The sequence below is a fragment of the Ascaphus truei genome, unplaced genomic scaffold, assembly GCF_040206685.1.
Source record: "Ascaphus truei isolate aAscTru1 unplaced genomic scaffold, aAscTru1.hap1 HAP1_SCAFFOLD_1267, whole genome shotgun sequence".
Taxonomy (NCBI): domain Eukaryota; kingdom Metazoa; phylum Chordata; class Amphibia; order Anura; family Ascaphidae; genus Ascaphus; species Ascaphus truei.
The window spans coordinates 19,184-91,272 of record NW_027454140.1 but is presented as its reverse complement, the minus strand read 5'-3'; the positions used below and the strand labels follow the sequence as shown (position 1 = coordinate 91,272).

At 43.6% G+C, this 72,089-nt stretch overlaps 3 long non-coding RNA genes across 3 annotated transcripts; all 3 read left to right on the top strand.

Moving 5' to 3' along the window:
* The first annotated feature begins 317 nt into the window (after positions 1-317).
* Positions 318-1,893, top strand: LOC142475560 (uncharacterized). The gene is made up of 3 exons (XR_012791003.1): positions 318-566; positions 1,629-1,690; positions 1,795-1,893. It is a non-coding gene; the product is annotated as an uncharacterized LOC142475560 (long non-coding RNA).
* Positions 1,894-6,476: 4,583 nt separating this feature from the next.
* Positions 6,477-8,052, top strand: LOC142475559 (uncharacterized). The gene is made up of 3 exons (XR_012791002.1): positions 6,477-6,725; positions 7,788-7,849; positions 7,954-8,052. It is a non-coding gene; the product is annotated as an uncharacterized LOC142475559 (long non-coding RNA).
* A 35,198-nt stretch (positions 8,053-43,250) lies between these two features.
* Positions 43,251-55,724, top strand: LOC142475558 (uncharacterized). Its single transcript, XR_012791001.1, has 6 exons — positions 43,251-43,353; positions 47,003-47,120; positions 48,109-48,175; positions 49,742-49,852; positions 53,161-53,270; positions 54,639-55,724. It is a non-coding gene; the product is annotated as an uncharacterized LOC142475558 (long non-coding RNA).
* Positions 55,725-72,089: the final 16,365 nt, after the last annotated feature.

Genomic DNA, 72,089 nt, shown 5'->3' with positions numbered 1-72,089 from the left:
GCACAAAATACAAACAATTATACACATACATGTACCTTGTGGAAGTTGTTGCCCTCTATCTTCCTGTGGTCTCTCCCTGTTTCTCACCGTGCCTCCTCCCATTTCCTTGCACCTCTGCGTCTCCGCATATATCCCTATACTCAGAGCCGGCTCCGGTCAGTGACATGGGATGCCCAAATATGAGCATATCCATACATGGGCATCCATGCCACTGACCGGAGCCCACTCTGTTGCGGATATGGAGAGAGACTGGGAGATTTACATCCCCTTATAATTCATATGGTGCATAGTACCGGCACGTATTGTTTTACCGTTACTGTGTACCTTCCTACTTTCACACTGGTACAGTATGTGCTGCAGTGGGACTGAGAGGGATATATTGGTAACACATAGTTATTGTTGGGGGAATTCAATCCATTTTGAAAATAGTAATGCAATGTTTTATACTTTTTTTTTTTGCAGTAATGAAGAATGAAAAAGTTCTGTTAAAATTGAATTGGAGGTGAACTGGAATCATCATCAACTCTGCACCAGTGTGAATTGATGTTCTTTAATGTTCTGATAAGGTACATGCAACATCTCTTCCTCAACCCCTACACCACTCTCTGCCTCTTGCCTCTCTCTCTCCACCTCCCTGCTAAGCGTATTAACCCATCTAATGTAATCCACATTCCATGTCTGACTTTACTCTTCACTTCTCACGTGCCCTCTGGAATGTCTGCTCTCTGACTAACAAGGTCTATTTGTACATGACCTATTCTGCTCTCATCATCCACCACTTCTCATTCCCCTCACCCCTGTCCTACTCGATACCTCAGCTTAATTGAACTCTCTCCTCTGACATCTACCCTTATCTCTAACCTCTCCTCACTTTCTGCTTAAACTAACTATCTTGTTAACTTTTACAATGCTATCATCTCCTCCTCCTCCCTCCTCCCTCCTCCATTATATATTTATATGCCCCTTCTAGGCTCTGACACACTCATCCCTCTAAGGCCATGATTATCATGGGCACATGCTTGGTCATCCACAGTGCGTGCGAGCGATGCAGAGCCGCCTCGGACCTCAGTGCAGGGATTGCTGCATACCCCAGCATCTGTCACCCACAAACAATACACACACTAATACTCCCCACAATACACACTATAATACCTCCTCAATACTAATCTCTCCAATAATATTATAGCTCCAAACACAATATACACAACACCCTTACACAAGATACACAATCTAGTACTCTCCTCTGCACCTCTACACACAATATAATACTCCCACACACACAATATACACACTACCCTCCTACCCCCATAAAATACAACCAATAATACACACACACTTTGTGGATGTTGGGACCAGCTCCCGGCATGCACCAGTGAAAGAGAGAGGCCCGCAGAAGCTCGGAAGAACTCCCTCCATCCGTGCCTTCCTCCGTTTCACATCTTCTCCCTGTCTCTCTCCCTCCCTTTCCTTGCATCTCCCTGCGTCTTTACGTATACCCAGTCAGTGACGGCTCTGGTCACGTGATGCCTTAATATGGGCTTATCCATATATGTTCATCCACGTCACTAATGTGATGCCCGCACTGTTGCGGAGCTGGTACTTACGACGCGCACTTATTGTTTTTTCAGTAATGCGTACCTGACTCTACCGGCCTACTTTCAACACTAGTACAATAAGTGCTTCACTACGAGTGAGTGGGGAATATTGGCATCACACAGTCACTGTTGAATATGCCATTCAATCCATTTTGAAAATAGTAATGCAATGTGGTTTTGTTTTGTTTGCTTTTTGCAGTAATGAAGAATGGATAAGTTATATTAAAATTAAATTGGAGGGGAACTGGATTCAGCATTTCATCATGAACTCTGCACTTGTGAGAATTTACCTTCTTGAATGCCCTGAGAGGTACACGCAACTTTAAGACTATAATCTGCTGTGCAAGCTTTCGTGCTATACCTCCCCCTCAGGTTTTGATTTATACATTTGCTCCTTCAAGTCATGTCCTCTAATATTTGAAAGCTCTCTCCTAGCATTTTCTCTCTACCAAAGAACGTCATCCCAATGTAACCTCTCTCTTGTTCTCTCTGCTTGCTGTTTCCTCACTTTTCTGTTAAACTTTTCTAATTTCTCTAACTTCCACACTCCTGCTTTTATCCACATGTTCTCCTCTTTCCTTCCCCTACCTTTGCATGTGTCTACACACTGCACCATTTGTACAGACCTCTATTGCAGCTATTTCTGCACTGCTCAATGAAAAGCACTCATGTACATCCTATTCTCTGCGCCCCCTCTCTCTCTGCGCCCCCTCTCTCTCTGCGCCCCCTCTCTCTCTGCGCCCCCTCTCTCTCTGCGCCCCCTCTCTCTCTGCGCCCCCTCTCTCTCTGCGCCCCCTCTCTCTCTGCGCCCCCTCTCTCTCTGCGCCCCCTCTCTCTCTGCGCCTATCTGTCTCTCTCTACACCTATCTCTGTGTCTCCTTCTATGTTTGCTGATGTGTGGGATATCTCTTATAATCTTGAACCTGCTCATATACACATCGGGTCTCCCTGCCTCTGCCTCCCTGCTAAGAGTGTTAACCTATCTAATGTAATCCACATTCCTTTCCTTACTTTTCTCTTCCCTTCTCCTATGCCCTCTGGAATGTCCGTTCTCTGACTAACAAGGCTCTAGTTGTACATGACCTCTTCTGCTCTCATCATTCACAATCAGTCATTCCCCTCACCCCATCTTACCTGTCCCACTGATTTTCCTCTGCTTAATTAAACTCTCCTCTGACATCTACTCTAACCTCTCTGCTCTCTCTCTCTCTTTCTGCTTAAACTGACAATCTTATTAACTCTTACAATGCTATCCTCTATATGCCCCTTCAAGCTCTGACACACACGTCCCTCTAACCCACACCCTTGGCTAAATTCCCAAACATGTTCATCACACTTCCACTCACTGTTCTTAATGCCTATGAAGGAAATCTCACACTTGATGTTTGATTTTTCTACAGTAAAAATGTCTCCAGTCCTGTATAAAGCTGCTCTCTGGGGCCAAACCACACTACTTTTTTTTCCACATTCATCAACACACAAATTTAATTTACGCTGTCTTTTTTCCCCTGTATTTGACTCCCTCCACTAACCTTCTTCTCACACTTGCCATCCTTCCTTCACTTCTCCTCAAGCATTTGACTACTTCAGAGGCAAGGTGGATGCCACCCACAAGGAGATTCCTTCTGTCCCTTCCCCCTTCTCTCCTTCTACCTAATTCTCCTTCTGCATTTGACTCATTTTCTTCTCTTACAGAGCTGGAAGCTAATCATCTTCTCTTCTCCCTCTACCACATGCCCTCTAGATCGTATCCCCTCACACCTTACTGCATCTCTTAGTCCCCACTCTCACCCACATCTTCAAGTCCTCCCTATTCTCTGGCTCTTTACCCTCTTACTTTAAGCCTGTAGTGGTCACCCTTTTCTCAGAAACAACCTACACCCTATGTGCCTTACTAACTACCGCCCTATATCCCTCCTGCTGTTTGTCTCCTAATTGCTAGAATGTCAACATTCTTAAATCACATGCCCTCCTGGATCCTTTACAACCTGCCTTTCGTACAGCTCGTTCTACAGACTGTGCTTAAAGCAAATTCCCAAGGTCACTTTTCCCTACTAATCCTACTTGATCTATCTGCTGCGTTTGATGCTCTCAATCACTCTCCTCCTTCATATTCTAAACTCTCTCTTGGTATCCGTAACACAGTTCTATCCTGGTTTTCATCATAACTTTCCTGTCACACATTCTCCATCTCTGTTGCTAACATGTCTTCGTCTTCTATTGATCTGTCTGTGGGTATACATCAGGGCTCTGTTCTGAGATCTCTCTTTCTCTCTACATACTATCATTTGGTGACCTCATCAACTCTTTGTGACAATCCTATAAATAACAAATACAAATATCAGGTCATGGGAATAAGTGATTTGGACATAAAAGTAACATTTCGGAAGTGTGGACAACTAATACATCTTGTAGATTGCCTTTACAGTGTGATGTCATTGATTCAGTAGATTGTGTGCAGACCAGGACTGCAGTACAGTGTCACTCACATGGATGACTTGCGTGGTAGAAGCTCAAGAACAAGGATGTCAAACTCCAGTCCTCGAGGGCAGCAAACAGGCCAGGTTTCCAGGATATCCCTACTGAAAACCTGGCCTGTTTGGGACCCTCGAGGACTGGAGTTTGACATGCATGCTCTAGACGGAGCACAGCTGTGGGTGGGAGGTGGATTTGCTTTGCATCAAATGGTTTGGAGCAAGGTTTATTGTATGTATTATCATAATAACAATGCAATGCTTAACTTTTATTTCAGGAGGGATGACTGCAGAACAGAAGTGAATATTGAAGCCATGTGTTCCTTTTCTTGCAAAAGAGAAAATTTGAAGGACAGTTGAACAGAATGAAAATTACTACACAGAGACAGATAAGCAATGTGTATATTTCTCATTTACCATTTAGTATTTGTCGTTTTATTGACTCCACACAATCCGGCTGCTACGGGTTTCACATTGAACATTTTCATCTCTACTCTACCCCTTCCTGTGATCTGAACCATGCAAGTTTTCATTGATTCAATACATCATGAGTAGAGTGTGGCTACAGTATGAAGTAAAGACCCAAGGACCACATCTACTACCATTCATAACAAGAACATGTGCAGTAGCGCACAGCTGCAGTTCTATGTGATTGTTATGAAAGGTTGAGGTGGTTCAATTCTATGAATCTGGTGTGGGATGGACCATGTTTGCATCACATGGTTTCATCTAGGCCAGTAGATTATATAACTCTCAGTACAGGTTACACATGGCATCAGTATTAGTGATGTAAAGAGGAGGAAAGCTTCAATGTGGAGAACAAAGCCAAGTAATGTTGAAGTTACTCCTTTTACCATTTACTTGGTCAGTCTGTACTGTCTACTCCCCACACAGCTGCTAAGGGTCTTCCATTTTAAATACTTTCACCTCCTATTCTGCACTGCTTTGCTGCCCATTATTTAGACATGCGTTCCAGTCATGTTTACCACTCTGAATCTCTCTGCAGTCATTGATTCAGCACATCATGGGTAGAGCATGGCTACAGATACAGAAAGCTTTTATTATTTTACCGGCTGATCATCCATAATATTGCATTAAAACATAGAATATCACTTAATTTCCAAAAGATTCAGTGATGCTGATAATGCAGAATCTCACAACATTTCCCATCATAATGCCATAATGCACCAGAGGAAGAAATAATCCTTGCTATACTGTATCTGTACATTGTGTGACGTATTACCTCCATGACCATTGATAGCAAGTACATCTTCTGTATAGAGCGGCTGTGTTATGATGCAGTTATTGATCATCATTGACATAATCACAAGAATCTTATGCAAAGGGAAATTGTCCGCAGCGAAGTGAGATGTGTGCCTGTTTTAAGTCCTCCAGCTTAACGCCCCTACACCTCCCACTACACAGACATACTTACTTATGCATACACTGACATCTGGCATACCTACACACACCCCAGGGCCACTTCCTTCCCCTGATGTCAGGGAGAGGATGGGCATGCAGAGTGCAGTAAGTCTCCACGTTACTCTGGCCAACAGTCTTGGCCTACCCCCAGCATCTGTCACCCACAACATCTGTTCCCTCCTTGTAAAGTGCTGAACTATCTCACCTGGGTCAGTGCTATAGCTGATCACAGTGCCCGATCATGATGTCACTGTGACAGGCAGCAGTGCAGATTGACCGGTCAATCAATGCAGTGCCGCACCATATGCACTAAATGAGATTTCCGTGCCCCCTGTCAGGTTACTCCCTGGGCAGTGACCCTGCTCACCCCCTCCCCTAGTTCCACCTCTGACCACAATTATCTCTCTTGGAGAGTGTAGCAAATTGGTGTTGGTGGAATCTCACCTCTGCCATGCATGGTCACAATCTGGGCACAGGACCCAAATAGTGGGCAATGTGGCACTTCTTACAGTAGAGAATAAGTAACTATATTCTTTACTTGTGTATTAAGGACCTTATTTGCATTAAAATTCAGTCCCCATGGGACCAAGACTTTCTGGCTTACTGAACAAAGTGGAATTGTTTCGTAGAGGGTGGAGAATTGTATTTTATCTGAAATTACCCCCTCTGCACAAAATACAAACAATTATACACATACATGTACCTTGTGGAAGTTGTTGCCCTCTATCTTCCTGTGGTCTCTCCCTGTTTCTCACCGTGCCTCCTCCCATTTCCTTGCACCTCTGCGTCTCCGCATATATCCCTATACTCAGAGCCGGCTCCGGTCAGTGACATGGGATGCCCAAATATGAGCATATCCATACATGGGCATCCATGCCACTGACCGGAGCCCACTCTGTTGCGGATATGGAGAGAGACTGGGAGATTTACATCCCCTTATAATTCATATGGTGCATAGTACCGGCACGTATTGTTTTACCGTTACTGTGTACCTTCCTACTTTCACACTGGTACAGTATGTGCTGCAGTGGGACTGAGAGGGATATATTGGTAACACATAGTTATTGTTGGGGGAATTCAATCCATTTTGAAAATAGTAATGCAATGTTTTATACTTTTTTTTTTTGCAGTAATGAAGAATGAAAAAGTTCTGTTAAAATTGAATTGGAGGTGAACTGGAATCATCATCAACTCTGCACCAGTGTGAATTGATGTTCTTTAATGTTCTGATAAGGTACATGCAACATCTCTTCCTCAACCCCTACACCACTCTCTGCCTCTTGCCTCTCTCTCTCCACCTCCCTGCTAAGCGTATTAACCCATCTAATGTAATCCACATTCCATGTCTGACTTTACTCTTCACTTCTCACGTGCCCTCTGGAATGTCTGCTCTCTGACTAACAAGGTCTATTTGTACATGACCTATTCTGCTCTCATCATCCACCACTTCTCATTCCCCTCACCCCTGTCCTACTCGATACCTCAGCTTAATTGAACTCTCTCCTCTGACATCTACCCTTATCTCTAACCTCTCCTCACTTTCTGCTTAAACTAACTATCTTGTTAACTTTTACAATGCTATCATCTCCTCCTCCTCCCTCCTCCCTCCTCCATTATATATTTATATGCCCCTTCTAGGCTCTGACACACTCATCCCTCTAAGGCCATGATTATCATGGGCACATGCTTGGTCATCCACAGTGCGTGCGAGCGATGCAGAGCCGCCTCGGACCTCAGTGCAGGGATTGCTGCATACCCCAGCATCTGTCACCCACAAACAATACACACACTAATACTCCCCACAATACACACTATAATACCTCCTCAATACTAATCTCTCCAATAATATTATAGCTCCAAACACAATATACACAACACCCTTACACAAGATACACAATCTAGTACTCTCCTCTGCACCTCTACACACAATATAATACTCCCACACACACAATATACACACTACCCTCCTACCCCCATAAAATACAACCAATAATACACACACACTTTGTGGATGTTGGGACCAGCTCCCGGCATGCACCAGTGAAAGAGAGAGGCCCGCAGAAGCTCGGAAGAACTCCCTCCATCCGTGCCTTCCTCCGTTTCACATCTTCTCCCTGTCTCTCTCCCTCCCTTTCCTTGCATCTCCCTGCGTCTTTACGTATACCCAGTCAGTGACGGCTCTGGTCACGTGATGCCTTAATATGGGCTTATCCATATATGTTCATCCACGTCACTAATGTGATGCCCGCACTGTTGCGGAGCTGGTACTTACGACGCGCACTTATTGTTTTTTCAGTAATGCGTACCTGACTCTACCGGCCTACTTTCAACACTAGTACAATAAGTGCTTCACTACGAGTGAGTGGGGAATATTGGCATCACACAGTCACTGTTGAATATGCCATTCAATCCATTTTGAAAATAGTAATGCAATGTGGTTTTGTTTTGTTTGCTTTTTGCAGTAATGAAGAATGGATAAGTTATATTAAAATTAAATTGGAGGGGAACTGGATTCAGCATTTCATCATGAACTCTGCACTTGTGAGAATTTACCTTCTTGAATGCCCTGAGAGGTACACGCAACTTTAAGACTATAATCTGCTGTGCAAGCTTTCGTGCTATACCTCCCCCTCAGGTTTTGATTTATACATTTGCTCCTTCAAGTCATGTCCTCTAATATTTGAAAGCTCTCTCCTAGCATTTTCTCTCTACCAAAGAACGTCATCCCAATGTAACCTCTCTCTTGTTCTCTCTGCTTGCTGTTTCCTCACTTTTCTGTTAAACTTTTCTAATTTCTCTAACTTCCACACTCCTGCTTTTATCCACATGTTCTCCTCTTTCCTTCCCCTACCTTTGCATGTGTCTACACACTGCACCATTTGTACAGACCTCTATTGCAGCTATTTCTGCACTGCTCAATGAAAAGCACTCATGTACATCCTATTCTCTGCGCCCCCTCTCTCTCTGCGCCCCCTCTCTCTCTGCGCCCCCTCTCTCTCTGCGCCCCCTCTCTCTCTGCGCCCCCTCTCTCTCTGCGCCCCCTCTCTCTCTGCGCCCCCTCTCTCTCTGCGCCCCCTCTCTCTCTGCGCCCCCTCTCTCTCTGCGCCCCCTCTCTCTCTGCGCCTATCTGTCTCTCTCTACACCTATCTCTGTGTCTCCTTCTATGTTTGCTGATGTGTGGGATATCTCTTATAATCTTGAACCTGCTCATATACACATCGGGTCTCCCTGCCTCTGCCTCCCTGCTAAGAGTGTTAACCTATCTAATGTAATCCACATTCCTTTCCTTACTTTTCTCTTCCCTTCTCCTATGCCCTCTGGAATGTCCGTTCTCTGACTAACAAGGCTCTAGTTGTACATGACCTCTTCTGCTCTCATCATTCACAATCAGTCATTCCCCTCACCCCATCTTACCTGTCCCACTGATTTTCCTCTGCTTAATTAAACTCTCCTCTGACATCTACTCTAACCTCTCTGCTCTCTCTCTCTCTTTCTGCTTAAACTGACAATCTTATTAACTCTTACAATGCTATCCTCTATATGCCCCTTCAAGCTCTGACACACACGTCCCTCTAACCCACACCCTTGGCTAAATTCCCAAACATGTTCATCACACTTCCACTCACTGTTCTTAATGCCTATGAAGGAAATCTCACACTTGATGTTTGATTTTTCTACAGTAAAAATGTCTCCAGTCCTGTATAAAGCTGCTCTCTGGGGCCAAACCACACTACTTTTTTTTCCACATTCATCAACACACAAATTTAATTTACGCTGTCTTTTTTCCCCTGTATTTGACTCCCTCCACTAACCTTCTTCTCACACTTGCCATCCTTCCTTCACTTCTCCTCAAGCATTTGACTACTTCAGAGGCAAGGTGGATGCCACCCACAAGGAGATTCCTTCTGTCCCTTCCCCCTTCTCTCCTTCTACCTAATTCTCCTTCTGCATTTGACTCATTTTCTTCTCTTACAGAGCTGGAAGCTAATCATCTTCTCTTCTCCCTCTACCACATGCCCTCTAGATCGTATCCCCTCACACCTTACTGCATCTCTTAGTCCCCACTCTCACCCACATCTTCAAGTCCTCCCTATTCTCTGGCTCTTTACCCTCTTACTTTAAGCCTGTAGTGGTCACCCTTTTCTCAGAAACAACCTACACCCTATGTGCCTTACTAACTACCGCCCTATATCCCTCCTGCTGTTTGTCTCCTAATTGCTAGAATGTCAACATTCTTAAATCACATGCCCTCCTGGATCCTTTACAACCTGCCTTTCGTACAGCTCGTTCTACAGACTGTGCTTAAAGCAAATTCCCAAGGTCACTTTTCCCTACTAATCCTACTTGATCTATCTGCTGCGTTTGATGCTCTCAATCACTCTCCTCCTTCATATTCTAAACTCTCTCTTGGTATCCGTAACACAGTTCTATCCTGGTTTTCATCATAACTTTCCTGTCACACATTCTCCATCTCTGTTGCTAACATGTCTTCGTCTTCTATTGATCTGTCTGTGGGTATACATCAGGGCTCTGTTCTGAGATCTCTCTTTCTCTCTACATACTATCATTTGGTGACCTCATCAACTCTTTGTGACAATCCTATAAATAACAAATACAAATATCAGGTCATGGGAATAAGTGATTTGGACATAAAAGTAACATTTCGGAAGTGTGGACAACTAATACATCTTGTAGATTGCCTTTACAGTGTGATGTCATTGATTCAGTAGATTGTGTGCAGACCAGGACTGCAGTACAGTGTCACTCACATGGATGACTTGCGTGGTAGAAGCTCAAGAACAAGGATGTCAAACTCCAGTCCTCGAGGGCAGCAAACAGGCCAGGTTTCCAGGATATCCCTACTGAAAACCTGGCCTGTTTGGGACCCTCGAGGACTGGAGTTTGACATGCATGCTCTAGACGGAGCACAGCTGTGGGTGGGAGGTGGATTTGCTTTGCATCAAATGGTTTGGAGCAAGGTTTATTGTATGTATTATCATAATAACAATGCAATGCTTAACTTTTATTTCAGGAGGGATGACTGCAGAACAGAAGTGAATATTGAAGCCATGTGTTCCTTTTCTTGCAAAAGAGAAAATTTGAAGGACAGTTGAACAGAATGAAAATTACTACACAGAGACAGATAAGCAATGTGTATATTTCTCATTTACCATTTAGTATTTGTCGTTTTATTGACTCCACACAATCCGGCTGCTACGGGTTTCACATTGAACATTTTCATCTCTACTCTACCCCTTCCTGTGATCTGAACCATGCAAGTTTTCATTGATTCAATACATCATGAGTAGAGTGTGGCTACAGTATGAAGTAAAGACCCAAGGACCACATCTACTACCATTCATAACAAGAACATGTGCAGTAGCGCACAGCTGCAGTTCTATGTGATTGTTATGAAAGGTTGAGGTGGTTCAATTCTATGAATCTGGTGTGGGATGGACCATGTTTGCATCACATGGTTTCATCTAGGCCAGTAGATTATATAACTCTCAGTACAGGTTACACATGGCATCAGTATTAGTGATGTAAAGAGGAGGAAAGCTTCAATGTGGAGAACAAAGCCAAGTAATGTTGAAGTTACTCCTTTTACCATTTACTTGGTCAGTCTGTACTGTCTACTCCCCACACAGCTGCTAAGGGTCTTCCATTTTAAATACTTTCACCTCCTATTCTGCACTGCTTTGCTGCCCATTATTTAGACATGCGTTCCAGTCATGTTTACCACTCTGAATCTCTCTGCAGTCATTGATTCAGCACATCATGGGTAGAGCATGGCTACAGATACAGAAAGCTTTTATTATTTTACCGGCTGATCATCCATAATATTGCATTAAAACATAGAATATCACTTAATTTCCAAAAGATTCAGTGATGCTGATAATGCAGAATCTCACAACATTTCCCATCATAATGCCATAATGCACAAGTGGGAGAAATAATCCTTGCTATATCTGTACATTGTGTGACGTATTACCTCAATGACCAATGAGAGCAAGTACATCTTCTGTATAGAGCGGCTGTGTTATGATGCAGTTATTGATCATCATTGACATAATCACAAGAATCTTATGCAAAGGGAAATTGTCCGCAGCGAAGTGAGATTTCAGCCCCCAAACGTCTGTAATATTAATGCAATGTCTTACTTTTGTTGCAGTGAACACTGAAGAGACGGATCTACTACAACACTGTACAGGATGAGCATACGCTACAAGCAGCAAAATGATCTTGCAGTTGACAGTATGTTGTTCTGGTAATGTGCACAATTATTATTTATGGGCTACACACCACAGTGCTGGACATATTCTGTTAACTTCAACTCTACTCCTAACATGGAGATGTCTTCCTGGTGTTACTGATTCAGTACATCATATGCACAGTGTGGTTATGATATGATGGATTGATTTAATGAACCCACCAACCAATGATGACATCTGCATCATCTTCTGTAAAGTGCAGCTACAGCATGATATTATCAGCATTTGGTGCGGTATAATCAGAGGTATCTATGTGCTTTTGTGCCTGTTTTAAGTCCTCCAGCTTAACGCCCCTACACCTCCCACTACACAGGCATACTTACTTATGCATACACTGACATCTGGCATACCTACACACACCCCAGGGCCACTTCCTTCCCCTGATGTCAGGGAGAGGATGGGCATGCAGAGTGCAGTAAGTCTCCACGTTACTCTGGCCAACAGTCTTGGCCTACCTCCAGCATCTGTCACCCACAACATCTGTTCCCTCCTTGTAAAGTGCTGAACTATCTCACCTGGGTCAGTGCTATAGCTGATCACAGTGCCCGATCAGGATGTCACTGTGACAGGCAGCAGTGCAGATTGACCGGTCAATCAATGCAGTGCCGCAACATATGCACTAAATGAGATTTCCGTGCCCCCAGTCAGGTTACTCCCTGGGCAGTGACCCTGCTCACACCCTCCCCTAGTTCCACCTCTGATCACAATTATCTCTCTTGGAGAGTGTAGCAAATTGGAGTTGGGGGAATCTCACCTCTGCCATGCATGGTCACAATCTGGGCACAGGACCCAAATAGTGGGCAATGTGGCACTTCTTACAGTAGAGAATAAGTAACTTTATTCTTTACTTGTGTATTAAGGACCTTATTTGCATTAAATTCAGTCCACATGGGACCAAGACTTTCTGGCTTACTGAACAAAGTGGAATTGTTTCGTAGAGGGTGGAGAATTGTATTTTATCTGAAATTACCCCCTCTGCACAAAATACAAACAATTATACCCATACAAGTACCTTGTGGAAGTTGTTGCCCTCTATCTTCCTGTGGTCTCTCCCTGTTTCTCACCGTGCCTCCTCCCATTTCCTTGCACCTCTGCGTCTCCGCATATATCCCTATACTCAGAGCCGGCTCCGGTCAGTGACATGGGATGCCCAAATATGAGCATACCCATATATGGGCATCCATGCCACTGACCGGAGCCCGCTCTGTTGCGGATATGGAGAGAGACTGGGAGATTTACATCCCCTTATAATTCATATGGTGCATAGTACCGGCACGTATTGTTTTACCGGTACTGTGTACCTTCCTACTTTCACACTGGTACAGTATATGCTGCAGTGGGACTGAGAGGGATATATTGGTAACACATAGTCATTGTTGGGGGAATTCAATCCATTTTGAAAATAGTAATGAAATGTTTTTAACTTTTCTTTTTTTTCAGTAATGAAGAATGAAACATTTCTGTTAAAATTGAATTGGAGGTGAACTGGATTCATCATCAACTCTGCACCAGTGTGAATTGATGTTCTTTAATGTTCTGATAAGGTACATGCAACATCTCTTCCTCAACCCCTGCACCACTCTCTGCCTCTTACCTCTCTCTCTCCACCTCCCTGCTAAGCGTATTAACCCATCTAATGTAATCCACATTCCATGTCTCACTTTACTCTTCACTTCTCACGTGCCCTCTGGAATGTCTGCTCTCTGACTAACAAGGTCTATTTGTACATGACCTATTCTGCTCTCATCATCCACCACTTCTCATTCCCCTCACCCCTGTCCTACTCGATACCTCAGCTTAATTGAACTCTCTCCTCTGACATCTACCCTTATCTCTAACCTCTCCTCACTTTCTGCTTAAACTAACTATCTTGTTAACTTTTACAATGCTATCATCTCCTCCTCCTCCCTCCTCCCTCCTCCATTATATATTTATATGCCCCTTCTAGGCTCTGACACACTCATCCCTCTAAGGCCATGATTATCATGGGCACATGCTTGGTCATCCACAGTGCGTGCGAGCGATGCAGAGCCGCCTCGGACCTCAGTGCAGGGATTGCTGCATACCCCAGCATCTGTCACCCACAAACAATACACACACTAATACTCCCCACAATACACACTATAATACCTCCTCAATACTAATCTCTCCAATAATATTATAGCTCCAAACACAATATACACAACACCCTTACACAAGATACACAATCTAGTACTCTCCTCTGCACCTCTACACACAATATAATACTCCCACACACACAATATACACACTACCCTCCTACCCCCATAAAATACAACCAATAATACACACACACTTTGTGGATGTTGGGACCAGCTCCCGGCATGCACCAGTGAAAGAGAGAGGCCCGCAGAAGCTCGGAAGAACTCCCTCCATCCGTGCCTTCCTCCGTTTCACATCTTCTCCCTGTCTCTCTCCCTCCCTTTCCTTGCATCTCCCTGCGTCTTTACGTATACCCAGTCAGTGACGGCTCTGGTCACGTGATGCCTTAATATGGGCTTATCCATATATGTTCATCCACGTCACTAATGTGATGCCCGCACTGTTGCGGAGCTGGTACTTACGACGCGCACTTATTGTTTTTTCAGTACTGCGTACCTGACTCTACCGGCCTACTTTCAACACTAGTACAATAAGTGCTTCACTACGAGTGAGTGGGGAATATTGGCATCACACAGTCACTGTTGAATATGCCATTCAATCCATTTTGAAAATAGTAATGCAATGTGGTTTTGTTTTGTTTGCTTTTTGCAGTAATGAAGAATGGATAAGTTATATTAAAATTAAATTGGAGGGGAACTGGATTCAGCATTTCATCATGAACTCTGCACTTGTGAGAATTTACCTTCTTGAATGCCCTGAGAGGTACACGCAACTTTAAGACTATAATCTGCTGTGCAAGCTTTCGTGCTATACCTCCCCCTCAGGTTTTGATTTATACATTTGCTCCCTCAAGTCATGTCCTCTAATATTTGAAAGCTCTCTCCTAGCATTTTCTCTCTACCACAGAACGTCATCCCAATGTAACCTCTCTCTTGTTCTCTCTGCTTGCTGTTTCCTCACTTTTCTGTTAAACTTTTCTAATTTCTCTAACTTCCACACTCCTGCTTTTATCCACATGTTCTCCTCTTTCCTTCCCCTACCTTTGCATGTGTCTACACACTGCACCATTTGTACAGACCTCTATTGCAGCTATTTCTGCACTGCTCAATGAAAAGCACTCATGTACATCCTATTCTCTGCGCCCCCTCTCTCTGCGCCCCCTCTCTCTCTGCGCCCCCTCTCTCTCTGCGCCCCCTCTCTCTCTGCGCCCCCTCTCTCTCTGCGCCCCCTCTCTCTCTGCGCCCCCTCTCTCTCTGCGCCCCCTCTCTCTCTGCGCCCCCTCTCTCTCTGCGCCCCCTCTCTCTCTGCGCCCCCTCTCTCTCTGCGCCTATCTGTCTCTCTCTACACCTATCTCTGTGTCTCCTTCTATGTTTGCTGATGTGTGGGATATCTCTTATAATCTTGAACCTGCTCATATACACATCGGGTCTCCCTGCCTCTGCCTCCCTGCTAAGAGTGTTAACCTATCTAATGTAATCCACATTCCTTTCCTTACTTTTCTCTTCCCTTCTCCTATGCCCTCTGGAATGTCCGTTCTCTGACTAACAAGGCTCTAGTTGTACATGACCTCTTCTGCTCTCATCATTCACAATCAGTCATTCCCCTCACCCCATCTTACCTGTCCCACTGATTTTCCTCTGCTTAATTAAACTCTCCTCTGACATCTACTCTAACCTCTCTGCTCTCTCTCTCTCTTTCTGCTTAAACTGACAATCTTATTAACTCTTACAATGCTATCCTCTATATGCCCCTTCAAGCTCTGACACACACGTCCCTCTAACCCACACCCTTGGCTAAATTCCCAAACATGTTCATCACACTTCCACTCACTGTTCTTAATGCCTATGAAGGAAATCTCACACTTGATGTTTGATTTTTCTACAGTAAAAATGTCTCCAGTCCTGTATAAAGCTGCTCTCTGGGGCCAAACCACACTACTTTTTTTTCCACATTCATCAACACACAAATTTAATTTACGCTGTCTTTTTTCCCCTGTATTTGACTCCCTCCACTAACCTTCTTCTCACACTTGCCATCCTTCCTTCACTTCTCCTCAAGCATTTGACTACTTCAGAGGCAAGGTGGATGCCACCCACAAGGAGATTCCTTCTGTCCCTTCCCCCTTCTCTCCTTCTACCTAATTCTCCTTCTGCATTTGACTCCTTTTCTTCTCTTACAGAGCTGGAAGCTAATCATCTTCTCTTCTCCCTCTACCACATGCCCTCTAGATCGTATCCCCTCACACCTTACTGCATCTCTTAGTCCCCACTCTCACCCACATCTTCAAGTCCTCCCTATTCTCTGGCTCTTTACCCTCTTACTTTAAGCCTGTAGTGGTCACCCTTTTCTCAGAAACAACCTACACCCTATGTGCCTTACTAACTACCGCCCTGTATCCCTCCTGCTGTTTGTCTCCTAATTGCTAGAATGTCAACATTCTTAAATCACATTCCCTCCTGGATCCTTTACAACCTGCCTTTCGTACAGCTCGTTCTACAGACTGTGCTTAAAGCAAATTCCCAAGGTCACTTTTCCCTACTAATCCTACTTGATCTATCTGCTGCGTTTGATGCTCTCAATCACTCTCCTCCTTCATATTCTAAACTCTCTCTTGGTATCCGTAACACAGTTCTATCCTGGTTTTCATCATAACTTTCCTGTCACACATTCTCCATCTCTGTTGCTAACATGTCTTCGTCTTCTATTGATCTGTCTGTGGGTATACATCAGGGCTCTGTTCTGAGATCTCTCTTTCTCTCTACATACTATCATTTGGTGACCTCATCAACTCTTTGTGACAATCCTATAAATAACAAATACAAATATCAGGTCATGGGAATAAGTGATTTGGACATAAAAGTAACATTTCGGAAGTGTGGACAACTAATACATCTTGTAGATTGCCTTTACAGTGTGATGTCATTGATTCAGTAGATTGTGTGCAGACCAGGACTGCAGTACAGTGTCACTCACATGGATGACTTGCGTGGTAGAAGCTCAAGAACAAGGATGTCAAACTCCAGTCCTCGAGGGCAGCAAACAGGCCAGGTTTTCAGGATATCCCTACTGAAAACCTGGCCTGTTTGGGACCCTCGAGGACTGGAGTTTGACATGCATGCTCTAGAAGGAGCACAGCTGTGGGTGGGAGGTGGATTTGCTTTGCATCAAATGGTTTGGAGCAAGGTTTATTGTATGTATTATCATAATAACAATGCAATGCTTAACTTTTATTTCAGGAGGGATGACTGCAGAACAGAAGTGAATATTGAAGCCATGTGTTCCTTTTCTTGCAAAAGAGAAAATTTGAAGGACAGTTGAAGAGAAGGAAAATTACTACACAGAGACAGATAAGCAATGTGTATATTTCTCATTTACCATTTAGTATTTGTCGTTTTATTGACTCCACACAATCCGGCTGCTACGGGTTTCACATTGAATATTTTCATCTCTACTCTACCCCTTCCTGTGATCTGAACCATGCAAGTTTTCGTTGATTCAATACATCATGAGTAGAGGGTGGCTACAGTATGAAGTAAAGACCCAAGGACCACATCTACTACCATTCATAACAAGAACATGTGCAGTAGCGCACAGCTGCAGTTCTATGTGATTGTTATGAAAGGTTGAGGTGGTTCAATTCTATGAATCTGGAGTGGGATGGATCCTGTTTGCATCATATGGTTTCATCTAGGCCAGTAGATTATATAACTCTCAGTACAGGTTACACATGGCATCAGTATTAGTGATTTAAAGAGGAGGAAAGCTTCAATGTGGAGAACAAAGCCAAGTAATGTTGAAGTTACTCCTTTTACCATTTACTTGGTCAGTCTGTACTGTCTACTCCCCACACAGCTGCTAAGGATCTTCCATTTTAAATACTTTCACCTCCTATTCTGCACTGCTTTGCTGCCCATTATTCAGAGATGCGTTCCAGTCATGTTTACCACTCTGAATCTCTCTGCAGTCATTGGTTCAGCACATCATGGGTAGAGCATGGCTACAGATACAGCAAGCTATTATTATTTTACCGGCTGATCATCCATAATATTGCATTAAAACATAGAATATCACTTAATTTCCAAAAGATTCAGTGATGCTGATAATGCAGAATCTCACAACATTTCCCATCATAATGCCATAATGCACCAGTGGGAGAAATAATCCTTGCTATATCTGTACATTGTGTGACGTATTACCTCCATGACCATTGAGAGCAAGTACATCTTCTGTATAGAGCGGCTGTGTTATGATGCAGTTATTGATCATCATTGACATAATCACAAGAATCTTATGCAAAGGGAAATTGTCCGCAGCGAAGTGAGATTTCAGCCCCCAAACGTCTGTAATATTAATGCAATGTCTTACTTTTGTTGCAGTGAACACTGAAGAGACGGATCTACTACAACACTGTACAGGATGAGCATACGCTACAAGCAGCAAAATGATCTTGCAGTTGACAGTATGTTGTTCTGGTAATGTGCACAATTATTATTTATGGGCTACACACCACAGTGCTGGACATATTCTGTTAACTTCAACTCTACTCCTAACATGGAGATGTCTTCCTGGTGTTACTGATTCAGTACATCATATGCACAGTGTGGTTATGATATGATGGATTGATTTAATGAACCCACCAACCAATGATGACATCTGCATCATCTTCTGTAAAGTGCACCTGCAGCATGATATTATCAGCATTTGGTGCGGTATAATCAGAGGTATCTATGTGCTTTTGTGCCTGTTTTAAGTCCTCCAGCTTAACGCCCCTACACCTCCCACTACACAGGCATACTTACTTATGCATACACTGACATCTGGCATACCTACACACACCCCAGGGCCACTTCCTTCCCCTGATGTCAGGGAGAGGATGGGCATGCAGAGTGCAGTAAGTCTCCACGTTACTCTGGCCAACAGTCTTGGCCTACCTCCAGCATCTGTCACCCACAACATCTGTTCCCTCCTTGTAAAGTGCTGAACTATCTCACCTGGGTCAGTGCTATAGCTGATCACAGTGCCCGATCAGGATGTCACTGTGACAGGCAGCAGTGCAGATTGACCGGTCAATCAATGCAGTGCCGCAACATATGCACTAAATGAGATTTCCGTGCCCCCAGTCAGGTTACTCCCTGGGCAGTGACCCTGCTCACACCCTCCCCTAGTTCCACCTCTGATCACAATTATCTCTCTTGGAGAGTGTAGCAAATTGGAGTTGGGGGAATCTCACCTCTGCCATGCATGGTCACAATCTGGGCACAGGACCCAAATAGTGGGCAATGTGGCACTTCTTACAGTAGAGAATAAGTAACTTTATTCTTTACTTGTGTATTAAGGACCTTATTTGCATTAAATTCAGTCCACATGGGACCAAGACTTTCTGGCTTACTGAACAAAGTGGAATTGTTTCGTAGAGGGTGGAGAATTGTATTTTATCTGAAATTACCCCCTCTGCACAAAATACAAACAATTATACCCATACAAGTACCTTGTGGAAGTTGTTGCCCTCTATCTTCCTGTGGTCTCTCCCTGTTTCTCACCGTGCCTCCTCCCATTTCCTTGCACCTCTGCGTCTCCGCATATATCCCTATACTCAGAGCCGGCTCCGGTCAGTGACATGGGATGCCCAAATATGAGCATACCCATATATGGGCATCCATGCCACTGACCGGAGCCCGCTCTGTTGCGGATATGGAGAGAGACTGGGAGATTTACATCCCCTTATAATTCATATGGTGCATAGTACCGGCACGTATTGTTTTACCGGTACTGTGTACCTTCCTACTTTCACACTGGTACAGTATATGCTGCAGTGGGACTGAGAGGGATATATTGGTAACACATAGTCATTGTTGGGGGAATTCAATCCATTTTGAAAATAGTAATGAAATGTTTTTTACTTTTCTTTTTTTTCAGTAATGAAGAATGAAACATTTCTGTTAAAATTGAATTGGAGGTGAACTGGATTCATCATCAACTCTGCACCAGTGTGAATTGATGTTCTTTAATGTTCTGATAAGGTACATGCAACATCTCTTCCTCAACCCCTGCACCACTCTCTGCCTCTTGCCTCTCTCTCTCCACCTCCCTGCTAAGCGTATTAACCCATCTAATGTAATCCACATTCCATGTCTCACTTTACTCTTCACTTCTCACGTGCCCTCTGGAATGACTGCTCTCTGACTAACAAGGTCTATTTGTACATGACCTCTTCTGCTCTCATCCACCACCTCTCATTCCCCTCACCCCTGTCCTACTCGATACCTCAGCTTAATTGAACTCTCTCCTCTGACATCTACCCTTATCTCTAACCTCTCCTCACTTTCTGCTTAAACTAACTATCTTGTTAACTTTTACAATGCTATCATCTCCTCCTCCCTCCTCCTCCTTCCTCCTCCCTCCTCCATTATATATATACCCCTTCTAGGCTCTGACACACTCATCCCTCTAAGGCCATGATTATCATGGGCACATGCTTGGTCGTCCACAGTGCGTGCGAGCGATGCAGAGCCGCCTCGGACCTCAGTGCAGGGATTGCTGCATACCCCCAGCATCTGTCACCCACAAACAATACACACACTAATACTCCCCACAATACACACTATAATACCTCCTCAATACTAATCTCCCCAATAATATTATAGCTCCAAACACAATATACACAACACCCTTACACAAGATACACAATCTAGTACTCTCCTCTGCACCTCTTCACACAATATAATACTCCCACACACACAATATACACACTACCCTCCTACCCCCATAAAATACAACCAATAATACACACACACTTTGTGGATGTTGGGACCAGCTCCCGGCATGCACCAGTGAAAGAGAGAGGCCCGCAGAAGCTCGGAAGAACTCCCTCCATCCGTGCCTTCCTCCGTTTCACATCTTCTCCCTGTCTCTCTCCCTCCCTTTCCTTGCATCTCCCTGCGTCTTTACGTATACCCAGTCAGTGACGGCTCTGGTCACGTGATGCCTTAATATGGGCTTATCCATATATGTTCATCCACGTCACTAATGTGATGCCCGCACTGTTGCGGAGCTGGTACTTACGACGCGCACTTATTGTTTTTTCAGTACTGCGTACCTGACTCTACCAGCCTACTTTCAACACTAGTACAATATGTGCTTCACTACGAGTGAGTGGGGAATATTGGCATCACACAGTCACTGTTGAATATGCCATTCAATCCATTTTGAAAATAGTAATGCAATGTGGTTTTGTTTTGTTTGCTTTTTGCAGTAATGAAGAATGGAAAAGTTATATTAAATTGGAGGGGGACTAGATTCAGCATTTCATCATGAACTCTGCACTTGTGAGAATTTAACTTCTTGAATACCCTGACAGGTACACGCAACATTAAGACTATAATCTGCTGTGCAAGCTTTCGTGCTATACCTCCCCCTCAGGTTTTGATTTATACATTTGCTCCCTCAATTCATGTCCTCTAATATTTGAAAGCTCTCTAGTAGCATTTTCTCTTTACCACAGAACGTCATCCCAATGTAACCTCTCTCTTGTTCTTTCTGCTTGCTGTTTCCTCACTCCTCTGTTAAACTTTTCTAATTTCTCTAACTTCCACACTCCTGCTTTTATCCACATGTTCTCCTCTTTCCTTCCCCTACCTTTGCATGTGTCTACACACTGCACCATTTGTACAGACCTCTATTGCAGCTATTTCTGCACTGCTCAATGAAAAGCACTCTTTAATATCCTATTCTCTGTGCCCCCTCTCTCTGCGCCCCCTCTTTTGGCGCCTCCTCTCTCTGCGCCCCCTCTCTCTGCGCCTATCTGTCTCATTCTCTCTACGTCCCTCTCTCTCTACATAGAGCTATCTCTGTCTCTCTCTACACCTATCTCTGTGTCTCCTTCTATGTTTGCTGATGTGTGGGATATCTCTTATAATCTTGAACCTGCTCATATACACATCGGGCCTCCCTGCCTCTGCCTCCCTGCTAAGAGTGTTAACCTATCTAATGTAATCCACATTCCTTTCCTTACTTTTCTCTTCCCTTCTCCTATGCCATCTGGAATGTCCGTTCTCTGACTAACAAGGCTCTAGTTGTACATGACCTCTTCTGCTCTCATCATTCACAATCAGTCATTCCCCTCACCCCATCTTACCTGTCCCACTGATTTGCCTCTGCTTAATTAAACTCTCCTCTGACATCTACTCTAACCTCTCTGCTCTCTCTCTCTCTTTCCGCTTAAACTAACAATCTTATTAACTCTTACAATGCTATCCTCCTATCTATATGCCCCCTCTAGGCTCTGACACACTTGTCCCTCTAGCCCACACCCTTGGCTAAATTCCCAAACATGTTCATCACACTTCCACTCGCTGTTCTTAATGCCTATGAAGGAAATCACACAATTGATATTTGATTTTTCTACAGTAAAAATGTCTCCAGTCCTGTATAAAGCTGCTCTCTGGGGCCAAACCACACTACTTTTTTTTCACATTCATCAACACTCAAATTTAATTTATGCTGTCTTTTTTTCCCTGTATTTGACTCCCTCCACTAACCTTCTCCTCACACTTGCCATCCTTCCTTCACTTCTCCTCAAGCATTTGACTACTTCAGAGGCAAGGTGGATGCCACCCACAAGGAGATTCCTTCTGTCCCTTCCCCCTTCTCTCCTTCTACCTAATTCTCCTTCTGCATTTGACTCCTTTTCTTCTCTTACAGAGCTGGAAGCTAATCATCTTCTCTTCTCCCTCTACCACATGCCCTCTAGATCGTATCCCCTCACACCTTACTGCATCTCTTAGTCCCCACTCTCACCCACATCTTCAATTCCTCCCTATTCTCTGGCTCTTTACCCTCTTACTTTAAGCCTGTAGTGGTCACCCTTTTCTCAGAAACAACCTACACCCTATGTGCCTTACTAACTACCGCCCTGTATCCCTCCTGCTGTTTGTCTCCTAATTGCTAGAATGTCAACATTCTTAAATCACATTCCCTCCTGGATCCTTTACAACCTGCCTTTCGTACAGCTCGTTCTACAGACTGTGCTTAAAGCAAATTCCCAAGGTCACTTTTCCCTACTAATCCTACTTGATCTATCTGCTGCGTTTGATGCTCTAAATCACTCTCCTCCTTCATATTCTAAACTCTCTCTTGGTATCCGTAACACAGTTCTATCCTGGTTTTCATCATAACTTTCCTGTCACACATTCTCCATCTCTGTTGCTAACATGTCTTCGTCTTCTATTGATCTGTCTGTGGGTATACATCAGGGCTCTGTTCTGAGATCTCTCTTTCTCTCTACATACTATCATTTGGTGACCTCATCAACTCTTTGTGACAATCCTATAAATAACAAATACAAATATCAGGTCATGGGAATAAGTGATTTGGACATAAAAGTAACATTTCGGAAGTGTGGACAACTAATACATCTTGTAGATTGCCTTTACAGTGTGATGTCATTGATTCAGTAGATTGTGTGCAGACCAGGACTGCAGTACAGTGTCACTCACATGGATGACTTGCGTGGTAGAAGCTCAAGAACAAGGATGTCAAACTCCAGTCCTCGAGGGCAGCAAACAGGCCAGGTTTTCAGGATATCCCTACTGAAAACCTGGCCTGTTTGGGACCCTCGAGGACTGGAGTTTGACATGCATGCTCTAGAAGGAGCACAGCTGTGGGTGGGAGGTGGATTTGCTTTGCATCAAATGGTTTGGAGCAAGGTTTATTGTATGTATTATCATAATAACAATGCAATGCTTAACTTTTATTTCAGGAGGGATGACTGCAGAACAGAAGTGAATATTGAAGCCATGTGTTCCTTTTCTTGCAAAAGAGAAAATTTGAAGGACAGTTGAAGAGAAGGAAAATTACTACACAGAGACAGATAAGCAATGTGTATATTTCTCATTTACCATTTAGTATTTGTCGTTTTATTGACTCCACACAATCCGGCTGCTACGGGTTTCACATTGAATATTTTCATCTCTACTCTACCCCTTCCTGTGATCTGAACCATGCAAGTTTTCGTTGATTCAATACATCATGAGTAGAGGGTGGCTACAGTATGAAGTAAAGACCCAAGGACCACATCTACTACCATTCATAACAAGAACATGTGCAGTAGCGCACAGCTGCAGTTCTATGTGATTGTTATGAAAGGTTAAGGTGGTTCAATTCTATGAATCTGGAGTGGGATGGATCCTGTTTGCATCATATGGTTTCATCTAGGCCAGTAGATTATATAACTCTCAGTACAGGTTACACATGGCATCAGTATTAGTGATTTAAAGAGGAGGAAAGCTTCAATGTGGAGAACAAAGCCAAGTAATGTTGAAGTTACTCCTTTTACCATTTACTTGGTCAGTCTGTACTGTCTACTCCCCACACAGCTGCTAAGGATCTTCCATTTTAAATACTTTCACCTCCTATTCTGCACTGCTTTGCTGCCCATTATTCAGAGATGCGTTCCAGTCATGTTTACCACTCTGAATCTCTCTGCAGTCATTGGTTCAGCACATCATGGGTAGAGCATGGCTACAGATACAGCAAGCTATTATTATTTTACCGGCTGATCATCCATAATATTGCATTAAAACATAGAATATCACTTAATTTCCAAAAGATTCAGTGATGCTGATAATGCAGAATCTCACAACATTTCCCATCATAATGCCATAATGCACCAGTGGGAGAAATAATCCTTGCTATATCTGTACATTGTGTGACGTATTACCTCCATGACCATTGAGAGCAAGTACATCTTCTGTATAGAGCGGCTGTGTTATGATGCAGTTATTGATCATCATTGACATAATCACAAGAATCTTATGCAAAGGGAAATTGTCCGCAGCGAAGTGAGATTTCAGCCCCCAAACGTCTGTAATATTAATGCAATGTCTTACTTTTGTTGCAGTGAACACTGAAGAGACGGATCTACTACAACACTGTACAGGATGAGCATACGCTACAAGCAGCAAAATGATCTTGCAGTTGACAGTATGTTGTTCTGGTAATGTGCACAATTATTATTTATGGGCTACACACCACAGTGCTGGACATATTCTGTTAACTTCAACTCTACTCCTAACATGGAGATGTCTTCCTGGTGTTACTGATTCAGTACATCATATGCACAGTGTGGTTATGATATGATGGATTGATTTAATGAACCCACCAACCAATGATGACATCTGCATCATCTTCTGTAAAGTGCACCTGCAGCATGATATTATCAGCATTTGGTGCGGTATAATCAGAGGTATCTATGTGCTTTTGTGCCTGTTTTAAGTCCTCCAGCTTAACGCCCCTACACCTCCCACTACACAGGCATACTTACTTATGCATACACTGACATCTGGCATACCTACACACACCCCAGGGCCACTTCCTTCCCCTGATGTCAGGGAGAGGATGGGCATGCAGAGTGCAGTAAGTCTCCACGTTACTCTGGCCAACAGTCTTGGCCTACCTCCAGCATCTGTCACCCACAACATCTGTTCCCTCCTTGTAAAGTGCTGAACTATCTCACCTGGGTCAGTGCTATAGCTGATCACAGTGCCCGATCAGGATGTCACTGTGACAGGCAGCAGTGCAGATTGACCGGTCAATCAATGCAGTGCCGCAACATATGCACTAAATGAGATTTCCGTGCCCCCAGTCAGGTTACTCCCTGGGCAGTGACCCTGCTCACACCCTCCCCTAGTTCCACCTCTGATCACAATTATCTCTCTTGGAGAGTGTAGCAAATTGGAGTTGGGGGAATCTCACCTCTGCCATGCATGGTCACAATCTGGGCACAGGACCCAAATAGTGGGCAATGTGGCACTTCTTACAGTAGAGAATAAGTAACTTTATTCTTTACTTGTGTATTAAGGACCTTATTTGCATTAAATTCAGTCCACATGGGACCAAGACTTTCTGGCTTACTGAACAAAGTGGAATTGTTTCGTAGAGGGTGGAGAATTGTATTTTATCTGAAATTACCCCCTCTGCACAAAATACAAACAATTATACCCATACAAGTACCTTGTGGAAGTTGTTGCCCTCTATCTTCCTGTGGTCTCTCCCTGTTTCTCACCGTGCCTCCTCCCATTTCCTTGCACCTCTGCGTCTCCGCATATATCCCTATACTCAGAGCCGGCTCCGGTCAGTGACATGGGATGCCCAAATATGAGCATACCCATATATGGGCATCCATGCCACTGACCGGAGCCCGCTCTGTTGCGGATATGGAGAGAGACTGGGAGATTTACATCCCCTTATAATTCATATGGTGCATAGTACCGGCACGTATTGTTTTACCGGTACTGTGTACCTTCCTACTTTCACACTGGTACAGTATATGCTGCAGTGGGACTGAGAGGGATATATTGGTAACACATAGTCATTGTTGGGGGAATTCAATCCATTTTGAAAATAGTAATGAAATGTTTTTTACTTTTCTTTTTTTTCAGTAATGAAGAATGAAACATTTCTGTTAAAATTGAATTGGAGGTGAACTGGATTCATCATCAACTCTGCACCAGTGTGAATTGATGTTCTTTAATGTTCTGATAAGGTACATGCAACATCTCTTCCTCAACCCCTGCACCACTCTCTGCCTCTTGCCTCTCTCTCTCCACCTCCCTGCTAAGCGTATTAACCCATCTAATGTAATCCACATTCCATGTCTCACTTTACTCTTCACTTCTCACGTGCCCTCTGGAATGACTGCTCTCTGACTAACAAGGTCTATTTGTACATGACCTCTTCTGCTCTCATCCACCACCTCTCATTCCCCTCACCCCTGTCCTACTCGATACCTCAGCTTAATTGAACTCTCTCCTCTGACATCTACCCTTATCTCTAACCTCTCCTCACTTTCTGCTTAAACTAACTATCTTGTTAACTTTTACAATGCTATCATCTCCTCCTCCTCCCTCCTCCTCCTCCCTCCTCCATCATATATATGCCCCTTCTAGGCTCTGACACACTCATCCCTCTAAGGCCATGATTATCATGGGCACATGCTTGGTCATCCACAGTGTGTGCGAGCGATGCAGAGCCGCCTCGGACCTCAGTGCAGGGATTGCTGCATACCACCAGCATCTGTCACCCACAAACAATACACACACTAATACTCCCCACAATACACACTATAATACCTCCTCAATACTAATCTCCCCAATAATATTATAGCTCCAAACACAATATACACAACACCCTTACACAAGATACACAATCTAGTACTCTCCTCTGCACCTCTACACACAATATAATACTCCCACACACACAATATACACACTACCCTCCTACCCCCATAAAATACAACCAATAATACACACACACTTTGTGGATGTTGGGACCAGCTCCCGGCATGCACCAGTGAAAGAGAGAGGCCCGCAGAAGCTCGGAAGAACTCCCTCCATCCGTGCCTTCCTCCGTTTCACATCTTCTCCCTGTCTCTCTCCCTCCCTTTCCTTGCATCTCCCTGCGTCTTTACGTATACCCAGTCAGTGACGGCTCTGGTCACGTGATGCCTTAATATGGGCTTATCCATATATGTTCATCCACGTCACTAATGTGATGCCCGCACTGTTGCGGAGCTGGTACTTACGACGGGCACTTATTGTTTTATCAGTACTGCGTACCTGACTCTACCGGCCTACTTTCAACACTAGTACAATATGTGCTTCACTACGAGTGAGTGGGGAATATTGGCATCACACAGTCACTGTTGAATATGCCATTCAATCCATTTTGAAAATAGTGATGCAATGTGGTTTTGTTTTGTTTGCTTTTTGCAGTAATGAAGAATGGAAAAGTTATATTAAAATTAAATTGGAGGGGGACTAGATTCAGCATTTCATCATGAACTCTGCACTTGTGAGAATTTAACTTCTTGAATACCCTGACAGGTACACGCAACATTAAGACTATAATCTGCTGTGCAAGCTTTCGTGCTATACCTCCCCCTCAGGTTTTGATTTATACATTTGCTCCCTCAATTCATGTCCTCTAATATTTGAAAGCTCTCTCCTAGCATTTTCTCTTTACCACAGAACGTCATCCCAATGTAACCTCTCTCTTGTTCTTTCTGCTTGCTGTTTCCTCACTCCTCTGTTAAACTTTTCTAATTTCTCTAACTTCCACACTCCTGCTTTTATCCACATGTTCTCCTCTTTCCTTCCCCTACCTTTGCATGTGTCTACACACTGCACCATTTGTACAGACCTCTATTGCAGCTATTTCTGCACTGCTCAATGAAAAGCACTCTTTAATATCCTATTCTCTGGGCCCCCTCTCTCTGCGCCCCCTCTTTTGGCGCCTCCTCTCTCTGCGCCCCCTCTCTCTGCGCCTATCTGTCTCATTCTCTCTACGTCCCTCTCTCTCTACATAGAGCTATCTCTGTCTCTCTCTACACCTATCTCTGTGTCTCCTTCTATGTTTGCTGATGTGTGGGATATCTCTTATAATCTTGAACCTGCTCATATACACATCGGGCCTCCCTGCTAAGAGTGTTAACCTATCTAATGTAATCCACATTCCTTTCCTTACTTTTCTCTTCCCTTCTCCTATGCCATCTGGAATGTCCGTTCTCTGACTAACAAGGCTCTAGTTGTACATGACCTCTTCTGCTCTCATCATTCACAATCAGTCATTCCCCTCACCCCATCTTACCTGTCCCACTGATTTGCCTCTGCTTAATTAAACTCTCCTCTGACATCTACTCTAACCTCTCTGCTCTCTCTCTCTTTCCGCTTAAACTAACAATCTTATTAACTCTTACAATGCTATCCTCCTATCTATATGCCCCCTCTAGGCTCTGACACACTTGTCCCTCTAGCCCACACCCTTGGCTAAATTCCCAAACATGTTCATCACACTTCCACTCGCTGTTCTTAATGCCTATGAAGGAAATCACACAATTGATATTTGATTTTTCTACAGTAAAAATGTCTCCAGTCCTGTATAAAGCTGCTCTCTGGGGCCAAACCACACTACTTTTTTTTCACATTCATCAACACTCAAATTTAATTTACGCTGTCTTTTTTTCCCTGTATTTGACTCCCTCCACTAACCTTCTCCTCACACTTGCCATCCTTCCTTCACTTCTCCTCAAGCATTTGACTACTTCAGAGGCAAGGTGGATGCCACCCACAAGGAGATTCCTTCTGTCCCTTCCCCCTTCTCTCCTTCTACCTAATTCTCCTTCTGCATTTGACTCCTTTTCTTCTCTTACAGAGCTGGAAGCTAATCATCTTCTCTTCTCCCTCTACCACATGCCCTCTAGATCGTATCCCCTCACACCTTACTGCATCGATTAGTCCCCACTCTCACCCACATCTTCAATTCCTCCCTATTCTCTGGCTCTTTACCCTCTTACTTTAAGCCTGTAGTGGTCACCCTTTTCTCAGAAACAACCTACACCCTATGTGCCTTACTAACTACCGCCCTGTATCCCTCCTGCTGTTTGTCTCCTAATTGCTAGAATGTCAACATTCTTAAATCACATTCCCTCCTGGATCCTTTACAACCTGCCTTTCGTACAGCTCGTTCTACAGACTGTGCTTAAAGCAAATTCCCAAGGTCACTTTTCCCTACTAATCCTACTTGATCTATCTGCTGCGTTTGATGCTCTCAATCACTCTCCTCCTTCATATTCTAAACTCTCTCTTGGTATCCGTAACACAGTTCTATCCTGGTTTTCATCATAACTTTCCTGTCACACATTCTCCATCTCTGTTGCTAACATGTCTTCGTCTTCTATTGATCTGTCTGTGGGTATACATCAGGGCTCTGTTCTGAGATCTCTCTTTCTCTCTACATACTATCATTTGGTGACCTCATCAACTCTTTGTGACAATCCTATAAATAACAAATACAAATATCAGGTCATGGGAATAAGTGATTTGGACATAAAAGTAACATTTCGGAAGTGTGGACAACTAATACATCTTGTAGATTGCCTTTACAGTGTGATGTCATTGATTCAGTAGATTGTGTGCAGACCAGGACTGCAGTACAGTGTCACTCACATGGATGACTTGCGTGGTAGAAGCTCAAGAACAAGGATGTCAAACTCCAGTCCTCGAGGGCCGCAAACAGGCCAGGTTTTCAGGATATCCCTACTGAAAACCTGGCCTGTTTGGGACCCTCGAGGACTGGAGTTTGACATGCATGCTCTAGAAGGAGCACAGCTGTGGGTGGGAGGTGGATTTGCTTTGCATCAAAATGGTTTGGAGCAAGGTTTATTGTATGTATTATCATAATAACAATGCAATGCTTAACTTTTATTTCAGGAGGGATGACTGCAGAACAGAAGTGAATATTGAAGCCATGTGTTCCTTTTCTTGCAAAAGAGAAAATTTGAAGGACAGTTGAAGAGAAGGAAAATTACTACACAGAGACAGATAAGCAATGTGTATATTTCTCATTTACCATTTAGTATTTGTCGTTTTATTGACTCCACACAATCCGGCTGCTACGGGTTTCACATTGAATATTTTCATCTCTACTCTACCCCTTCCTGTGATCTGAACCATGCAAGTTTTCGTTGATTCAATACATCATGAGTAGAGTGTGGCTACAGTATGAAGTAAAGACCCAAGGACCACATCTACTACCATTCATAACAAGAACATGTGCAGTAGCGCACAGCTGCAGTTCTATGTGATTGTTATGAAAGGTTGAGGTGGTTCAATTCTATGAATCTGGAGTGGGATGGATCCTGTTTGCATCATATGGTTTCATCTAGGCCAGTAGATTATATAACTCTCAGTACAGGTTACACATGGCATCAGTATTAGTGATTTAAAGAGGAGGAAAGCTTCAATGTGGAGAACAAAGCCAAGTAATGTTGAAGTTACTCCTTTTACCATTTACTTGGTCAGTCTGTACTGTCTACTCTCCACACAGCTGCTAAGGATCTTCCATTTTAAATACTTTCACCTCCTATTCTGCACTGCTTTGCTGCCCATTATTCAGAGATGCGTTCCAGTCATGTTTAGCACTCTGAATCTCTCTGCAGTCATTGGTTCAGCACATCATGGGTAGAGCATGGCTACAGATACAGCAAGCTATTATTATTTTACCGGCTGATCACCCATAATATTGCATTAAAACATAGAATATCACTTAATTTCCAAAAGATTCAGTGATGCTGATAATGCAGAATCTCACAACATTTCCCATCATAATGCCATAATGCACCAGTGGGAGAAATAATCCTTGCTATATCTGTACATTGTGTGACGTATTACCTCCATGACCATTGAGAGCAAGTACATCTTCTGTATAGAGCGGCTGTGTTATGATGCAGTTATTGATCATCATTGACATAATCACAAGAATCTTATGCAAAGGGAAATTGTCCGCAGCGAAGTGAGATTTCAGCCCCCAAACGTCTGTAATATTAATGCAATGTCTTACTTTTGTTGCAGTGAACACTGAAGAGACGGATCTACTACAACACTGTACAGGATGAGCATACGCTACAAGCAGCAAAATGATCTTGCAGTTGACAGTATGTTGTTCTGGTAATGTGCACAATTATTATTTATGGGCTACACACCACAGTGCTGGACATATTCTGTTAACTTCAACTCTACTCCTAACATGGAGATGTCTTCCTGGTGTTACTGATTCAGTACATCATATGCACAGTGTGGTTATGATATGATGGATTGATTTAATGAACCCACCAACCAATGATGACATCTGCATCATCTTCTGTAAAGTGCAGCTACAGCATGATATTATCAGCATTTGGTGCGGTATAATCAGAGGTATCTATGTGCTTTTGTGCCTGTTTTAAGTCCTCCAGCTTAACGCCCCTACACCTCCCACTACACAGGCATACTTACTTATGCATACACTGACATCTGGCATACCTACACACACCCCAGGGCCACTTCCTTCCCCTGATGTCAGGGAGAGGATGGGCATGCAGAGTGCAGTAAGTCTCCACGTTACTCTGGCCAACAGTCTTGGCCTACCTCCAGCATCTGTCACCCACAACATCTGTTCCCTCCTTGTAAAGTGCTGAACTATCTCACCTGGGTCAGTGCTATAGCTGATCACAGTGCCCGATCAGGATGTCACTGTGACAGGCAGCAGTGCAGATTGACCGGTCAATCAATGCAGTGCCGCAACATATGCACTAAATGAGATTTCCGTGCCCCCAGTCAGGTTACTCCCTGGGCAGTGACCCTGCTCACACCCTCCCCTAGTTCCACCTCTGATCACAATTATCTCTCTTGGAGAGTGTAGCAAATTGGAGTTGGGGGAATCTCACCTCTGCCATGCATGGTCACAATCTGGGCACAGGACCCAAATAGTGGGCAATGTGGCACTTCTTACAGTAGAGAATAAGTAACTTTATTCTTTACTTGTGTATTAAGGACCTTATTTGCATTAAATTCAGTCCACATGGGACCAAGACTTTCTGGCTTACTGAACAAAGTGGAATTGTTTCGTAGAGGGTGGAGAATTGTATTTTATCTGAAATTACCCCCTCTGCACAAAATACAAACAATTATACCCATACAAGTACCTTGTGGAAGTTGTTGCCCTCTATCTTCCTGTGGTCTCTCCCTGTTTCTCACCGTGCCTCCTCCCATTTCCTTGCACCTCTGCGTCTCCGCATATATCCCTATACTCAGAGCCGGCTCCGGTCAGTGACATGGGATGCCCAAATATGAGCATACCCATATATGGGCATCCATGCCACTGACCGGAGCCCGCTCTGTTGCGGATATGGAGAGAGACTGGGAGATTTACATCCCCTTATAATTCATATGGTGCATAGTACCGGCACGTATTGTTTTACCGGTACTGTGTACCTTCCTACTTTCACACTGGTACAGTATATGCTGCAGTGGGACTGAGAGGGATATATTGGTAACACATAGTCATTGTTGGGGGAATTCAATCCATTTTGAAAATAGTAATGAAATGTTTTTTACTTTTCTTTTTTTTCAGTAATGAAGAATGAAACATTTCTGTTAAAATTGAATTGGAGGTGAACTGGATTCATCATCAACTCTGCACCAGTGTGAATTGATGTTCTTTAATGTTCTGATAAGGTACATGCAACATCTCTTCCTCAACCCCTGCACCACTCTCTGCCTCTTGCCTCTCTCTCTCCACCTCCCTGCTAAGCGTATTAACCCATGCCCTCTAGATCGTATCCCCTCACACCTTACTGCATCTCTTAGTCCCCACTCTCACCCACATCTTCAATTCCTCCCTATTCTCTGGCTCTTTACCCTCTTACTTTAAGCCTGTAGTGGTCACCCTTTTCTCAGAAACAACCTACACCCTATGTGCCTTACTAACTACCGCCCTGTATCCCTCCTGCTGTTTGTCTCCTAATTGCTAGAATGTCAACATTCTTAAATCACATTCCCTCCTGGATCCTTTACAACCTGCCTTTCGTACAGCTCGTTCTACAGACTGTGCTTAAAGCAAATTCCCAAGGTCACTTTTCCCTACTAATCCTACTTGATCTATCTGCTGCGTTTGATGCTCTCAATCACTCTCCTCCTTCATATTCTAAACTCTCTCTTGGTATCCGTAACACAGTTCTATCCTGGTTTTCATCATAACTTTCCTGTCACACATTCTCCATCTCTGTTGCTAACATGTCTTCGTCTTCTATTGATCTGTCTGTGGGTATACATCAGGGCTCTGTTCTGAGATCTCTCTTTCTCTCTACATACTATCATTTGGTGACCTCATCAACTCTTTGTGACAATCCTATAAATAACAAATACAAATATCAGGTCATGGGAATAAGTGATTTGGACATAAAAGTAACATTTCGGAAGTGTGGACAACTAATACATCTTGTAGATTGCCTTTACAGTGTGATGTCATTGATTCAGTAGATTGTGTGCAGACCAGGACTGCAGTACAGTGTCACTCACATGGATGACTTGCGTGGTAGAAGCTCAAGAACAAGGATGTCAAACTCCAGTCCTCGAGGGCCGCAAACAGGCCAGGTTTTCAGGATATCCCTACTGAAAACCTGGCCTGTTTGGGACCCTCGAGGACTGGAGTTTGACATGCATGCTCTAGAAGGAGCACAGCTGTGGGTGGGAGGTGGATTTGCTTTGCATCAAATGGTTTGGAGCAAGGTTTATTGTATGTATTATCATAATAACAATGCAATGCTTAACTTTTATTTCAGGAGGGATGACTGCAGAACAGAAGTGAATATTGAAGCCATGTGTTCCTTTTCTTGCAAAAGAGAAAATTTGAAGGACAGTTGAAGAGAAGGAAAATTACTACACAGAGACAGATAAGCAATGTGTATATTTCTCATTTACCATTTAGTATTTGTCGTTTTATTGACTCCACACAATCCGGCTGCTACGGGTTTCACATTGAATATTTTCATCTCTACTCTACCCCTTCCTGTGATCTGAACCATGCAGGTTTTCGTTGATTCAATACATCATGAGTAGAGGGTGGCTACAGTATGAAGTAAAGACCCAAGGACCACATCTACTACCATTCATAACAAGAACATGTGCAGTAGCGCACAGCTGCAGTTCTATGTGATTGTTATGAAAGGTTGAGGTGGTTCAATTCTATGAATCTGGAGTGGGATGGATCCTGTTTGCATCATATGGTTTCATCTAGGCCAGTAGATTATATAACTCTCAGTACAGGTTACACATGGCATCAGTATTAGTGATTTAAAGAGGAGGAAAGCTTCAATGTGGAGAACAAAGCCAAGTAATGTTGAAGTTACTCCTTTTACCATTTACTTGGTCAGTCTGTACTGTCTACTCTCCACACAGCTGCTAAGGATCTTCCATTTTAAATACTTTCACCTCCTATTCTGCACTGCTTTGCTGCCCATTATTCAGAGATGCGTTCCAGTCATGTTTAGCACTCTGAATCTCTCTGCAGTCATTGGTTCAGCACATCATGGGTAGAGCATGGCTACAGATACAGCAAGCTATTATTATTTTACCGGCTGATCACCCATAATATTGCATTAAAACATAGAATATCACTTAATTTCCAAAAGATTCAGTGATGCTGATAATGCAGAATCTCACAACATTTCCCATCATAATGCCATAATGCACAAGTGGGAGAAATAATCCTTGCTATATCTGTACATTGTGTGACGTATTACCTCAATGACCAATGAGAGCAAGTACATCTTCTGTATAGAGCGGCTGTGTTATGATGCAGTTATTGATCATCATTGACATAATCACAAGAATCTTATGCAAAGGGAAATTGTCCGCAGCGAAGTGAGATTTCAGCCCCCAAACGTCTGTAATATTAATGCAATGTCTTACTTTTGTTGCAGTGAACACTGAAGAGACGGATCTACTACAACACTGTACAGGATGAGCATACGCTACAAGCAGCAAAATGATCTTGCAGTTGACAGTATGTTGTTCTGGTAATGTGCACAATTATTATTTATGGGCTACACACCACAGTGCTGGACATATTCTGTTAACTTCAACTCTACTCCTAACATGGAGATGTCTTCCTGGTGTTACTGATTCAGTACATCATATGCACAGTGTGGTTATGATATGATGGATTGATTTAATGAACCCACCAACCAATGATGACATCTGCATCATCTTCTGTAAAGTGCAGCTACAGCATGATATTATCAGCATTTGGTGCGGTATAATCAGAGGTATCTATGTGCTTTTGTGCCTGTTTTAAGTCCTCCAGCTTAACGCCCCTACACCTCCCACTACACAGGCATACTTACTTATGCATACACTGACATCTGGCATACCTACACACACCCCAGGGCCACTTCCTTCCCCTGATGTCAGGGAGAGGATGGGCATGCAGAGTGCAGTAAGTCTCCACGTTACTCTGGCCAACAGTCTTGGCCTACCTCCAGCATCTGTCACCCACAACATCTGTTCCCTCCTTGTAAAGTGCTGAACTATCTCACCTGGGTCAGTGCTATAGCTGATCACAGTGCCCGATCAGGATGTCACTGTGACAGGCAGCAGTGCAGATTGACCGGTCAATCAATGCAGTGCCGCAACATATGCACTAAATGAGATTTCCGTGCCCCCAGTCAGGTTACTCCCTGGGCAGTGACCCTGCTCACACCCTCCCCTAGTTCCACCTCTGATCACAATTATCTCTCTTGGAGAGTGTAGCAAATTGGAGTTGGGGGAATCTCACCTCTGCCATGCATGGTCACAATCTGGGCACAGGACCCAAATAGTGGGCAATGTGGCACTTCTTACAGTAGAGAATAAGTAACTTTATTCTTTACTTGTGTATTAAGGACCTTATTTGCATTAAATTCAGTCCACATGGGACCAAGACTTTCTGGCTTACTGAACAAAGTGGAATTGTTTCGTAGAGGGTGGAGAATTGTATTTTATCTGAAATTACCCCCTCTGCACAAAATACAAACAATTATACCCATACAAGTACCTTGTGGAAGTTGTTGCCCTCTATCTTCCTGTGGTCTCTCCCTGTTTCTCACCGTGCCTCCTCCCATTTCCTTGCACCTCTGCGTCTCCGCATATATCCCTATACTCAGAGCCGGCTCCGGTCAGTGACATGGGATGCCCAAATATGAGCATACCCATATATGGGCATCCATGCCACTGACCGGAGCCCGCTCTGTTGCGGATATGGAGAGAGACTGGGAGATTTACATCCCCTTATAATTCATATGGTGCATAGTACCGGCACGTATTGTTTTACCGGTACTGTGTACCTTCCTACTTTCACACTGGTACAGTATATGCTGCAGTGGGACTGAGAGGGATATATTGGTAACACATAGTCATTGTTGGGGGAATTCAATCCATTTTGAAAATAGTAATGAAATGTTTTTTACTTTTCTTTTTTTTCAGTAATGAAGAATGAAACATTTCTGTTAAAATTGAATTGGAGGTGAACTGGATTCATCATCAACTCTGCACCAGTGTGAATTGATGTTCTTTAATGTTCTGATAAGGTACATGCAACATCTCTTCCTCAACCCCTGCACCACTCTCTGCCTCTTGCCTCTCTCTCTCCACCTCCCTGCTAAGCGTATTAACCCATCTAATGTAATCCACATTCCATGTCTCACTTTACTCTTCACTTCTCACGTGCCCTCTGGAATGACTGCTCTCTGACTAACAAGGTCTATTTGTACATGACCTCTTCTGCTCTCATCATCCACCACCTCTCATTCCCCTCACCCCTGTCCTACTCGATACCTCAGCTTAATTGAACTCTCTCCTCTGACATCTACCCTTATCTCTAACCTCTCCTCACTTTCTGCTTAAACTAACTATCTTGTTAACTTTTACAATGCTATCATCTCCTCCTCCTCCCTCCTCCTCCTCCCTCCTCCATCATATATATGCCCCTTCTAGGCTCTGACACACTCATCCCTGTAAGGCCATGATTATCATGGGCACATGCTTGGTCATCCACAGTGCGTGCGAGCGATGCAGAGCCGCCTCGGACCTCAGTGCAGGGATTGCTGCATACCCCCAGCATCTGTCACCCACAAACAATACACACACTAATACTCCCCACAATACACACTATAATACCTCCTCAATACTAATCTCCCCAATAATATTATAGCTCCAAACACAATATACACAACACCCTTACACAAGATACACAATCTAGTACTCTCCTCTGCACCTCTACACACAATATAATACTCCCACACACACAATATACACACTACCCTCCTACCCCCATAAAATACAACCAATAATACACACACACTTTGTGGATGTTGGGACCAGCTCCCGGCATGCACCAGTGAAAGAGAGAGGCCCGCAGAAGCTCGGAAGAACTCCCTCCATCCGTGCCTTCCTCCGTTTCACATCTTCTCCCTGTCTCTCTCCCTCCCTTTCCTTGCATCTCCCTGCGTCTTTACGTATACCCAGTCAGTGACGGCTCTGGTCACGTGATGCCTTAATATGGGCTTATCCATATATGTTCATCCACGTCACTAATGTGATGCCCGCACTGTTGCGGAGCTGGTACTTACGACGGGCACTTATTGTTTTATCAGTACTGCGTACCTGACTCTACCGGCCTACTTTCAACACTAGTACAATATGTGCTTCACTACGAGTGAGTGGGGAATATTGGCATCACACAGTCACTGTTGAATATGCCATTCAATCCATTTTGAAAATAGTAATGCAATGTGGTTTTGTTTTGTTTGCTTTTTGCAGTAATGAAGAATGGAAAAGTTATATTAAAATTAAATTGGAGGGGGACTAGATTCAGCATTTCATCATGAACTCTGCACTTGTGAGAATTTAACTTCTTGAATACCCTGACAGGTACACGCAACATTAAGACTATAATCTGCTGTGCAAGCTTTCGTGCTATACCTCCCCCTCAGGTTTTGATTTATACATTTGCTCCCTCAATTCATGTCCTCTAATATTTGAAAGCTCTCTCCTAGCATTTTCTCTTTACCACAGAACGTCATCCCAATGTAACCTCTCTCTTGTTCTTTCTGCTGGCTGTTTCCTCACTCCTCTGTTAAACTTTTCTAATTTCTCTAACTTCCACACTCCTGCTTTTATCCACATGTTCTCCTCTTTCCTTCCCCTACCTTTGCATGTGTCTACACACTGCACCATTTGTACAGACCTCTATTGCAGCTATTTCTGCACTGCTCAATGAAAAGCACTCTTTAATATCCTATTCTCTGTGCCCCCTCTCTCTGCGCCCCCTCTTTTGGCGCCTCCTCTCTCTGCGCCCCCTCTCTCTGCGCCTATCTGTCTCATTCTCTCTACGTCCCTCTCTCTCTACATAGAGCTATCTCTGTCTCTCTCTACACCTATCTCTGTGTCTCCTTCTATGTTTGCTGATGTGTGGGATATCTCTTATAATCTTGAACCTGCTCATATACACATCGGGCCTCCCTGCCTCTGCCTCCCTGCTAAGAGTGTTAACCTATCTAATGTAATCCACATTCCTTTCCTTACTTTTCTCTTCCCTTCTCCTATGCCATCTGGAATGTCCGTTCTCTGACTAACAAGGCTCTAGTTGTACATGACCTCTTCTGCTCTCATCATTCACAATCAGTCATTCCCCTCACCCCATCTTACCTGTCCCACTGATTTGCCTCTGCTTAATTAAACTCTCCTCTGACATCTACTCTAACCTCTCTGCTCTCTCTCTCTTTCCGCTTAAACTAACAATCTTATTAACTCTTACAATGCTATCCTCCTATCTATATGCCCCCTCTAGGCTCTGACACACTTGTCCCTCTAGCCCACACCCTTGGCTAAATTCCCAAACATGTTCATCACACTTCCACTCGCTGTTCTTAATGCCTATGAAGGAAATCACACAATTGATATTTGATTTTTCTACAGTAAAAATGTCTCCAGTCCTGTATAAAGCTGCTCTCTGGGGCCAAACCACACTACTTTTTTTTCACATTCATCAACACTCAAATTTAATTTACGCTGTCTTTTTTTCCCTGTATTTGACTCCCTCCACTAACCTTCTCCTCACACTTGCCATCCTTCCTTCACTTCTCCTCAAGCATTTGACTACTTCAGAGGCAAGGTGGATGCCACCCACAAGGAGATTCCTTCTGTCCCTTCCCCCTTCTCTCCTTCTACCTAATTCTCCTTCTGCATTTGACTCCTTTTCTTCTCTTACAGAGCTGGAAGCTAATCATCTTCTCTTCTCCCTCTACCACATGCCCTCTAGATCGTATCCCCTCACACCTTACTGCATCTCTTAGTCCCCACTCTCACCCACATCTTCAATTCCTCCCTATTCTCTGGCTCTTTACCCTCTTACTTTAAGCCTGTAGTGGTCACCCTTTTCTCAGAAACAACCTACACCCTATGTGCCTTACTAACTACCGCCCTGTATCCCTCCTGCTGTTTGTCTCCTAATTGCTAGAATGTCCACATTCTTAAATCACATTCCCTCCTGGATCCTTTACAACCTGCCTTTCGTACAGCTCGTTCTACAGACTGTGCTTAAAGCAAATTCCCAAGGTCACTTTTCCCTACTAATCCTACTTGATCTATCTGCTGCGTTTGATGCTCTCAATCACTCTCCTCCTTCATATTCTAAACTCTCTCTTGGTATCCGTAACACAGTTCTATCCTGGTTTTCATCATAACTTTCCTGTCACACATTCTCCATCTCTGTTGCTAACATGTCTTCGTCTTCTATTGATCTGTCTGTGGGTATACATCAGGGCTCTGTTCTGAGATCTCTCTTTCTCTCTACATACTATCATTTGGTGACCTCATCAACTCTTTGTGACAATCCTATAAATAACAAATACAAATATCAGGTCATGGGAATAAGTGATTTGGACATAAAAGTAACATTTCGGAAGTGTGGACAACTAATACATCTTGTAGATTGCCTTTACAGTGTGATGTCATTGATTCAGTAGATTGTGTGCAGACCAGGACTGCAGTACAGTGTCACTCACATGGATGACTTGCGTGGTAGAAGCTCAAGAACAAGGATGTCAAACTCCAGTCCTCGAGGGCCGCAAACAGGCCAGGTTTTCAGGATATCCCTACTGAAAACCTGGCCTGTTTGGGACCCTCGAGGACTGGAGTTTGACATGCATGCTCTAGAAGGAGCACAGCTGTGGGTGGGAGGTGGATTTGCTTTGCATCAAATGGTTTGGAGCAAGGTTTATTGTATGTATTATCATAATAACAATGCAATGCTTAACTTTTATTTCAGGAGGGATGACTGCAGAACAGAAGTGAATATTGAAGCCATGTGTTCCTTTTCTTGCAAAAGAGAAAATTTGAAGGACAGTTGAAGAGAAGGAAAATTACTACACAGAGACAGATAAGCAATGTGTATATTTCTCATTTACCATTTAGTATTTGTCGTTTTATTGACTCCACACAATCCGGCTGCTACGGGTTTCACATTGAATATTTTCATCTCTACTCTACCCCTTCCTGTGATCTGAACCATGCAAGTTTTCGTTGATTCAATACATCATGAGTAGAGGGTGGCTACAGTATGAAGTAAAGACCCAAGGACCACATCTACTACCATTCATAACAAGAACATGTGCAGTAGCGCACAGCTGCAGTTCTATGTGATTGTTATGAAAGGTTGAGGTGGTTCAATTCTATGAATCTGGAGTGGGATGGATCCTGTTTGCATCATATGGTTTCATCTAGGCCAGTAGATTATATAACTCTCAGTACAGGTTACACATGGCATCAGTATTAGTGATTTAAAGAGGAGGAAAGCTTCAATGTGGAGAACAAAGCCAAGTAATGTTGAAGTTACTCCTTTTACCATTTACTTGGTCAGTCTGTACTGTCTACTCTCCACACAGCTGCTAAGGATCTTCCATTTTAAATACTTTCACCTCCTATTCTGCACTGCTTTGCTGCCCATTATTCAGAGATGCGTTCCAGTCATGTTTAGCACTCTGAATCTCTCTGCAGTCATTGGTTCAGCACATCATGGGTAGAGCATGGCTACAGATACAGCAAGCTATTATTATTTTACCGGCTGATCACCCATAATATTGCATTAAAACATAGAATATCACTTAATTTCCAAAAGATTCAGTGATGCTGATAATGCAGAATCTCACAACATTTCCCATCATAATGCCATAATGCACAAGTGGGAGAAATAATCCTTGCTATATCTGTACATTGTGTGACGTATTACCTCAATGACCAATGAGAGCAAGTACATCTTCTGTATAGAGCGGCTGTGTTATGATGCAGTTATTGATCATCATTGACATAATCACAAGAATCTTATGCAAAGGGAAATTGTCCGCAGCGAAGTGAGATTTCAGCCCCCACACGTCTGTAATATTAATGCAATGTCTTACTTTTGTTGCAGTGAACACTGAAGAGACGGATCTACTACAACACTGTACAGGATGAGCATACGCTACAAGCAGCAAAATGATCTTGCAGTTGACAGTATGTTGTTCTGGTAATGTGCACAATTATTATTTATGGGCTACACACCACAGTGCTGGACATATTCTGTTAACTTCAACTCTACTCCTAACATGGAGATGTCTTCCTGGTGTTACTGATTCAGTACATCATATGCACAGTGTGGTTATGATATGATGGATTGATTTAATGAACCCACCAACCAATGATGACATCTGCATCATCTTCTGTAAAGTGCAGCTACAGCATGATATTATCAGCATTTGGTGCGGTATAATCAGAGGTATCTATGTGCTTTTGTGCCTGTTTTAAGTCCTCCAGCTTAACGCCCCTACACCTCCCACTACACAGGCATACTTACTTATGCATACACTGACATCTGGCATACCTACACACACCCCAGGGCCACTTCCTTCCCCTGATGTCAGGGAGAGGATGGGCATGCAGAGTGCAGTAAGTCTCCACGTTACTCTGGCCAACAGTCTTGGCCTACCTCCAGCATCTGTCACCCACAACATCTGTTCCCTCCTTGTAAAGTGCTGAACTATCTCACCTGGGTCAGTGCTATAGCTGATCACAGTGCCCGATCAGGATGTCACTGTGACAGGCAGCAGTGCAGATTGACCGGTCAATCAATGCAGTGCCGCAACATATGCACTAAATGAGATTTCCGTGCCCCCAGTCAGGTTACTCCCTGGGCAGTGACCCTGCTCACACCCTCCCCTAGTTCCACCTCTGATCACAATTATCTCTCTTGGAGAGTGTAGCAAATTGGAGTTGGGGGAATCTCACCTCTGCCATGCATGGTCACAATCTGGGCACAGGACCCAAATAGTGGGCAATGTGGCACTTCTTACAGTAGAGAATAAGTAACTTTATTCTTTACTTGTGTATTAAGGACCTTATTTGCATTAAATTCAGTCCACATGGGACCAAGACTTTCTGGCTTACTGAACAAAGTGGAATTGTTTCGTAGAGGGTGGAGAATTGTATTTTATCTGAAATTACCCCCTCTGCACAAAATACAAACAATTATACCCATACAAGTACCTTGTGGAAGTTGTTGCCCTCTATCTTCCTGTGGTCTCTCCCTGTTTCTCACCGTGCCTCCTCCCATTTCCTTGCACCTCTGCGTCTCCGCATATATCCCTATACTCAGAGCCGGCTCCGGTCAGTGACATGGGATGCCCAAATATGAGCATACCCATATATGGGCATCCATGCCACTGACCGGAGCCCGCTCTGTTGCGGATATGGAGAGAGACTGGGAGATTTACATCCCCTTATAATTCATATGGTGCATAGTACCGGCACGTATTGTTTTACCGGTACTGTGTACCTTCTTACTTTCACACTGGTACAGTATGTGCTGCAGTGGGACTGAGAGGGATATATTGGTAACACATAGTCATTGGTGGGGGAATTCAATCCATTTTGAAAATAGTAATGCATTGTTTTTTACTTTTTTTTTTGCAGTAATGAAGAATGAAAAAGTTCTGTTAAAATTGAATTGGACGTGAACTGGATTCAGCATTTCATCATCAACTCTGCACCAGTGTGAATTGACGTTCTTTAATGTTCTGACAAGGTACATGCAACATCTCTTCCTCTACCCCTACACCACCCTCTGCCTCTTGCCTCTCTCTCCACCTCCCTGCTAAGCGTATTAACCCATCTAATGTAATCCACATTCCTTGTCTCACTTTACTCTTCCCTTCTCACGTGCCCTCTGGAATGTCTGCTCTACGACTAACATGGTCTATTTGTACATGACCTCTTCTGCTCTCATCATCCACCACTTCTCATTCCCCTCACCCCTGTCCTACTCGATACCTCAGCTTAATTGAACTCTCTCCTCTGACATCTACCCTTATCTCTAACCTCTCCTCACTTTCTGCTTAAACTAACTATCTTGTTAACTCTTACAATGCTATCATCTCCTCCTCCCTCCTCCTCCATCATCTATATGCCCCTTCTAGGCTCTGACACACTCATCCCTCTAAGGCCGTGATTATCATGGGCACACGCTTGGTCGTCCACAGTGCGTGCGAGCGATGCAGGGCTTCCCCGTCGCCTCGGACCTCAGTGCGGGGATTGCTGGAGCGACAGGCATGCGCTAACTTTGCCTTCTGTTGCGTGCTTACTATAGACGCAGCCTAACCCATGCATTGGTTTAATTCACAAGCACGCTCTCATCACACTTCATCACATCACACTGCTGCTCTTAACACCTATGGAGGAAATCTCACAGTCTGATTTTCTACACTAAACCTTTGTCCTGTTCTGTAAAACTCTGCTCCTTTTTTTAAGGTCAAACACTACTTTTTCCTCACTCATCAACACTCCAATTTAATTCACACTGTCTTCTATGTATTTGAGTCCCACCACTGACTTTCTCCTCCCACTTAACATCCATCCTTTATTTCTCCTCAAGCCTTTGCTCACTTGAGGCAAGGTGGATGCCATCCACAAGTAGATTCGTTCTCTCCCTTCCCCCTCTCTCTTTTTCTATCTAGATCTCATTGCACTCTTGACTCCTTTTCTCCTGTCACAAAGCTGGAACCTGATCTTCTCTTCTCCCTCTACCACATGCCCTCTCAATCCTATATTCTCACTCTCACTCTCACCCACATCTTCAATTCCTCCATATCCTTTGGCTCTTTCAACTCTTCCTTTTAAGCATGCAGTGGTCACCCCTATTCTCAAAAATAACCTTGACCTTGTGTGAATTTCTAACTATCGCCCTGTATCCGTCCTACCATTTGCCTCCTAATTGCTAGAACGTCTTGTGATCTCCGTTTGATCAACATTCTTAAATCACATGCTCCTCTGGGCCCTTCACAATCTGCCTTTCCCAATGTAACCAATTATGTACATAAAGAAAATTCCCAAGGTCCATTTTACTTACTAATCCTGCTTGATCTCTCTTCTGCTTTTGATACTGTCAATCACTCTTCTCATTCATATTCTAAACTCTTTCTTCGTATCCGCAGCAAACTTATATCCTGGTTTTCATCATACTTCTCCATCACACATTCTCCATCTCTGTTGCTAACGTGTCTTTGTCTCCTGTTGTTTTGTCTGTTGGTATACCTCAGGACTCTGTTCTGGGACCTCTCTCACTACATACTATCACTAGTTGACCTTATCAACTATTTTGGCCCTTGATATCATCTCTATGCAGATGATACACACACCTATCCACCCTACCGTCACTCCTGCAATTTAGTTCCTAGTTTCGGGTGGCCTCCTGGCTATATCCTCCATGGATGACACTCTTCTGCCTTAAACCTAATGTCTAAAACTGAGCTCCTCATATTTCCCCCTAAATCTGGCCTAATATCACCTTTCTCCATCGCAGTAAACAGTACTACCATCATCCTGTCATGAAAGCACATTGCCTAGGAGTAACATTTGACTCTTCCCTTTCCATCTTCATTCACGACACTGGCTAAAGTTTGTTGATTCTTTCTCTGTAATATTTCCAAGATTTGCCCTTTTCTCTGTCAATCTACTGCTAAAACGCCAATGCATGCCCTTATCGTATGGGTTAACATACTGCTAACAGGGCTCCCTGCTTCACAACTTTCTCATTTGCAATCTATCCAAAACTCTGCTGCTTGAATAATTTCCCTTTCTCCCACAACAGTATCTGCTCATCTCCTCCTCCTTAAATCCCTCTCCTTGCTTCCCATCAAGTTTCAGATCACCTACAAAGTTCTCCTCCTTACCTTTTTGTTAAGGTTCTCTATTAGTGGTGTACCGAGTACCCGGCGTTACCCGACACATTTCCAGCTACCCGGACATTACTCGAAACCGGCCACTGAGAAGTGGACTTGGCCGGGTAATACCCGGCGTCGGGTAATGTCAGGGCAGCTGGAAATAATCTTTTATACTTACCTTTCCTAAGACATCTAGGATCAGCAGCAGCAGTCCTCTGATGTTGGCAGCATCAGAGGTGTCTTCACCTGGCGGGGGGAGCTGCAGGAATCACTTCCACAGCACCGAAGCAGGTAAGCTGTGTCTGTGAGCCTGCAGCTCCCCCGCCGGCTGAAGACACCACAGATGCTGCCACCGTCACAGGACTGCTGCTGATCCTAGATGTCACTGCCACCCGGAAGGTAAGTGCCAAACCGTGTACCCGACCGGGTAGAACCTTTCATTTTGGCCGGGTACCCGTTACCCATTTTTTTATAGTTGAGGACCCAGTCCAACACTATTCTCTATTCATCTGCTCCTTCCTACATATCATCTTTGGTCTCGTTATGCCCTTCCTCGTCTCCTAAGCTCTACTAATAACTGTCTCCATTATACTTCTTACACCTCTACTGCGCACTCGCTCTCTTGCCTGAAACCCTTTCCCATCAATTTACCTGTGAAACTCACACACACTCAGTATATGCCAACATACCCTCTTCCACCCACATTTAAGATCAACCTTAAAATTCACAACTTAAATGAAGCATTTCAATAGCTTTTACTCGTTGCTACTGTCACTCATTCAGTCACTAACTATTGTTCCCAAGAAGTGCTTTATACTACAAGTACCCACCATTAAGGACAAGCATTGTCATCTACTGCACTTGTTCCCCCACCTGTTGTCTCTCTATAAGTCTCCTTACATTTCTCTTAGATTGTAAACTACCCAGGACAGGGATTTACTTTCCTATTGTCTGTTTTTGTTTGTTGAACTTATTGTATAATAATTTCCTGTACTTTTTGGTCTCTCTTGTAAAGCGCTGAGTACACAATGGGTGGTATATAAATAGAGATATATGCAGAGTCTAGAGACAAGGCACACGTGTATAGGTAGCTACAGTTTATCCGGGACCGTATGCATCCTTGAAGTGCCTGTCCCAGTTATTTTCTATTGATTGCAATGTAGGAGTGTCTGTCCTGTCTTATTTTTTTTATTATTATTATTATTATTATTATTATTATTATTATTATTATTATTATATATACAAAGATATATACAAAGATTGTTTCCTGTCGTTAGCATGACATTGTGTGACACAGTGTGATGTCATTGATTCAGTAGATTGTGTGCAGACCGGGACTGCAGTACAGTTTCACTGACATGAATAACTTGTGTGGTAGAAGCTCTAGAAGGAGCACAGCTGTGGGAGGGAGGTGGATTTGCTTTGTATCACATGGTTTGGAGCAAGGTTCATTGTATGTATCGTCAATAATAATTATAATAATAATAATGCAATGCTTAACTTTTTTATTTCAAGAGGAAAGACTGCAGAACAGAAGTGAATATTGAAGCCATGTGTTCATTTTCTTGCAAAATAGAAAATTGAAGGACAGTTGAAGAGGAGGAAAATGACTACACAGAGACAGATAAGCAATGTGTATATTTCTCATTTAGTATTTGTCGTTTTATTGACTCCAAAAAATCCGGCTGCTAAGGGTTTCGCATTGGACATATTCACCTCTACTCCACCCCTTCCTGTGATCTGTACCATGCAGATTTTTGTTGATTCAATACATCATGAATAGAGTGTGGCTACAGTATGAAGTACTGACCCAAGGACCACATCTACTACCATTCATAACAAGAACATGTGCAGTAGCGCACTGCTGCAGTTCTATGTTATTGCTATGAAAGGTTGAGGTGGTGCAATCATATGAATCTTGAGTGGGAGGGATCCTGTTTGCATCATTTAATTTGATCTAGGCCAGTAGAGTATATAACTCTCAGTACAGGTTACATATGGCATCAGTATTAGTGATTTAAAGAACAGAAAAACAGGAGTGGAGAACAAAACCAAGTAATGTTGAAGTTACTACTTTTTACTATTTACTTGGTCAGTCTGTACTGTCTACTCCCCACACAGCTGCTAAGGGTTTCCATTTGAGATACATTCACCTTCTACTCTGCACTACTGTGCTACCCTCTATTCAGAGATGAGTTCAAGTCATGTTTACCACTCTAAATCGCTCTGCAGTCATTGATTCAGCACATCATGGGTAGAGCATGGCTATAGATACAGCAAGCTTTATTTTACCCTAATATTGCATCAAAAAATAGAATATCACTCAGTTTCCTACAGATTTACTGATGCTGATAATGCAGAATCTCACCCTCCCATCATAATACACCAGAGGAAGAAATAATCCTTGCTATATATGTACATTGTGTGACATATTGCCTCCATGACCATTGATGGCAAATACATATTCTGTATAGAGCAGCTGTGTTATGATGTAGTTGTTATTGATCATCATTGAGATATAATCACAAGAATCTTATGCAAAGGGAAACTGTCATTAGCATAGTGGGATTTCAGCCCCCAAACTTCTGTAATATTAATGCAATGTCTTACTTTTATTGCAGTGAACACCGAAGAGACGGATCTACTACAACAGCAAAATGATCATGCAGTTGACAATATGTTGTTCTGGTAATGTGCACAATTATTATGTATGGGCTCCACACCACAGTGCTGGACATATTTTGTTAACTTCAACACTACCCCTACCATGGAGATGTCTTCCTGTGATTGGTGTTACTGATTCAGTACATCATATGCACAGTGTGGCTATTATATGATGGATTGATTTAATGAACCCACCAAACACTGATGACATCTGTATCATCTTCTGTAAAGTGCATCTACAGCAGGATATTATCAGCATTTGGGGTGATATAATCAGAGGCATCTATGTGCTTTTGTGCTGGGTAAAGTCCTCCAGCTGAACCGCCCCCCGCCCCCCACCCCCCTACACCTCCTGCCACACAGGCAAACTTACTTACACACACAGCACACTTACTTATGCACACTGACACTTGGCATACCTACACACACACACCCCACAGCCACTGGCATGCATGCAGAGTCCTGGGCATGCAGGATGGGCATGCAGAGTACAGAATATCTCCACCTTGCTCTGGCCCGTACTCTTGGCCTACCCCCAGCATCTGTCACCCACAACCTCTTTTCCCTCCCTGTAAATTGCTGCACTAACACACCTTGGTCAGCGCTGCAACCGATCACAGCACCGGATCATGTCACTGTGATAGGAAGCAGTGCTAATTGACCGGTCAATCAATGCCACGTGGCAACATACGCACCAAAAGAGATTTCCATGCCCCCTGACAGGCTACTCCCTGGGCAGTGACCCTGCTCATCTTCCACCTCTGATCACAATATTCTCTCTTGGAGAGTGTAGCAAATTGGAGTTGGGGGAATTTCACCTCTGCAGTGCATGTAGAGTCCTGTATGCAGAGTACAGAAAGTCTCCACCTTAGTCTGGCCCGTACTCTTGGCCTACCCACAGCATCTGTCACCCACAAATAATACATACACTAATACTCCCCACAATACACACTTTAATACCTCCTCAATAATAATCTCCCCAATAATATTATAGTCTTAAACACAATATACACAATACCCCCTAACACAAGATACCCAATCTAACACTCTCCTCTGCACCTCAACATAATATACACACTATAATACCCTACACACAATATAATACTCCCACACACACACAATATACACACTATCCTCCTACCGCCATAAAACACAACCAATAATACACACACACTTTGTGGATGTTGGGACCAGCTCCTTGCATGCACCAGTGAAAGAGAGAGGCCTGCCATCCGTGCCTCCCTCCGTTTCCCATCTTCTCCCTGTCTCTCTCCCTCCCTTTCTTTGCATCTCCCTGCATCTTTGCGTATACCCAGTCAGTGACGGCTCCGGTCACGTGATGCCTTAATATGGGCTTATCCATATATCTGTTGCAGAGATGGAGAGAGACCTGGAGATTTTACATTTCCTTATAATTCATATTGGTACTTAGTACGGGCACTTATTGTTTTATCAGTACTGGGTACCTGACCGTACTGGCCTACGAGTGAGAAGGCAATATTGGCATCACACAGTTACTGTTGAATATGTCATTCAATCCATTTTGAAAATAGTAATGCAATGTGGTTTTGTTTTGTTTGCTTTTTGCAGTAATGAAGAATGAAAAAGTTATATTAAAATTAAATTGGAGGGGAACTGGATTCAGCATTTCTTCATGAACTCTGCACTTGTGAGCATTGACCTTCTTGAGTGCCCTGACAGGTACACGCAACTTTAAGACTATAATCTTCATCAACTGCTGTGCAAGCTTTCGTGCTATACCTCCCCCTCCGGTTTTGATTTATACATTTGCTCTCTCAATTCATGTCCTCTAATATCTGGAGGCTCTCTCCTAGCATTTCTCTCTACCACAGCACGTCATCCCAATGTAACCTCTCTTGTTCTTTCTGTTTACTGTTTCCTCACTGCTCTGTAAAACTTTTCTAATTTCTCTAACTTCCACACTCCTGCTTTTATCCACATGTTCTATACACTTTCCTTCCCCTACCTTTGCATGTGTCTACACAAAGCACCATTTGTACAGACCTCTATTGCAGCTATTTCTGCACTGCTCAATGAAATGCTCTCCTGCACATCCTATTCTCTTCCACCTTCCCTCATTCTCTACGCCCCCTCTCAAAGCCCCCTCTCTCTATGTCTCCTCTCTCTACGCCTATCTGTCTCATTCTCTTGACGCCCTTCTCTCTCTACATATCCCTATCTCTGTCTCTCTCTACACCTATCTCTGTGTCTCCTTCTATGCTCGCTGATGTTGGGGGATATCTCTTATAATCTTGGACCGGCTCATATACACATCAGGCCTCCCTACTAAGAGTGTTAACCTATCTAATGTAATCCACATTCCTTTCCTTACTTTTCTCTTCCCTTCTCCTGTGCCCTCTGGAATGTCCACTCTTACTAACAAGGCTCTAGTTGTACATAACCTCTTCTGCTCTCATCAGTCACAATCAGTCATTCCCCTCACTGCATCTTACCTGTCCCACTGATTTGCCTCTGCTTAATTAAACTCTCCTCTGACATCTACTCTAACCTCTCTTCTCTCTTCTCTCTCTCTCTTTCTGCTTAAACTAACAATCTTATTAACTCTTACAATGCTATCCTCCTATCTATATGCCCCCTATAGGCTCTGACACACTCATCCCTCTAACCCACACCTTTGGCTAAATTCCCAAACACACTCATCACACTTCCACTCGCTGTTCTTAATACCTACGGAGGAAATCTCACACTTTGTTTGATTTTTCTACAGTAAAAATGTCTCCTGTCCTGTATAAAGCTGCTCTCTAGGGCTAAATACACTACTTTTTTCCACACTCATCAACACTCAAATTTAATTTACGCTGTTTTTTTCTCTGTATTTGACTCCCTCCACTGACCTTCTCCTCCCACTTGCCATCCTTCCTACACTTTTCCTCAAGCATTTGACTACTTCAGAGGCAAGGTGGATGCCACCCAAAAGGAGATTCCTTCTGTCCCTTCCCCCTTCTCTCCTTCTACCCAAATCTCCTTCTGCACTTGACTCCTTTTCTTCTCTTACAGAGCTGGAAGCTAATCATCTTCTATTCTCCCTCTACCACATGCCCTCTAGATCGTATCCCCTCACACCTTACTGCATCTCTTAGTCCCCACTCTCACCCACATCTTCAATTTCTCCCTATTCTTTGGATTTTTGCCCTCTTACTTTAAGCCTGTAGCGGTCACCCTTTTGTCAGAAACAAACTACACCCTATGTGCCTTACTAACTACCGCTCTGTATCCCTCATGCTGTTTGCCTTCTAATTGCTAGTGTCAACATTCTTAAATCACATGCCCTCCTGGATCCTTTACAACCTGCCTTTCGTACAGCACGTTCTACAGACTGTGCTTAAAGCTAATTCCCAAGGTTTTTCCCTACTAATCCTACTTGATCTATCGGCTGCGTTTGATGCTCTCAATCACTCTCCTCCTTCATATTCTAAACTCTCTCTTGGTATCAGTAACAAAGTTCTATCCTGGTTTTCATCATAACTTTCCTGTCACACATTCTCCATCTCTGTTGCTAACATGTCTTCGTCTTCTATTGATCTGTCTGTGGGTATACATCAGGTCTCTGTTCTGAGATCTCTCTTTCTCTCTACATACTATCATTTGGTGACTTCATCAATGCTTTTGGCCTTAGATATAATCTCTATGCGGATGATACACACACAAATCTATCCACCCCTGTTCTCACTCCTGCAATCCAGTCCCTACTCTTGGGTTGTCTCCTGGCTATATGCTCATGGATGGCACTCCACTGCCTTAAACTTAATGTCTAAAACTGGGCTCATATTATCCCCTTTCTCCATCACAGTAAACAGTACTACCATCTATCTTGTCATCAAACATGTTGCATAGGAGTAACATTTGGCTCTTCAATTCCATCTCCATTCACATGCACGGCTATGGGTAAAATGTGTTGCCTCTTTCTCTGTAATATTGCCAAGATCTTCCCTTTCCCCTCTCAACCTACTGCTAAAACTCCAATGTATACTGTTATCCTATAGGTTATTTTAACATACTACTAACAGGCCTCCATGCTTCACAACTTTCTCCTATGCAAAACTCTGCTGCTTGAATTATCTCACTTTCTTCCACAACAGTCTCTGCTCATCTCCTTAAATCCCTGTCCTGGCATCCCATCAAGTTTTTGTATCACCTACAAAGTTCTCCTCCTTACCTTTTTGTTAAGGCTCTCCATTAATCTGCTCCTTCTTGCATATCATCTTTGATCTCTCGTTATGCCCTTGCTTGTCTCTTGCACTATAACCATAACTGTCTCCTGTAAACTTCTTTCACCTCTACTGTTCTCTCACTTGCCTGAAACCATTTTCCATCACTGCACCGTACATGTGAAACTTCCTCACACTCAGTATATGCCAACATAACCTCTTCCACCCACATGTAAGACCAATCTTAAAATTCACGACTTAAATCAAGCATTTCAAAAACTTTGACTCGTGGCTACTGTCCCACACCCACAGTCACTGCTAACAACTATTGTTCCCAAGATGTGCTTTCTACTAATTGTACCCACCATTAAGGACAAGCATTGTCATCTACTGCACTTCTTCCCCCAACTGCTGCCTCTCTTTAAGTCTTCTAACATTTCTATTAGATTGTAAAGTTCCCAGGGCAAGGATTTACTTTCCTATAATCTGTTTTTATTTGTCGCACTTATTTTTTAATTATTTTTCCCCTCTCCCCTAATGATATACATATAGGTTTTCCTGTCATTTGCATGACAGAGTTATTATGGTTAACTATTGCATCATGTAGACTGCCTTTTCAGTGTGATGTAATTGATTCAGTACTTTGTGTGCAGACTGTGACTGCAGTACAGTGTCACGAACATTAATGACTTGTGTGGTAGAAGCTCTAGAAGGAACACAGCTATGGGAGGGAGGTGGATTTACTTTGGATCACATGGTTTGGCGCAAGGTTCATTGTATGTATGATCATAACCATGCAATGCTTAACTTTTATTTCAGGAGGGAAGAACAGTGAATATTGAAGCCATGTGTTTCTTTTCTGTCAGAAGAGAAATTTTGAAAGACAGTTGAAGAGGAGGAAAATGACTACACAGAGACAGATAAGCAATGTGTATATTTCTCATTTAGTATTTGTCGTTTTGTTGACTCCACACAATCCAGCTGCTAAGGGTTTCGCATTGGACATATTCCCCTCTACTCTACCCTTCCTGTGATCTGTACCATGCAGGTTTTTGTTGATTCAATACATCATGAGTAGAGTGTGGCTGCTGTATGAAGTATTGACCCAAGGACCACATCTACTACCATTCATAACAAGAACATGTGCAGTAGCGCACTGCTGTAGTTCTATGTGTTTTATTAAAGGTTGAAGTGGTGCAATCATATGAATCTGGAGTGGGATGAATCCTGTTTGCATCATATGGTTTCATCTAGGCCAGTAGAGTATATCTCTCAGTACAGGTTACACATGGCATCAGTAGTAGTGATTTAAAGAACAGAAAAAACAAGAGAAACTTCAATGTTGATAACAAAGCCAAGTAATGTTGAAGATACTCCTTTAACTATTTATTTGATCAGTCTGTACTGTCTACTCCCCACACAGCTACTAAGTCTTCCATTTGAGATACATTCACCTCCTACTCTGCACTGCTGTTCTGTCCTCTATTCAGAGATGAGTTCCAGTCATGTTTACCACTCTGAATCACTCTGCAGTCATTGATTCAGCACATCATGGGTAGAGCATGGCTACAGATACAGTAAGCTTTATTTTACCGGCTGATCATCCATAATATTGCATTAAAACATAGAATATTACTCAGTTTCCAAAAGATTCAGTGATGCTAATAATGCAGAATCTTACAACACATCCCATCATAATGCACCAGAGGAAGAAATAATCCTTGCTACACTACCGACACGTTTTATTGAAGCACGGCTAGCACCGCAAGCCGGGGGATGCCCCGGCGTGCTAGCCGCACTCCCTCAGCGTGCCGCGCATCACCGATGCACGGTCACGCGTCATCGGGTGCCTGCGCCCCCTGCACGCGCGTCCAGGGCTCCCCGAGGGAGCACTGGTGTCCCGCGATGTGGGGGACAGCGGCAGGGGGTTCCGGGGGACCCGACGGACCCGGCAGCGGAAGGGAGAAAGCCCCGATCGGAGGGCGCTCCGCTGCTTCGGCGTGCGCCCGGCACCCTCCGGCGCGTGCCAGGTTACTGCTGCGGCCAAGAACGGGCAAATGCTCGAATAAACTCGGCCGCAGCAGTATATCTGTACATTGTGTGACGTTTGGCCTCCATGACCATTGATAGCAAATACATATTTTGTATTGAGCGGCTGTGTTATGATGTAGTTGTTATTGATCATCATTGAGATATAATCACAAGAATCTTATGCAAAGGGAAAATGTCTGCAGCATAGTGGGATTTCAGCTCCCAAACTTCTGTAATATTAATGCAATGTCTTACTTTTATTGCAGTGAACACTGAAGAGACGGATCTACGACAACACTGCACAGGACAAGAGCAAACACTACAAGCAGCAAAATGATCTTGCAGTTGCAAGTATGTTCTGTAATGTGCACAATTATTATTTATGGGCTACACACCACAGTGCTGGACATATTCTGTTAACTTCTACCCCTACCATGGAGATGTCTTCCTGTGATTGATTCAGTACATCATATGCACAGTGTGGCTATGATATGATGGATGGATTTAATGAACCCACCACCCACTGACATCTGCATCATCTTCTGTAAAGTGCAGCAGGATATTATCAGCATTTGGGGTGGTATAATCTGGGGCATCTATGTGCTTTTGTGCCTGGATAAGTTCCTCCAGCTGAACCACCCCCCTATACCTGCCACACAGGCATACTTACAGAGCACACTTACTTATGCACACTGACACTTGGAATACACACACACACACACACACACACACAGACACTGTCATGCATGCAGTGTCCTGTATGCAGAGTACAGAAAGTCTCCACCTTACTCTGGCCCGTACTCATGGCCTATCCCCAGCATCTGTCATCCACAACCTCTGTTCCCTCCCTGTAAAGTGCTGCACTAACACACCTGGGTCAGCGCTGCAGCTGATCACAGTGCCGGATCATGATGTCAATGGGATAGGCAGCAGAGCTGATTGACAAGTCAATCAATGCAGCTCCGCAATATATGCACCAAAAGAGATTTCTGTACCCCCTGTCAGGCTACTCCCTGGGCAGCGACCCTTCTCACCCCTCTCATTCCACCTCTGATCACAATAATCTCTCTTGGAGTGTGTAGCAAATTGGAGTTGGGGGAATCTCACCTCTGTAGTGCATGGTCACAATCTGGGCACTGTACCCAAATATTGGGCAATGTGGCACGTCTTACAGTAGAGAATAGAATAAGTAACTATATTCTTTACTTGTGTATTAAGGAACTTATTTGCAATAAAAATTCAATCCACCTGGGACCAAGACTTTCTGGTTTTCTGAACAAAGTGGAATTGTTTTCCTATAATTTTATATTCTCTGAAATGTAACATCACAATAAAGTACTCCTATTTTTTTCCTTTGTGCTTTTTTATGGACTATTCCTTTATGTATTTCACTTAATGGGACTAATTACCTTACGATTAGATTTCACTTGTATTTTCTTGGGTTACTCTTTGGAATTTCTCTCTGTGTTCATTTATACTATCTTATTTAGAGCAGTCTTTGCCATTGGACCCCATTTCTTGCCAGAGAGATCTGTAACACAGAGTATTGAAGAGAGTACAGAACAGCGGTGAAGTAGATTTTTATGCTTCTAGGCAGCCTCCCTTCTCACCATGTATTCTGCCCCCGACGGTCTCTTGCACTGCTCCCTCCTACACCCACTCTCCTCACTCTTCCCTCCCCTCCCCGCTATCACTCAATGACCCCCTCTCATTCAATCCTGCTCCCTTACTCCCCCCTCACTCATTCTTCCTTCTGCACACACAATCCTCCCGAATATCACTCCCAAACAACACACACACTAATTCTCCCCACAATACACACTATAATACCTCCTTGTGACGATAGCTTCCACAGGCTTATTAATATTACACAAAAATAATTGGGTTTGAACTGAACGAGGCTTAAGATATAATAAATTGTATTTATTCCTTAGAATATAGGTGAACACAACAGATAATACAGTAACGAACAAGAAGTACACTTACTTAAGGGTTGGGGAATGAGAAGTATGATGTAGCATTTCTTTCAGCAGTGAGGAAATCATTCAGGTGATATCAGGTAACCATATCAGCAAACGAAGACAAAGGATATATGGGTGGACAGCAGTTTATAAACCATTCTCCTTCTATTCTTAACCTTAAGCACAGGGGATTGGTTTACAATTACCTCCAGCCACTCACTAACGTGGGAAAGCATTCTGACCCATGCCCCCCTGCTAGTTGGCACATGCGCAGTAGAACTCTGGGGGTCTCATTTCTGAAGCCCCACATTTACGTCAGGAATGCCAGACAGTCTACCATTTGGAGTTCTGGCAGGAAAACCTTTGTTGAAAGGTGTTAACTGGAACACTTAAGACCTGCCCTGGTTTGGGCTTCGGATAAACAGTGAGGGTGATAAAACTCTTTGAACAGCACTTAAATCCTAGACATAGCGGCGTCCCCAGGGCCATCTGCTACCTTATGGCCCAAAAGAATCTCTTCTGGGTCTTTGTCCATACCTTAAGATACACTATTAAGCATAAAACATAAACGTATTAAAATATCCGGTTCCGTTAGGTTTAGCAGGTCCAAACTTCCCAGTTTGCATTGCCAGAACTGGGACACCATATGGTCCAAAAAGCGACTTGCTACGACCTAAGAAACCGGAGTTACACCAATGCACATTAAATCATTTTAATACAAAAATCTCCATTGAAAAAGAAATCTCAGCTTTTCACTAAATCCCCATTGAAAACAACGGGCAGCTCCGCCATAGACTTTCAATGGTAAATCGCCGCCATTGAAGTCAATGGGGGTTTTCTGCCATTGAAGTTTATGGGAAAAGTCCCGAACTTCAAGGGGGTCCATACTCCGTCGGGTTGGTCCAAGCGGGTCAAGGATGGTTCTGCAGCGATGCCGGAGCAGTGGCTACAGATACCCCAAACCCTGATCCGCTGAACCCTCCGGAACCGGAGATATGGATTCCTAAAATTCAGCATTTCTCACTTAGTCATTTTTCTGAGCCGTTTCTGCCGCCGCCGGCAAAGCCTATGGCGCGACCCGCTCTATCTGGTTCGACCCTTATCGGGGGTCCAGGATTCGGGGACCCGGTGGTGGTCGAGTGGGGGGACGCTTAGGAACTAGGGGCAAAAAGAATTTTATCCCTAGGTGCCCTAAAACAGTTTATTTCCCCGCTAATTGACGTTGAACTTGACCCAGTGATTTTAGCTCTTTTGAAGGACATTGTATCCGCTTTGCGGTTTGCGGTCTGGACGGCAGCCAACTAGGTTACCTCGAGGCATCTCCATTGAAGTCAATGAGCCCATTGACTTTCAATGGGAAACCGCCGCTCTCCCTCTCGGACGCCACCTGCTGGTCACTACAGGAAACAGGACGAAAACAGCACAAATTCCTATTGAAATGCATTGAGCCCTAATGGCGGCCAATGGGGACCTGCAAAATGGTGCCCGAAAAGGCGGGAAACTTACACAAAGAGCTATAATCATTAAAGAATTATTAACCCTTGTGCTCCCGGATGGATTCTAGTGTGTGTGTGATGCAAACACTGAGTAACCAGACATTACAATGGAACAGGGGAAAATACATTTACATGTCATAACAAGGGTTACATCACATTTCTGGACCTCAGCCCAGTTAACCCCTTGTCTCCCTGGTGCGGTCAGGGGTGGCCAAATGGGGTGCAACCCCTTTAATACCGGGCCACCCCCTCTCTCCCTCTACACCTCCCCTTCTTAATGCGTGTCCTGTGGCCCACTGGCCCTGACGGGGACTGGGGCACTGCTGGCACCATTAATGAATTCAGTCTCAGAGGGATAGTCCTGGCGTGAAAGTCCATCAGCATTGCTGTTTTCACTACCCTTTTTGTGCTGAATGGTGAATTCAAATTCTTGCAAAGCCAAGCTCCATCTCAGCAGTTTGGCATTTTCCCCTGATACCCTCTGTAGCCAGCTCAGGGGATTGTGGTCGGTAATGACCGTGAAAGCCCTCCCATAGACATAGGGCTGGAGCTTTTTGAGTGCCCACACAATGGCCAAGCACTCCTTTTCAATGGTGGCATATGCCACCTCCCTGGGGAGCAGTTTGCGACTGAGATACACCACAGGGTGCTCTTTGCCGTCGTCCCCCACCTGGCTCAACACAGCCCCCACACCAAAGTCTGAGGCATCAGTCTGAATAAGAAAATGCTTGGTATAATCTGGGGCAGCCAGGATGGGGGCCTCAGCAAGCGCAGCTTTCAGTGCCTGGAAAGCAGTTTCACAGGCAGGAGACCAGGTAATAAGCACAGGCAGTTGCTTCTTAGTCAGATCAGTCAGGGGTTTGGCCACGGCGCTGTACTGTGGGACAAATTTCCTGTAGTACCCTGCGGTGCCCAAAAAGGCCATGACCTGTTTCTTGGTTTTTGGAACAGGCCACTGAACTATGGCTTCTACTGCACCGACACACTTTATTCGAGCAAATACCCAGTATGTACCTGGCAGATACCTGGAATGCGCCGCTCCTCACCTCTGACAAGCCCCGTTGTGTTTGCCTTCCCAGCCTGGGTTCATGCCTGGCTGACGGGCGGCTAATCTGTTAAATGATAATGATAAGGATTTAATAGGCTGTAATGCTTCGCGTGTCTACCAGATGGCATAAATTCATGAATTGTAATGCAGTATATATATATATACTGTGCAGTATTGCAGCCAGTGGGAATAAAATGCTTAAATCCCTGCATGGAAAATACCTCAATGCACTCGGGCAGAAAACAGTAACAAACCTCAATACACCCGGGTATACCCGAATTCGTGGGACTAGCCAAGCTCGAATAAAGTGTGTCGCCAGTGTACCTTGGCTGGCTCTGGCTTGAAATGCCCTCCACCCACCCTGTGCCCTAAGTACAGGACTTCTGCCATACCTACCATACACTTAGTGGGTTTTAAGGTAAGCCCAGCCTCCCTGATTCTATCCAGCACCGCAGCTACATGTCCTATGTGGGATTCCCAGGAATTACTAAAGACAGCAATGTCATCTAAGTAAGCCCTGGCATAGCTCTGCATCCCTTCCAGTAACCTATTGACCAGGCGTTGGAAGGTAGCCGGGGCATTCTTCATCCCAAATGGCATCACCAAAAACTCATAGAGGCCACTTGGAGTGATGAATGCTGACTTCTCCCTAGCCTCCAGGGTCAGGGGAATCTGCCAGTAGCCTTTGCTCAGATCCATGGTGGTCAGATACTTTGCCCCCGCGAGTTCATCTAGTAACTCATCCATGCGGGGCATGGGGTAAGCATCTGACACCGTCCCAGCATTGAGCAACCGGTAGTCCACACAAAACCGGGTGGTTTTGTCCTTCTTAGGCACTAGGACTACTGGACTTGCCCAAGGGCTCTGGGACGGAGTAATTACCCCTAGGGTCAGCATCTCCTCAATCTCTCTCTCCATACTTGTCTTGACCTCTGCTGACACTCTATAAGCGTGCTTATGCAGAGGCTGCAGGTCCCCTGTGTGTACTGGGTGTTTGGTGAGATGTGTGGTCCCTGGCATGTCAGTGAAGAGGGCGCTATACTGAGCTAGCATGTCCCTGGCTTCTCCCTTCTGCCTAGCACTCAACTGTGCCCCGATCTCTACCTGCTCAACAGTGTTTCCTTGCTTTGCCTCCCCTAGGAGATCAGGCAGAGCATTGCTCGCCGGATCCTCCAGCAGTGGGCTACAAATGGCCATTACTGCTCCCATACTCGGTGCTCTGTATTCCTTTAACATATTAATGTGATATGTCTTGTGCCTCTCAGGCGCTACCTGTACAACATAGTTGCACTCATTCACCTTTCGGATAACCGGGTACGGTCCCGACCAGGCAGCCATCAGCTTGTTCTCCCGAGTGGGTTTGAGAACAAGCACCTGCTGTCCTGGGATGAATTCTCTGCTACGGGCCTGCTGGTCATACCATTGCTTCTGCTTGGTCTGAGCAGCCCTGAGGTGGTCCTGGGCCACCCCCATAAGCATCTCTAAACGGTCTCTGAGATCTACTACATACTGGATCACTGAAGCATCAGTAGCAGTAGTCTCCCCCTCCCATCCCTCACGGAAGAGGTCCAGAGGTCCACGTACCCTGCGGCCATATAGTAGCTCGAAGGGGGAGAAGCCTGTAGATTCTTGCGGTACCTCTCGGTATGCAAACAGCAAGTGCTGCAGGTGAATCTCCCAGTCTTTCCCCTCCGCCTCTATAAAGGTCCGAAGCATCTGCTTCAGGGTACCATTAAACCTCTCACATAATCCGTTTGTTTGGGGATGGTAAGGGGTAGTGCGCTGGTGCTGTACACCGCAGGCATCCCAGAGACAATGTAACAGTTCACTCATGAACTGCGACCCCTGATCAGTTAGGATCTCACTAGGGAAACCTACCCTAGCAAAAATGTTCAGCAAAGCTGCTGCCACTGTCTTGGCACTTATGGTGCCCAGCGCTACCGCCTCAGGGTACCGGGTGGCAAAATCCACCACCGTGAGGATGTAGCGCTTCCCTGACCTGCTAGGAATCATGAGGGGTCCTATCAGGTCCATCGCTACCTTCTGGAAGGGTTCCCCTATTATCGGTAGGGGTCTCAGGGGTGCCTTCACACGGTCGCCCGCCTTACCTACTCACTGGCAGGCATCACAGGAGCGGCAGAAATCAGCCGCATCCCTGGATGCCCCCGGCCAGAAATAACGCTGCAATAACCGGGCTCGCGTTCTGGTGACCCCCTGATGTCCCGCTAACGGAATAGAGTGAGCTACCCGTAACAATTGCTGTCGGTACCCCTGGGGTACTACTAGCTGTCGCTTACCGGTCAATCCCTTCTCTATTCTCGGGTTCCCTTCTTCTCTGTATAGGAGTCCCTTATGCCATAGGCAGCGCTCAGTGCCCTCCCCTGCCTGAGATTCGGACGCCCGAAGTCTCACGCCGGCCAGGGTAGGGTCTGCCTTCACTGCCTCCCTAAACTGGGCTCCTAAATCTGCCCCCCCCCCAGTCATGTCATTGTCAGGGGAAGGGGACACGGTAAGGGGGAACAGTAAGTCAGCCTGTGGTTGCAACTGATCCTGGCTTACCTCCCTGGGCTCCTCTGTGCCCTCCGCTAACGTTGGTCCCAAAGGCTGGGGGACTGGGGTGGCCACCGCCGACATTGCTGCGGTCTGGCTCCGGGTAACCGCCGCCACTGCAGCGGGCTGGGGCACACGGTCGTAGGTGCAGGTCATCGGTCCCAGGTCATTGCCCAAAAGAATTTCAGCATCCAAACCTGGTAAAACCCCCACCTCCCGCACACCCTTGCCCACCCCCCAATCCAAAAAAATGCGGGCCACCTGCAGGAAACGTGGCTCTCCGTCAGCCACAGTGATCTGTATCCCAGGGCCTGGGATCAATTCCTCTGGCCGGACCATATCAGGTCGGACCAGGGTCACTGCAGCTCCTGAATCAAGTAAGCCAACTGCTTGCCGGTCACCGACTGTGACCGGGGTGAGATGCTTGCTCCTGCCGTCCGTCTGCTGCAGGTCTGCGCTGTGATGTCCTCCGCTCCTGGCTGTAGGCACTGAAGAAACCGGGGTAGGGGTGACATGGGACGTCTCGCTGGGAGTTGTTTCCATGACCGGTCCTGGTTCTTTGGTGGAAGCCACCCGCACGCGGGCTACCGGCTTTGCAGCTGGGGTGCGTTGCCCTCGATAGGGTCCGTTGGAACGCAGGGGTTCCGGGCAATCTGGTCTGATGTGACCAGTGCTGTTGCAATTGTAGCACCGGCGCTCATGCCGGAGCTCTCCCGCCTTCTGTGACACGCTGCCCGCAGGCGGCTTTTGGGTCCACTGGGGGGTACTCACAGCTTTCTTGGCCGGCGCAGGTGGGGTTACCGCTTTGGCTGGTACCTTGGCGGTCATCTGGGACCGGCTGACCACATAGTCATCTGCCATCCTCGCCGCCTCGGTGTAGGTCTTGGGCTTTTTATCATACACAAAAGCCCTCACCGCCGGCGGGCACTGCTGCATGAGCTGCTCCTGAAAGATGAGGTCCAGCAGGCGTTGGTAAGTCTTGGCCTCAGAGCCCTCCACCCAGTGTAACCCATACAAAGCCATGCGGGTCACATAAGTGACATAGGTCTCCTGAGGGTGCCTCTCCTCCAGCCGGAACTTACCCCGGTAAGCTTCAGGGGTAAAACCATGCTGAAACAGCAAAAGTTCTTTCAGGTGGTCATAGTCATCAGCAAACTCCTCTGTAAGCGCCATCAAAGTCTGTTTAGCCAAGCCGGAGAGTAGCGGGTCCAGGCGTGCAACCCTATGCTGGGGAAGCACCCCGTACCGCCGGCACTGCGTTTCAAAGTTCCTTAGAAACATGTCAATCCGATCAGTGCCCTCCACATACTTGGTGAGACTGTGCTTGTCCAGTTGGAGTCCATCTCTGGGGGGTCGGACCGGGGGGCAATAAGCGGGTCTGTTCATTGCCATAGAGATAAACGTTAGGGTTAGGGTTAGGGTTAGGGTTATAGGGGAATACGAAAATTTAGGTATGTGACTCATTTGGGAACTAACCAATCAGAGAAGAGTTAGGGTTGAAAGTTAGGGTTGAAAGTTAGGGTTGAAAGTTAGGGTTGACACTTAGGATTATTTTTCTATTTTTGTTTGGCCCAGGGTTATAGGGGAATACGAAAATTTAGGTATGTGACTCATTTGGGTACTAACCAATCAGAGAAGAGTTAGGGTTGAAAGTTAGGGTTGAAAGTTAGGGTTGAAAGTTAGGGTTGACACTTAGGATTATTTTTCTATTTTTGTTTGGCCCAGGGTTATAGGGGAATACGAAAATTTAGGGTTAGGGTTAGGGTTAGGGTTAGGGTTAGGGTTATAGGGGAATACGAAAATTTAGGTATGTGACTCATTTGGGTACTAACCAATCAGAGAAGAGTTAGGGTTGAAAGTTAGGGTTGAAAGTTAGGGTTGAAAGTTAGGGTTGAAAGTTAGGGTTGACACTTAGGGTTAGGGTTAGGGTTAGGGTTAGGGTTAGGGTTATAGGGGAATACGAAAATTTAGGTATGTGACTCATTTGGGTACTAACCAATCAGAGAAGAGTTAGGGTTGAAAGTTAGGGTTGAAAGTTAGGGTTGAAAGTTAGGGTTGACACTTAGGATTATTTTTCTATTTTTGTTTGGCCCAGGGTTATAGGGGAATACGAAAATTTAGGTATGTGACTCATTTGGGTACTAACCAATCAGAGAAGAGTTAGGGTTGAAAGTTAGGGTTGAAAGTTAGGGTTGAAAGTTAGGGTTGACACTTAGGATTATTTTTCTATTTTTGTTTGGCCCAGGGTTATAGGGGAATACGAAAATTTAGGTATGTGACTCATTTGGGTACTAACCAATCAGAGAAGAGTTAGGGTTGAAAGTTAGGGTTGAAAGTTAGGGTTGAAAGTTAGGGTTGAAAGTTAGGATTATTTTTCTATTTTTGTTTGGCCCAGGGTTATAGGGGAATACGAAAATTTAGGTATGTGACTCATTTGGGTACTAACCAATCAGAGAAGAGTTAGGGTTGAAAGTTAGGGTTGAAAGTTAGGGTTGAAAGTTAGGATTATTTTTCGATTTTTGTTTGGCCCAGGGTTATAGGGGAATACGAAAATTTAGGTATGTGACTCATTTGGGTACTAACCAATCAGAGAAGAGTTAGGGTTGAAAGTTAGGGTTGAAAGTTAGGGTTGAAAGTTAGGGTTGAAAGTTAGGGTTGAAAGTTAGGGTTGAAAGTTAGGGTTGACACTTAGGATTATTTTTCTATTTTTGTTTGGCCCAGGGTTATAGGGGAATACGAAAATTTAGGTATGTGACTCATTTGGGTACTAACCAATCAGAGAAGAGTTAGGGTTGAAAGTTAGGGTTGAAAGTTAGGGTTGAAAGTTAGGGTTGAAAGTTAGGGTTGAAAGTTAGGGTTGACACTTAGGATTATTTTTCTATTTTTGTTTGGCCCAGGGTTATAGGGGAATACGAAAATTTAGGTATGTGACTCATTTGGGTACTAACCAATCAGAGAAGAGTTAGGGTTGAAAGTTAGGGTTGAAAGTTAGGGTTGAAAGTTAGGGTTGAAAGTTAGGGTTGAAAGTTAGGGTTGATACTTAGGGTTATTTTTCTATTTTTGTTTGGCCCAGGGTTATAGGGGAATACGAAAATTTAGGTATGTGACTCATTTGGGTACTAACCAATCAGAGAAGAGTTAGGGTTGAAAGTTAGGGTTGAAAGTTAGGGTTGAAAGTTAGGATTATTTTTCTATTTTTGTTTGGCCCAGGGTTATAGGGGAATACGAAAATTTAGGTATGTGACTCATTTGGGTACTAACCAATCAGAGAAGAGTTAGGGTTGAAAGTTAGGGTTGAAAGTTAGGGTTGAAAGTTAGGGTTGACACTTAGGATTATTTTTCTATTTTTGTTTGGCCCAGGGTTATAGGGGAATACGAAAATTTAGGTATGTGACTCATTTGGGTACTAACCAATCAGAGAAGAGTTAGGGTTGAAAGTTAGGGTTGAAAGTTAGGGTTGAAAGTTAGGGTTAGGGTTAGGGTTAGGGTTATAGGGGAATACGAAAATTTAGGTATGTGACTCATTTGGGTACTAACCAATCAGAGAAGAGTTAGGGTTGAAAGTTAGGGTTGAAAGTTAGGGTTGAAAGTTAGGGTTGAAAGTTAGGGTTGAAAGTTAGGGTTGAAAGTTAGGGTTGAAAGTTAGGGTTGAAAGTTAGGGTTGACACTTAGGATTATTTTTCTATTTTTGTTTGGCCCAGGGTTATAGGGGAATACAAAAATTTAGGTATGTGACTCATTTGGGTACTAACCAATCAGAGAAGAGTTAGGGTTGAAAGTTAGGGTTGAAAGTTAGGGTTGAAAGTTAGGGTTGAAAGTTAGGGTTGAAAGTTAGGGTTGAAAGTTAGGGTTGACACTTAGGATTATTTTTCTATTTTTGTTTGGCCCAGGGTTATAGGGGAATACGAAAATTTAGGTATTAGGGTTAGGGTTAGGGTTAGGGTTAGGGTTAGGGTTAGGGTTAGGGTTATAGGGGAATACGAAAATTTAGGTATGTGACTCATTTGGGTACTAACCAATCAGAGAAGAGTTAGGGTTAGGGTTAGGGTTAGGGTTAGGGTTAGGGTTAGGGTTATAGGGGAATACGAAAATTTAGGTATGTGACTCATTTGGGTACTAACCAATCAGAGAAGAGTTAGGGTTGAAAGTTAGGGTTGAAAGTTAGGGTTGAAAGTTAGGGTTGACACTTAGGATTATTTTTCTATTTTTGTTTGGCCCAGGGTTATAGGGGAATACGAAAATTTAGGTATGTGACTCATTTGGGTACTAACCAATCAGAGAAGAGTTAGGGTTGAAAGTTAGGGTTGAAAGTTAGGGTTGAAAGTTAGGGTTGAAAGTTAGGGTTGAAAGTTAGGGTTGACACTTAGGATTATTTTTCTATTTTTGTTTGGCCCAGGGTTATAGGGGAATACGAAAATTAGGGTTAGGGTTAGGGTTAGGGTTAGGGTTAGGGTTAGGGTTAGGGTTATAGGGGAATACGAAAATTTAGGTATGTGACTCATTTGGGTACTAACCAATCAGAGAAGAGTTAGGGTTGAAAGTTAGGGTTGAAAGTTAGGGTTGAAAGTTAGGGTTGAAAGTTAGGGTTGACACTTAGGATTATTTTTCTATTTTTGTTTGGCCCAGGGTTATAGGGGAATACGAAAATTTAGGTATGTGACTCATTTGGGTACTAACCAATCAGAGAAGAGTTAGGGTTGAAAGTTAGGGTTGAAAGTTAGGGTTGAAAGTTAGGGTTGAAAGTTAGGGTTGAAAGTTAGGATTATTTTTCTATTTTTGTTTGGCCCAGGGTTATAGGGGAATACGAAAATTTAGGTATGTGACTCATTTGGGTACTAACCAATCAGAGAAGAGTTAGGGTTGAAAGTTAGGGTTGAAAGTTAGGGTTGAAAGTTAGGGTTGACATTTAGGATTATTTTTCTATTTTTGTTTGGCCCAGGGTTATAGGGGAATACGAAAATTTAGGTATGTGACTCATTTGGGTACTAACCAATCAGAGAAGAGTTAGGGTTGAAAGTTAGGGTTGAAAGTTAGGGTTGAAAGTTAGGGTTGACACTTAGGATTATTTTTCTATTTTTGTTTGGCCCAGGGTTATAGGGGAATACGAAAATTTAGGTATGTGACTCATTTGGGTACTAACCAATCAGAGAAGAGTTAGGGTTGAAAGTTAGGGTTGAAAGTTAGGGTTGAAAGTTAGGGTTGAAAGTTAGGGTTGAAAGTTAGGGTTGAAAGTTAGGGTTGACACTTAGGATTATTTTTCTATTTTTGTTTGGCCCAGGGTTATAGGGGAATACGAAAATTTAGGTATGTGACTCATTTGGGTACTAACCAATCAGAGAAGAGTTAGGGTTGAAAGTTAGGGTTGAAAGTTAGGGTTGAAAGTTAGGGTTGAAAGTTAGGGTTGAAAGTTAGGGTTGACACTTAGGATTATTTTTCTATTTTTGTTTGGCCCAGGGTTATAGGGGAATACGAAAATTTAGGTATGTGACTCATTTGGGTACTAACCAATCAGAGAAGAGGGTTAGGGTTAGGGTTAGGGTTAGGGTTAGGGTTAGGGTTAGGGTTATAGGGGAATACGAAAATTTAGGTATGTGACTCATTTGGGTACTAACCAATCAGAGAAGAGTTAGGGTTGAAAGTTAGGGTTGAAAGTTAGGGTTGAAAGTTAGGGTTGAAAGTTAGGATTATTTTTCTATTTTTGTTTGGCCCAGGGTTATAGGGGAATACGAAAATTTAGGTATGTGACTCATTTGGGTACTAACCAATCAGAGAAGAGTTAGGGTTGAAAGTTAGGGTTGAAAGTTAGGGTTGAAAGTTAGGGTTGAAAGTTAGGGTTGAAAGTTAGGATTATTTTTCTATTTTTGTTTGGCCCAGGGTTATAGGGGAATACGAAAATTTAGGTATGTGACTCATTTGGGTACTAACCAATCAGAGAAGAGTTAGGGTTGAAAGTTAGGGTTGATAGTTAGGGTTGAAAGTTAGGGTTGACACTTAGGATTATTTTTCTATTTTTGTTTGGCCCAGGGTAATAGGGGAATACGAAAATTTAGGTATGTGACTCATTTGGGTACTAACCAATCAGAGAAGAGTTAGGGTTGAAAGTTAGGGTTGAAAGTTAGGGTTGAAAGTTAGGGTTGAAAGTTAGGGTTGAAAGTTAGGGTTGAAAGTTAGGGTTGAAAGTTAGGGTTGAAAGTTAGGGTTGAAAGTTAGGGTTGACACTTAGGATTATTTTTCTATTTTTGTTTGGCCCAGGGTTATAGGGGAATACGAAAATTTAGGTATGTGACTCATTTGGGTACTAACCAATCAGAGAAGAGTTAGGGTTGAAAGTTAGGGTTGAAAGTTAGGGTTGAAAGTTAGGGTTGAAAGTTAGGGTTGACATTTAGGATTATTTTTCTATTTTTGTTTGGCCCAGGGTTATAGGGGAATACGAAAATTTAGGTATGTGACTCATTTGGGTACTAACCAATCAGAGAAGAGTTAGGGTTGAAAGTTAGGGTTGAAAGTTAGGGTTGAAAGTTAGGATTATTTTTCTATTTTTGTTTGGCCCAGGGTTATAGGGGAATACGAAAATTTAGGTATGTGACTCATTTGGGTACTAACCAATCAGAGAAGAGTTAGGGTTGAAAGTTAGGGTTGAAAGTTAGGGTTGAAAGTTAGGGTTGACACTTAGGATTATTTTTCTATTTTTGTTTGGCCCAGGGTTATAGGGGAATACGAAAATTTAGGGTTAGGGTTAGGGTTAGGGTTAGGGTTAGGGTTATAGGGGAATACGAAAATTTAGGTATGTGACTCATTTGGGTACTAACCAATCAGAGAAGAGTTAGGGTTGAAAGTTAGGGTTGAAAGTTAGGGTTGAAAGTTAGGGTTGAAAGTTAGGGTTGACACTTTGGATTATTTTTCTATTTTTGTTTGGCCCAGGGTTATAGGGGAATACGAAAATTTAGGTATGTGACTCATTTGGGTACTAACCAATCAGAGAAGAGTTAGGGTTGAAAGTTAGGGTTGATAGTTAGGGTTGAAAGTTAGGGTTGACACTTAGGATTATTTTTCTATTTTTGTTTGGCCCAGGGTTATAGGGGAATACGAAAATTTAGGTATGTGACTCATTTGGGTACTAACCAATCAGAGAAGAGTTAGGGTTGAAAGTTAGGGTTGAAAGTTAGGGTTGAAAGTTAGGGTTGAAAGTTAGGGTTGACATTTAGGATTATTTTTCTATTTTTGTTTGGCCCAGGGTTATAGGGGAATACGAAAATTTAGGTATGTGACTCATTTGGGTACTAACCAATCAGAGAAGAGTTAGGGTTGAAAGTTAGGGTTGAAAGTTAGGGTTGAAAGTTAGGATTATTTTTCTATTTTTGTTTGGCCCAGGGTTATAGGGGAATACGAAAATTTAGGTATGTGACTCATTTGGGTACTAACCAATCAGAGAAGAGTTAGGGTTGAAAGTTAGGGTTGAAAGTTAGGGTTGAAAGTTAGGGTTGACACTTAGGATTATTTTTCTATTTTTGTTTGGCCCAGGGTTATAGGGGAATACGAAAATTTAGGGTTAGGGTTAGGGTTAGGGTTAGGGTTAGGGTTATAGGGGAATACGAAAATTTAGGTATGTGACTCATTTGGGTACTAACCAATCAGAGAAGAGTTAGGGTTGAAAGTTAGGGTTGAAAGTTAGGGTTGAAAGTTAGGGTTGAAAGTTAGGGTTGACACTTAGGGTTAGGGTTAGGGTTAGGGTTAGGGTTAGGGTTAGGGTTAGGGTTAGGGTTAGGGTTATAGGGGAATACGAAAATTTAGGTATGTGACTCATTTGGGTACTAACCAATCAGAGAAGAGTTAGGGTTGAAAGTTAGGGTTGAAAGTTAGGGTTGAAAGTTAGGGTTGACACTTAGGATTATTTTTCTATTTTTGTTTGGCCCAGGGTTATAGGGGAATACGAAAATTTAGGTATGTGACTCATTTGGGTACTAACCAATCAGAGAAGAGTTAGGGTTGAAAGTTAGGGTTGAAAGTTAGGGTTGAAAGTTAGGGTTGACACTTAGGATTATTTTTCTATTTTTGTTTGGCCCAGGGTTATAGGGGAATACGAAAATTTAGGTATGTGACTCATTTGGGTACTAACCAATCAGAGAAGAGTTAGGGTTGAAAGTTAGGGTTGAAAGTTAGGGTTGAAAGTTAGGGTTGAAAGTTAGGGTTGACACTTAGGATTATTTTTCTATTTTTGTTTGGCCCAGGGTTATAGGGGAATACGAAAATTTAGGTATGTGACTCATTTGGGTACTAACCAATCAGAGAAGAGTTAGGGTTGAAAGTTAGGGTTGAAAGTTAGGGTTGAAAGTTAGGGTTGAAAGTTAGGGTTGACACTTAGGATTATTTTTCTATTTTTGTTTGGCCCAGGGTTATAGGGGAATACGAAAATTTAGGTATGTGACTCATTTGGGTACTAACCAATCAGAGAAGAGTTAGGGTTGAAAGTTAGGGTTGAAAGTTAGGGTTGAAAGTTAGGGTTGAAAGTTAGGGTTGACACTTAGGATTATTTTTCTATTTTTGTTTGGCCCAGGGTTATAGGGGAATACGAAAATTTAGGTATGTGACTCATTTGGGTACTAACCAATCAGAGAAGAGTTAGGGTTGAAAGTTAGGGTTGAAAGTTAGGGTTGAAAGTTAGGGTTGACACTTAGGATTATTTTTCTATTTTTGTTTGGCCCAGGGTTATAGGGGAATACGAAAATTTAGGTATGTGACTCATTTGGGTACTAACCAATCAGAGAAGAGTTAGGGTTGAAAGTTAGGGTTGAAAGTTAGGGTTGAAAGTTAGGGTTGACACTTAGGATTATTTTTCTATTTTTGTTTGGCCCAGGGTTATAGGGGAATACGAAAATTTAGGTATGTGACTCATTTGGGTACTAACCAATCAGAGAAGAGTTAGGGTTGAAAGTTAGGGTTGAAAGTTAGGGTTGAAAGTTAGGGTTGAAAGTTAGGGTTGACACTTAGGATTAGTTTTCTATTTTTGTTTGGCCCAGGGTTATAGGGGAATACGAAAATTTAGGTATGTGACTCATTTGGGTACTAACCAATCAGAGAAGAGTTAGGGTTGAAAGTTAGGGTTGAAAGTTAGGGTTGAAAGTTAGGGTTGACACTTAGGATTATTTTTCTATTTTTGTTTGGCCCAGGGTTATAGGGGAATACGAAAATTTAGGTATGTGACTCATTTGGGTACTAACCAATCAGAGAAGAGTTAGGGTTGAAAGTTAGGGTTGAAAGTTAGGGTTGAAAGTTAGGGTTGACACTTAGGATTATTTTTCTATTTTTGTTTGGCCCAGGGTTATAGGGGAATACGAAAATTTAGGTATGTGACTCATTTGGGTACTAACCAATCAGAGAAGAGTTAGGGTTGAAAGTTAGGGTTGAAAGTTAGGGTTGAAAGTTAGGGTTGACACTTAGGATTATTTTTCTATTTTTGTTTGGCCCAGGGTTATAGGGGAATACGAAAATTTAGGTATGTGACTCATTTGGGTACTAACCAATCAGAGAAGAGTTAGGGTTGAAAGTTAGGGTTGAAAGTTAGGGTTGAAAGTTAGGGTTGACACTTAGGATTATTTTTCTATTTTTGTTTGGCCCAGGGTTATAGGGGAATACGAAAATTTAGGTATGTGACTCATTTGGGTACTAACCAATCAGAGAAGAGTTAGGGTTGAAAGTTAGGGTTGAAAGTTAGGGTTGAAAGTTAGGGTTGACACTTAGGATTATTTTTCTATTTTTGTTTGGCCCAGGGTTATAGGGGAATACGAAAATTTAGGTATGTGACTCATTTGGGTACTAACCAATCAGAGAAGAGTTAGGGTTGAAAGTTAGGGTTGAAAGTTAGGGTTGAAAGTTAGGGTTGAAAGTTAGGGTTGACACTTAGGATTATTTTTCTATTTTTGTTTGGCCCAGGGTTATAGGGGAATACGAAAATTTAGGTATGTGACTCATTTGGGTACTAACCAATCAGAGAAGAGTTAGGGTTGAAAGTTAGGGTTGAAAGTTAGGGTTGAAAGTTAGGGTTGAAAGTTAGGGTTGACACTTAGGATTGTTAGGGTTAGGGTTAGGGTTAGGGTTAGGGTTAGGGTTAGGGTTATAGGGGAATACGAAAATTTAGGTATGTGACTCATTTGGGTACTAACCAATCAGAGAAGAGTTAGGGTTGAAAGTTAGGGTTGAAAGTTAGGGTTGAAAGTTAGGGTTGAAAGTTAGGGTTGACACTTAGGATTATTTTTCTATTTTTGTTTGGCCCAGGGTTATAGGGGAATACGAAAATTTAGGTATGTGACTCATTTGGGTACTAACCAATCAGAGAAGAGTTAGGGTTGAAAGTTAGGGTTGAAAGTTAGGGTTGACACTTAGGATTATGTTTCTGATTTTGTTTGGCCCAGGGTTATAGGGGAATACGAAAATTTAGGTATGTGACTCATTTGGGTACTAACCAATCAGAGAAGAGTTAGGGTTGAAAGTTAGGGTTGAAAGTTAGGGTTGAAAGTTAGGGTTGAAAGTTAGGGTTGAAAGTTAGGGTTGAAAGTTAGGGTTGAAAGTTAGGGTTGACACTTAGGATTATTTTTCTATTTTTGTTTGGCCCAGGGTTATAGGGGAATACGAAAATTTAGGTATGTGACTCATTTGGGTACTAAC